This window comes from Aptenodytes patagonicus, chromosome 7 (genome assembly GCF_965638725.1).
Source record: "Aptenodytes patagonicus chromosome 7, bAptPat1.pri.cur, whole genome shotgun sequence".
Classification (NCBI taxonomy): Eukaryota; Metazoa; Chordata; class Aves; order Sphenisciformes; family Spheniscidae; genus Aptenodytes; species Aptenodytes patagonicus.
Window position 1 is genome coordinate 71,276,569 of NC_134955.1, and position 72,089 is coordinate 71,348,657.

Consider the following 72,089-nt stretch of genomic DNA (forward strand, 5'->3'; position numbering starts at 1 on the left):
ATATACAGAATGCTGGCCTGGGCATTAGGATCCTGTGTAATTCTGGAAGCTTTCTGTATTCAGTTTTCCAGAGTCCTTCGTGGCACGGCTAATGCTCCTGTAATGCGGAAAAGTGGAGCAGGCAATATACTTCTGTTTAAATATCATGAGGTAGTCCTAGTTGCTTAGGAAAACTCATGATGTTTTCCAATATGTCTGTTCCTATGAATTTCCTATCTATTGGAAAGGTAGTGGTATCCAGAGAAACTTTATGGGTTTCTGCTATTATTGATGGTTCCATAACGTTAGTTGTATCTCTTAATGTCTGCTTTGTGAAGGCTTTTTCTTCCAGTGGAGCATGGAGGAGATGGAAAAGGTGGATGTGCTCTCCTCCGCCAGGTAGTTAAATGGTTCTTTTCTGGAGGTGGTTATCTGAGAGTCTGATTAAAATGAATTGAAAACCTCGTATCTCAAAAAAAGGAATGATTGGTTGTGCAGCCAGAACTACGTAGGCCAGGCTGTACCCACGACCTCGGTAGCCAGGGAAGAGGAAGAAAGTACATTATCTGGTGAGTACCGGAGCCATAAGTACACTTGCAACCTGTGCTCACGATGGCAGATGAGGTGCACTTGAGCGACAGACGATAGCTGCCATCCTCAGCTGCCCAGAGGTTTACTGTAGTCAACTAAACTGGGGCACTTCATATGCAGCTGACCTGCGTCCTTGCTTCGTAATTTGGAAGCTGTAGTTGACGATAAGGGATTTCCTTGCTGGAATATTACGGTCATTGACCATTTCCTCTGTGTCCTTTCCATGCCAGGACATTTCCCCTCTCGAGTGCTGTATTACAATAGACTCACCTGCTGGTTCGTTCCCCCGTATTGACACATTTTCTAACAGCCCGTGACATGACTGACGGTTGAACACTTTGTTGCCTTATTTGTTGTGAAAGGTTGCTAACTTGAGTGAAATGTATTTAGAAAGTAAGACATTTGGCCTGGGGTTTAACCTTTAGAGTGCTGGGAGCTGGGAAATTTGACTTTAGACATTGAACATGCCCACAAAGCTGTCAAGGAGAGCGCTCTGTGTACGCCTGGGTCGGAGGTGGAGGCTCCCCGCTGTCACCAGGGGCTGAGGCAAAGGGCAGGCTTTGCTACAAGTGGTTCAAATGTTTTTGCAATTGCAGAAGTGCTGCATATTTGCCCAGGGCTTTTTACACCTCGTATTTGCATGAGGAGTTTGGAGACTTGGGTTTCAATCCCCTTTGAACAATTGCCTCCGTCAGCAGCTTGTGTTCTGTGGCTTAGATGAGATTGAAGGCTTGCTTTTCGATATTTCCCCCTCCCCTCCTGTTTTGACCGTTCCCCGTTTGAAAGATGCACGCTGTTAGGAGCAGAACGAGGGAAGTGTCAGCAGAACAATTTACAGGCAGGCAAAGTCAGGGTTTTTGAAACAAATGTGCCATTGAACTGAAACTTTGCATAGCCAACGCACAAAGTGCTTTTCCCAACGAGGTCTGCCATGGGGGAACTGCTGAAGACGGCAGAAATTCCCGTGTGGGACAGCACATGTGAGCAGCTTAGCTGTATGCATTCGTTGTAGGGTGGGTTGGACGTGGGGTGCAGCGAGGCAGCTCTGCTGGTGGTCATGGGGGAGAGCTGTTGTTCTCAGGAGAAACTATATTTCTTAACATCTGGTTGCAGGTCGAGGGAGTCTCTTGTTTTAGCCTGGGGAGAGTGGCCAGGAAGGAATGACCAGAACCTCCCCTTTGGCTGAGTTGTTGCCCTTGGTGATGTGACCACTGCAGTGACACGCTGGGACGCTGGTTAGCTGGGAGCCCCTGAATGCCTGCTGGCTCATCAGCAAGGACTGAGCTTGGGGAGAAGTGGAAATCCCTGCGCACACCCGTCACCAACCTCTTCTACGCCCTCTCAATTCCCTTCCAATTTAAAAATCCCAACACTTTGTTCAAAAGTACAGAAAACCCAATCTGCAAATATATTCTAGGTCTCCCACAACACAGTGATTCTTAGGGTGTTTGAATGCCTCTCCAGATAGAGCACAGTTCTATCCATGCGGAAAGGGCAGGGTGGCCAGACCCTCCCCTTACCACCCTCCTAGTCTGAAAACCTGCAATAAAATGTTCATGTAATCCCTCATTTTCCTGCAGTGGCTCCTCTGTGTGTGAGGAGGAGCGACCTTCTTCTCTAGAGAATGATGCTGAATTTAGTGTACAGGAGAGATGCACCTTGGATACTAGGAAACCCCAAATCTAGTGGGAAAAGAGGTTGAAACATCTGACTGGACCATGTATGGAGATGTGCAGTCTCCATTTTTGGAGGCCTTGAGGAAGAAGTTGGACAAACATTTTGCAGGACTGCCACTGATTACAGGGAAGGGGTTTCTCCAAGTCCTTTCCAGCACTGCTTCTTTATGGTGCTGTACTCTATCAGGCTGACTAATATCTGGGAGGGGTGGGCAGAGGCCTGAAGGCAGCACCTCTAACCTGCACTGAGTCCTTTAGGGAGAAACCAAGAGGAGAAAGAACTCTGCAGGGAGCTACAAAACACCCTATAACCTCCAGGTCCCAGAGAACAACAGGTTTTCCCTCTGCCCTTCCACAGAAGAGGTGCAGCCTTGCTGGGTTGTCCCAGAAGCTATCAGAGTGAAGCAATGCACATTTTCATTTTTCAGATGTGCTGGCCCTGGACTAAGACTGCTTTTAACTTCCCTGCTATCCTATGTATTTTGTGTAGTTTTGCCACATTGTCTGAGGGCGATGTAGAGGTTATAACATCTTAAAGACATTTGCCATTTTTTGTTACTTTCCACCTTTTCATTTCTTTCTTGAGTAATAATATTTAATGGGAAGGGCTTTCTTTCCTTGGAGGACACTATGTATTTAGAACAATCCAAAATATTCTTTTTTTGCACCTGTCTTCAAATACATTCAGGCCAAGTGATCTTTGCTACAAGAACATGCTGACTCCACAGTAGAGTCTTACTTTAAGTGTGAAAGTAAGCAAATTCAATTGCACTTGCTTTTCTTGCATCTTGTTGAGTGGAACTAGGAGATTTTCATGGTAGCATCACCACAAAAACAAAGGAAAAAAAAATCCTTTGAAAAGAATCAGCTTCATCAGCTTGTTCTTTCTTCCCCCTATGATGAAAGAGAAATTGTTATTTTGGAGACACAGAACATACCATTTTTACAAAGGAAGTCTGCTTCAGGGAGGCAGGTCCTTGCTGAGGGTTAGAAGGTGTCTAGAAAGTCTATGGGTATTGATTAAAATAAGAGGTAATGGCCCTTCTAAGGGTCCTGCTCCCATCATCTGAGGGGGCTGTGCAGAAACATCCAGAATGACCAGAACCTGTGTATAAGGTGCCACACCAGCATGGAAAGGGGGAGCCAGGGGGACCAAAGGAGAGATGTGGGGTGTTATAAGGGGACAGAAAATGACCTTGGTCTAGGATTGCTCCTAAAACCTGCCACTCACTATCTAGGCAGGTGTTCAGGAGCTGCAAAATACACTATGAAAAAGAAGTGTGGAGGAAGCAGAGTTCATTCGTGGCTTTGTTGTGGCAGAAGTAGTGGAGTTGTCCATCACCCAGTTGAACGAGCTTGTTCCCAGTTGAGAAGGACGTGCGCTAGAGAAAGAGGCTGCATATTTGTCCTGTGCTGACCGCTGCTCCTTGGCCAGGGCTCCTGAAAAGGAGAATAGGGGAAAAACCACGTCTTCCCCAAGCATCCCTGAGCATGTTTGGCTTTGGAGACCCTCCTGGTGTGTCTGGTGATCATCTGGGAGGATAATCAGGGACACAGATGGATGCATGCAATGGAGGAAACCCCTGAAAGGAAAAGGAAAGCTACCTGTCCTGGGAGCAAATCCCAAGGCAAAGAGGCTTCCTGCAGTCTGGGAGGAGACTGTAGTTCACTTCAACCTGAGAAAGCACAGACTACTGCTGGAATTGAAAGAAAGGAAGGGACGGTCACAGCAGCAAGGTCAAGTTGGAAACTGGTCTTCAGGCTTGGTTTGTCGCACTCAAGTTGTTTTTCCTAATTTTCAGTTTTCTTCTAGTTTTTTTTTTCTGTGGTCTTAAAAAACACCCCACCTTTCTTCAGTGACTGCAAATATCTTCTAGCTTTTGGGAAAACACTGGAAAGAGAAGAGGGAGCTGCCAGTGTCATTGTCATGGTCAGTGGTGATTTTTGGTCCCATTGCATACACATTAAAGACAGTGTGGGCAAAGCAGGGAAGAATGGGTGATTTAAGTCAAACTTGTGGAAGTTGCAGCTGCCGTCATATATTATACAGAGACCAATTTTTGATCCTGTGAGCTCCCAAATGTCTTCTGCAGCTCTTCAAGCTGAAAGAAACTGCCAGTCAGGGTCCTGAGGGACAAGAAGCAATATCTTCATCAGATATCTGATATGTGTGAAAGGCATTGCAGCTCCGTTTATGAGCATACTTGAAATGACTTGTGTATAAGCAATAGGACTGTCAGAATGGTAGGGAAAAATTCTCATTATGATTTGGGTTGATTCAATTTCTCGTTAAATTATCATAGGCATTCCAGTGATAAGAAGCAGGAGACGAGGTAGGAGTTGCATGCTTAGGCATGGGAGAGTCTCTGTGTGCTAAGTAGGGATGGGAACAGCGTAGGGGCACTGTGACATTTAAAACCAAAAAAACCAAAAACCCAAAGACTCAAGTCAAATGGGTGACTTATTTTTTTCTTTAGGAGGTCACTGTTGCATTTCTCCATCTCTAGCTGGACACTAACTTGGGTATCAGAAAAATACAGATTCTTACCCAGATATCTATGAGGTCTCAGGCTGTGTCATACATTTACCTGTGATGATTCCTGGTGGCTTATTAAAAAATATTATTTGGTCTCTTTACGTACACACCCGGGAGTAAGAAGGTAGCATTCATAGAGGGTGCTAGAGTCATGTCTGTTTTTCCTGAGCCAGTCCTGGATTTCATGCTTTCTCATGTCTTTTATTTTCTCACTCCTGAGTGGCTGTAATTTTCGTTCTGGCATTCTCTTTTTGTACATTGATTGTAAAGAAAAGCTCCCTGAAATGTGCAGGAAAACTATATATGTTTCCAGAGACAGAGCTATAATTTAAGAAAGTATCCTGCACCCTTGGGCAACAGGAGAAATGCAGATAGTCTTTGTTATGGTTCCTGTGAATAAGGAGGAACCTGTGTACAATTACACTGTAAATACGTCTCCCTTGCAGTGTGGAGATAATACAACTTTTATTAAAAAAAAAAAAAAAAAAAAAAAAATCACATAATCTCCTGTGACTACAGAAACATCGGGTCTGTTTTTATGTCAGCTCTTTCTCATCTTAACCACTCATAGTACATACCTGTATATTAGTTTTCTGCCCTGAGTCATGCAGCCACATGCTTTGACATAAATCTGAATTGTGTCTGGATCTTTTCCCTTTTCTCTCACGACCCGTGTTTGCTAATTGAGATGCACACCTCAGAAAGCCCTGCGAGGCAGGGTGGTAATCCTCCCCTTGGGAGGGCTCCTTCTCCAGCCAGGGCTCTGCTCCGTGCTCTCCTTGGGCTGGTCCATCTTGGGCAGGAGGAGAGGAGAAATTACTATCACCTTGATTAATTTTTTTCCATACTTTGGGAGTTACCAGGAAAGATTGGGACTTCAGAAATGAGTTGTTTCCTCTAGAAATCCTTTACTGAAGAAGGTCTGCATGCCACTATAGGCATGATGCAGAAATTACGATACTAATGCCAATCTGCAGCAATAAATCAGTGCAGTTCAGTGTGGGCTCACCAGTTCAGGGTGTACATGGGGCAGACTGGAAGCCACGTCTCCATTCCCTACACCTGAGCTCTAAAAAACCCCTATCTTGGGTCGGTTTGTCCTGATCGTTGGATGTCTCAGTATTTCCAGTTGTAGATCCAGATGCCTCTGCATGCCTGTGGTGATGTGTCCCTGCTCTCTCCTTTATACTGTCACCTGGGCTATAGTCCCGTTGTGGGACTGGTCTGTATTGCTGTCTGCTGCGGGTGACGGTGTGAACCTTGGCTGCTCTGCATCTCATCTGTGAGAAGACAGCAAAAATAATTCAGCATCACCAGCAGCCTCACTGAGGTGGTTGTGCGTCTCTGATCTGCCAGGCTCTCCGTCTCCTGCCAGCTCCATCTGAGGGGTGGTGAGATTGTGGCAGAGCCAGGTCCTCCCCAGGCACGCTCGCTTGCTTCGTGCGCACATCTGCACGGCCTCTTGTCTGCAGCAAGATTCTCCTTTGGTCACAGATCGTGAAAAAGGTACCTGGGTTTGGCCCTGGAGCCAGAGCTGGCAGAGACGTATTATTCAGTCCTGGAAGAGCTGAGATTCCCTAAAACATTCTGAAATAATAAAGCAACCTTAAATAGGAGTTAAAAGCCTAAACCCTAAAAATATTTATCAACTGGAAATACAAAAGGGAAAAAAGATTAAAAATTTTAAAAAATTCTTCATGCATCTTTGATTTAAATTCCTTTGACTTGGGGGGGAGGGGTGAAACCCCAAAGCCACCAAGAATCTTTTAAATTTCATCTCAGAATGGAATATTTCTACAGTTTTTTATATGGGTCCAAACTATTTTCTGGTAAGAGGATCATTAGTTAGAACCAGCTCTCGGTCATGGATACTTGGTTTTCTCTGTCCTTTTTCTTGAGTGGAAAAAAAAAGAAGCTGGAAATGATCAACCTGTCATGTTCCAAATGGTGGAGGCTGAATTGCCTTCCCATGCCGTGATGAGCAGAACTGTAGGAGATGCTGTAAATGGTGATGCGCTTGGAAGAAGCAGAACTCTGTGTAGAATTTAGGAAGCCTGGGGAAAATGCAGCTGCTGTGCCCCTGCTGTGGAAAAGAGGAGAGCAGCACCCAATTCCTCTGCATCCACCCGGCTTCCTTTCTTCCCCTCTGCCGTGGTGGGGAGCCTGCCCTGCAGGCTGCAGTCCCAACCGCAGGTTTTGTGCTTGCTTCCTAGATATTTCTGCTATATCAGCAGTGAGTTGATCAATACTGTGCTGATTCCCTGCAATGTGCCATCATCTAGTGAGTAAAGGCAATGACGGCTCAGAAAAAAATGCCAGGCAAGGCAGGCTTTTCAAACAAAGCTGGTGCGCTCATGTAGCTAGTATTAGACATTGCTTCCTAGAAGTACTCAACGGGCAAAATCCCGAGGACTTCCTTTCCTAAAATTCTGGCAATCTTATATTTGCGTATGAAATTCAGGTATTACAGAGCTATTTGTTCCAGTCCCTTTATTTCAGTTCTTTCATGGTATTAGGGAATTTATTTGGTACTATACTGCTGCAGATATAATACGGTGTTAAGGGTATTTATTTTCCCATCTCCTGATCTGGAGCTGAGGATGATTTGTTTAACAATGAATCTCAAAGTGAGTGGGGAGGAGAGGGAAGAAAGTAACTTTCTGCCTGTCTATGGCTTCCCAGGATTATTACCCAAAACTGAAGGCAGAGTTGAGCTAAGTATTTGCAGAATGATGCTTTCTCTCTGAAATTCTTCTGTCATGATGGGCTGGACACGGCCTGCTCGGCAGAGGGTATCAAGAGGAGCAGAACAGAACCCACTTGACTGACCATCGAGGATGGAGTGCAGGCTGGAGATGAAATGACTGGGCTCAGCAGGTGGGTAGGAGGGTACAGACAAAGAGGTGTTATACAGGAGGGCAGAAAGATGCTGCCCGTGCCCCTTCAGGGTGTAAACTCTGTGAATTTTGGGGCAGTGGTCAATGGGGAATAAGTGGCTGTGGCAGGTGGTGATGGATTTGGAGTTGGGCAAGACTGGAGGGGGTTGCCTGGGGGAAAGCTGCCTGTGGCTCCAAACTGCTGGTGCTCATTAAGTATGTGGTGAAGAAGTGGATGGGTAAGGAGGAAAAAGTCTGAGCTAAGAGGAGTAGCTCACAAGCTGAGGTTTGCTTACGCACAGGGAAAATTACATCGGTTTAGCAAAACCACCACTTACATTTTTGTAGGTAAATTTATTCCATTTTACGAATGGCCAATCGCATTTTACTTAAACCTCTTCCCAATCAACAGAAGCTAAATAAAACGCCTGGGTTAAGCTAATATGAGATTATCCCTATGGAATCTTGCACCGGCTTAACAAAACTGGTTTAAAAAATATCCCTTAAATTGAAGCACCCGCACTTAATAAATTGAGAAGCTCTGGATGACAGAAGGTGCAGGCATTAGGCACTTGGATTCACAGTGATGGACTTGTGGGACCCTGGACAGAATGTGGTAGGGATAGATGAAATCGTTGCGAAAGACATCTCCCTCTTGTCTAAATGTGTACCTAATAAAGTGTGAGTACATACAGTGAATTTCAGCAGTTAGTAACGATGTTTTGAGTCTAATTTCCATCTCTTTCACCTTGAAAGATTCAAAACACCAAATAAAATCTATGCTTTTGGTTAATTGTATTTTCAGATGCATTTTTTGTTGATTGAAATGGTTTTTAAGAAACAATTTGAGAAAGTAAACCCAGTTTTGGGAGTTTATTATTCCCAACCTCAAGCAATGTTTCCACTTAATGGTTATGTCCAATAAATTCTAGGCAATGTTTCCAATTAATAACGATGTCCAATTTCCCATATTACCCTGCCACAGAGGGTGTAGTAATATATGGGCAAATTACTTCAATTCTTCCCAGTTCCCATTAGCATATTAAACTACAATTATAATATTCTCATATTTCAAACATTCCGAAGTTTTTACCGTATAGCATTGGAATTCCTTTCCATGATGTCTGCAAAAAAAGGGAACTCATCTGCATAACACTATATTGGGTTTGAAGAGAGCTGAATCTGCTATTAAGAAATGAATATTTTACAGTCTGCATTAGAAAAAGACGGCTTTAACTGAGCAGGATATAGTTCATTAAAAAAAAAAAGGCTTCTCTTCCAAAACTGGCTGATCTGATCTATGTTTCTTTGTTAATAAGAAAAAAATAGATTTCTTGATGTTAATAGGCAGAAATAATCAGTTTCAAGACAGTATTGTGGGGAAAAGGGGCTGTAGTGTTGTTCCTCAAAAATTCCCAATGTTACATTGTCTTGCTAAGAAATGTTGAAAACATGTTCTGAACATGTCTGTTCAGAATTTATTATGTAAGAAAGCAGAACACAGTCCAATAAAAAATGGGTCCAGTGGCCGAGACCAAAGATTTATCTGCCTCAATATCCCCATCTCCAACAGTGACCATAAATGAGTGCCCAGGGGAGGACACAAAATTTAAACCTGAATATCTAAATTAATATTTTCTGCCCAAAGCTCTTCCCGTCTCTAGCTCTTTTGAGTTCAAAGACTTTCTATGCCAGATGCGGCTTCTGTATATGCAGCAATTCTTGATGGACCTCGCTTTGTGAACTCTATGCAAGGCTGAAGACGACTCTAAACGAGGTGATTTTTTTCTCCTTTCATACAGGAATGGAAAAATGCAGGCAAATAACTGTGACTCTCTGGTAGTTCCTACTGTGGTAGTGAGACGAGGGCTGCCCTTTTCCCAGATGTGGATATAAAGGAAATGTAAGCTGCAGAAGCAGAGAGGAGCCCTGTGCATTGTAATCTGGAGCCTACACAATCCCTTGCCTAGAGAGGAAAGGGGATAGGAACAGAGTGAGGGCAAAATGGGACAGTGGCTCTGTAGCTATGCAAGTCTGCTGGCCACCTCTCCTGAGAGAAGTATCACAGGCAAGGACCTAAAAAAAGGGGTAAGAATAGCAAGCTCATTCTCATCATGGCAAAAGGATTACAGAGAAGCTGCAATGTTCTATGTCGAGGGATTTGTGTTTTAATCCATTTCTTAGTAATCCTCCCAAAACCACTAAGAAAACTATTAATAAATAATAATAATTGGAAAGGTAAGCTCTGAGCTAGCAAAATGTCCAAGTGAGCAAAGTATTTTTTCTTTTCCAGGATAGCCGCGTTGTCAAAAGACTGGTGGGACATGAAAGAGATCTAAACACTCTGGGACACCTGGGGGCATGTGAGGCTGAAGAGTCAGCTGAAGCAAAACTTTAACAATCTGTAGGATTTAAAGATTTTACTGTTTCAATAATAGGACCAAATTGTTAGTGTAGATGCTGCAGTGAAAGTCTCTGCTCAGTGTGGTTACAAAAACCCCCAGCAAGATAGCAGGGTAAGAAAGGGCTGTGAGAGAGCCCTTCAGGGCCAATCTCACAAAACATTTGAAATCAATGATGTAGCTTGGATGGGAGCCCTGTGTGGTATTTGTTAAAAAGATATTACAGAACTAGAAAGGGTTGAGAAGAGCAAGACAAATGATAAAGACTGAGGTAAGCAAACCTCTTCTCTGAAGAGCATCTGAAAACACCTTTGTTCCCAGAGGGGACATAAGGTGTGAGTGCGTCTGTAAAGGCTAGTCTAAGGGGCACAGTCTGAAAACACAAGTATTCATCCCTGGTGTCTGAGCACAAGGAGGGGAGGAAATTCAATGAAACTGAAAGGCAAGAAATGCTGAGAGGAAAAAAATACTCTTCTGTGCAGTTTATACTGAGCCTGTGGAACCACCAAACGATGCGACTAAAGCCACAATCAGCATTACCAAATGCATGCTTTGCTGGATAATTAAAATGGCTAGAGTTCTTATAGTTAAAGAGTGAGGGGGAATCCCCTTTCATGGCATTTAAACCAATCTCCCTCTTCTAGGATTAACAAGAAAATTATTGTCAGTAGCAGATTTTTTCACCTATTAGTGGTGTTTCATGTAACTCCCTTTAAAAGTCTCCTGCTAGTAACCGCTAGAAGTAAGTCATTTGGCACTGTTCCAGCGTGGGAATTTCTGTGCTCCTGACTGCAAATTATTCTTGGTCAGGATAATTGAACCGGATCCTCACTGGATGTAAATTATCCCTGCTCTGCTGGAATTGCTATTGCATGGTTTGTGCAGATCCAGCATTTACGGTATTGTGCATGGTGGTGTTGAACACGCCACAGGTATGTTGGGTATCTGCTCCTCTGGATATTTCACAGGATTATTAAGTTAAATAGGTTAGCAGGAGGATTTGTAAAATGTTAATTTAATTCTACTTTAACTACGTTGATTAATTGTGCCTAGCTTCAGGAGCAAAGCACGCTCGTCTGGTTGGTGCAGCAGAAATGAAGGCTGAAGGAGATACGTGACAATGTAATCATATAGTTTAATGTCTACTCCTTGCTTACTAATTTTATTAAAGTCTGTAGATTCTCTTTATTGGTAGGTTTTATCCCTTCTTTCCCCAACTAGAGAAATCAAAAAACCCTGAAAATTTATTGCTGATAAACAGAATTTACTGTTTAAAAAAGAAGGAATTTTTATATATCAAGAATTAATTTTTAGAGCCATTTCTCTTAATCATGTTGTGGTGCTAACAGGTACCATATTGAAACATCTTTCTATGAGCCAGACAGGAAGACAAGTTATTACTGCACTGTGCAAAGACAAATAAATGAACAAATTAAGTATTATAAAAATGCATATGAAAAAGTGCAGTATATTCTTATTAGCTCACTTTGATGAAATGCATGACTTCTAGTATTTTTCTAAAATGTTCACAGCCGATACCTTGGACACAGATTTTAATTCAAAAGAAATCTTTCTGTCTGAGTTACAGACCTGCCGAAAAGTGGCGCTTGTACAAACAACAGCTGTAGAAAGAAAGGCTGGATTTTCGGGTATTTGCCTGGACTCACGGGACTGCGGTTCAGTTCAGCCCTCCACAGATCTCAGGTGTAGGCCGGCTGTTCCTTCTGTGGGCAGCTGTGCTGGTCTTTTAGTTTGGACCAGGAGTGCACTTTTAAAGGAAAACTCTGATCGTCTTCACTTTGCTGCACTTGTGTGTCGTGGAGTGTTTTTGGCATGTGCAGATGGGTTTCCTTTGGGATGCAACTCAGCTGCATCCAACACGTGCCCATCACCCACCGGTGTTCAGTGCACAGTACCAGACCAGAGCCAGGCCAAAGTAAAGACATGTAAAACACAGTGAGGATGCTGGGTCTTCAGAGCCAACTGCTGCATTTTACAGATCCACTCCTCTCGTGGCCACAGGACCCTTGATAAAGTTAAGGCAGCCACTGTGCCTCAATTCTCTCTCCATCCAATGGAGACTGCCATCTTGCCTTTGTTTCTCTTGCCTAGGATGAGAAAGAAAGAAGAACAAGCTTCATATAATGGCATTGCTGGGATGGGACTACATCTGTACGTACTACTGGACAGATTTCTTTGGGGGAGAGGGCTGAAATATCCTCCTTCCAGTATCCAGTGCATTGCAAGCTCTGTGGCATATGATGGGAAGACAGCCCTGTTCCTGGACTCCTTCCCACGTTGCTATCATACCCGCATCTTACCTCAACAATCACCATAACAGAAATGGTCGTTCATATTTAAATGGTCATTTTTTCCTATGGTCATTTATAAAATGCTGTAGAAACTCGAGTTGTATTACTCCTTCTATAGCAAACCATTTAGATTACCCTAGAGCTTTTCTTGAGATGGATTTTAGAAATGAAGAAGCCCCAAGACTGGAATTATTGTCTTTAGAAATCATCCAGGGACCGAATTGCAGTGATCAGTACTCAGCTTCAGTATCTTTGCTTGTTCATATGCTGTTCATTCAAAGCTTTGCCATTCCTTCTGCACTGTGCCATTGATTTTAAAATTGCTTTGCTGCATAACAACCGCATGCAGCATTCAGAAGTGCAGAGGGCTATGCCACTGTGTATCCAATTGACATTCCCCAAATTCCACGCTAAAAGGGGGATGCATCACAGATGTGATGAATTTTCCCAGCTCTGACCGTAGTCAAGAAGGAGCGTGGCGAATGGCATACTCAGCATCCCCAAATACACCAACAGGAACAAAAATAGGAAATGCACTTAAGTTACTAAAGTTATACCCTGGTGTTCTACCAGCTTATGTCTCTGTTCAGGACTTGGTCTTAGCTGGGGTCACACAGATAATCATTGCAAATTTCCTGGAAAACTGCTTAATCTGAAGCTTTACCTTTTAAGCAGAAGATTTTATAGTATAGGTCATGACAAATAGAAAGATATTCACCTCCGTTCTAACTTTAGGGGTTTTTTTCAATTATTGTAAGTTTTTCAGGACTTGTGGATCAATAAAGCTGATTTGCAGCTAGTGTAAGACCTCTTTTACACAGCTTCCAAAGAACTAACTAACTTTCTCTTACTGAGAAAATCTTAGGTGACAAAGGATGAGAGTGAGACGTCACTAAGCTGAACGAGCTACAGCATGAAAGATCTGTAATTGATTTACAAGATATATGTCTTCCCATACATGAATGACCCTTCTTTTTTTCTTTTCTTTTTAAATCCCCAGGCTTTCTTGTTTCTAGCAGATACACAGGGAATGGTGACCCCTGTCGCAAATGGCTTACAGTAAAAAGGAATGAAATATGGCACAGAAAGGTTGGATTATGCTGTTAAGCACGGTCATCATGAAAGAGTGGTATATGCAACGATAACTCAGTTTTAGGCAGGTTAAGAAGAAGTGAATATTTTCAAGGTCGTCTCTTGCTGTCTGGTGCACATTTGTGGCCCTCAGCCAGTGAGTGAAGCAGGAGGAAGATCAGAAAAGGGACAACCAAGAGGACAAAACTGGCCTCTTCTTCCAGGTCCTCCCCAATCTCCATCATTGAGCTGTGATCTCATGGCAGGGGAAGGAGTGCAGTCAAAGATGGGGTCTGGGAAAGACATGGGTTATAAAAAGACATGGGTTATAAAAAGACATGGGTTATAAAGAGGCCAGGTCGATATGGGTCCTAAAGTGCTTGTTTCGTGTGCCCCATATACAGCTGTAGCCATGGGATCATTTTCCTTTTTCCTTTCCATTTATTGCTGGAAGACAGTAACTAGGTAGGCTGCAGACCGGTAGGACTGCACTTGTGGTAGGTATGTGGGACTGAAGGGGACACTCAGGGTCACTGAATCGTGTCTCCTGTACTTGCAGATGAGCTGGTAATGGGTATCTCATCCAGCAGGATCCACAGAGCATCCCTTCCAAAAGCTGCCCAAAGGCTGCAAAACGCTTTCCAGCACCCTGGAATGAACATGACTTTCCAAAGTCCTTTTCCACTTTACTGCCCCACAGACTCTGCAAAATAAGGAGGAAGAGCCATGGACACATTTAAATAGGTTTTTCTTGAAGGAAATATCACTCCCCCATCATCTGTTGATGTATCCCACATTAAGCTATAAGCCAAGTTGACCAACCCCATTTGGCACTCCAAAGCTAGTATTTTGGCCAAAAGAATAAGAGTTACTGCAGGACCCTTGTATGATAAACACATTTGGCTTTTCTTTAAATTTGTATTTAACCCCTTTTTCTTTTTTTTTTCCCAATTTGTCTAATCCTTGCTATTTAGAGAGTATTTGTACATTTATTAATGTTAGTCATAGTAATGAATACCCATCACTAGTATTAAGAATAAAGAGTTTAATTCCTAATTCATTCTTATAGGAGCATAAAAGCTGTTTGGCATAAACTAGCATGATTCTTGACAGTACATATAATTTCTACTCTAATTGTGCAAATTCTGCCCAATATTCCCTGATGGGATTATAATTGCTGTATAGTTTACCTTAAAAAAATCTCCAGCCCCATCCATGATCTAGTGCATCAAATCTTACGGAAAAGACAACTGCCATGAGCAGTGGCCAAAAGTTTCCATCTGTGGCCATTAGCAAGTCATTAGATACCATCAATAATGCTGTATTGCTCTAGTCTTGTGCACTTGCCCGGTGTTTTTAGCCAGATCAAAATATGAATGTCAGGCAAGTAATTACAGTATCTTCCAAAGATTTGACTTAAAAGAAATGGAATACAGCAATTTGGAACTCAGAACAAAATATGAAAGGTTATTAATACTCTTTTAGGTGTTAAGGGTTTTGTGCAGATAATGTATTTGAGGAAGCTCAGAACCTCCTGGTGTGTGAGGATGCAGCAAGTATGAATTTATACTTGCAGTTGCATTTCAGGTACATTTATAAAAAAATCTCGGGTTTTCATGACTTGTAGCCTGCTAGTGATTGCAATTAGCAGGTTTTCATCCGCAAAGTGGAACTGTGTCAGAGGTGATGGGTCTATTTTCATATTATTTGAGTGCAGCCTACTACTTTCTCTTATTCACATCAAAGTCACTCTCCTTTCTGTAACAGTGACCGTGGGTTTGTTCCCTTAAGCCACTCAAGCACAGACCAAAAGTTGATGCCCTTGCTTGCTTAATGCTCCAGCCCCCTTCACGAAGGGGAGCGTGCATTTCATTGTATTTGTAATCCAGCAAAGCAGCAGGACACACAGCAGAGCCCCTGAGGAAGGAGCTCTTTTAGGAAATTTCTGTTTCCCCCATTGCCATCACAAAGAAGCTCTGCTATTTGGACGCTTACCTAAACTGAACTATCCCACCTTTAAACAGTCACTGCTCGGTAGCAAGGGCACAGCAAATGAGTGAGTTTTCACAACTTGGTCTTACTTGACTTTGTTGTATTACCAAGAGTAATACAAACTGTCTCCACCTTCATTAAAGCAAGCTAGACACTTATTGTTTTCTTGATGTAAAGTAGATTTACTGGCTTTCTAACTGATCTTTGACAGTATTAGGAGATAATTCTTGACTAATCTGCAGTAATGTTTTTTTTTGCTGCTCTCAAGAACATGCTTCCCCCAGTTACAATTTATTCTGCATCTCACAGGTGACTGCAGGATGGTCCCTGGCAACTCAGGCTTGTTCAATGTGTGTGCAGACAGATTACATTATCTCTAATGTTTTGAATCAGACCATGTTATGTGTTTAATCTCCAAATCAACTTCTCAATGAGTTTTGAGAGCTTTTGTTTCCATTGACTAAATTCTGTATCTGGAGAACTTAGAGCTGTGTGGCTGCAATAGCTTGAGTCCTTTCTGGGAAAGGCACATATTTTCTATAGAAGTCTTATAACAAAACCAGACTAAGGATTTCTGTGTGCCAGATCTGGCTCTGTCATTTACTGAATGTAAAAGGTTCAGGGTATTTGTTAGTACTAGTGGATTTTTGGAGAGACTGGATACTTTAAGCCCTCCGGATTTAAAAGAGGAAGAGACCTGAACAAAAACTTCCAGCAGTTCATCAGAATACCCTGAAAGGCAGCTCAGGGGCTGCAGATTTCCCTTTTCTTGCAGAATTGTCACGGGAACTTGCATGTCGGTTGGCTGGACAACCCAGCCATGGCCAGAGCAATAACCTCGGCCTTCAGTCCTCCATTAACTGATGCATCTATAGGAAGCTTTTGCACCCTTGCTTTTTCCTTTTGACCAGCTCTTGAAAGCCATGAGACATGAAACCAAATTTTTGTGCGAGTTCCTTGCTAGGGCAGAATGTTTTATTTCTGGTAGGTAGACTGTTCTTACAAACACAGGCAGAAATTAAAATTTTACTGTTTTTTTCCTCCACAAATACATCAAAGAACTTCTGTAGCTATGGTGGAGTTAAAAAGGTTTTAACTTCATACATTTCACCAGCTTTAGAGCTAATAATTTCTTCTCTTGATGTCAATTGGTAACATTACTTGCCTGAAAAGAAATAATTTCATGCATGGCCATGCCAATTAAATCTAATCCCGTTGCTGATTTGGCCATAAACCTAGAAAATACTCATATTTTCACAGCAAAAAAAATTGTAACTTGAAGCAGAATGTGTCTCAAAACATATGGAGATAGCACAGGGGCTTGGCAAGGAATGAGGCAAAAGAGCAAACTTGGAAGAAAAGTTGAAGTTTGCCTTTTATCTGCTTTCCATGGGAGCCCCATCCATTTTTGAGGAGATCAATGGGAGCCTTTTCTTGCTTCACTCCAGTTTTGAAGAGCAACTAGAACAGTGGCAGATTTAAGTAAAACAGTGCAATTCTTGGCTCTGCTCTCCGTTTCCTTCCAGTATTACAGTGTTCGTATTAAAGTACTGGGGGGAAAACCCCCGACATTAATAGTTTCTGAGAATACTCTGACATGCATTACAAAGGAAGGAACAGTTGCACCAGAAATAAGGAGAGCTTGCAAGAGCAAGGCTTTTTTTCTTTTTTCCTCTCATTATCAGTATTTCAACAGGGCATAGCCCTTTAAGATGGGATAAACAAAGTAATCACAGAGAAATGATAGCTGTATTGTTACAGGAGGGAAACTGAAGAGATTCTGCAATAAAGTAGTTGAAACTCCAATGCCCTTAAGCCAGGATAATGACTGACTGACTTATTGTACCTTTCACTTAAAATTACTCTATATAGACAGTTTGCTTCACCCACAATTAAAACCACTACAGCTTCTGTAGTGGTTGGAGCGGTTCATCTTGAGGGCGTTCACAAGGCATGAGCGGGACAACCAGGGGATCAGGCCCAGCCAGCACGGGTTCATGAGAGGAAGGTCCTGCTTGACCAACCTGATCTCCTTCTATGACCAGGTGACCCGCCTAGTGGATGAGGGAAAGGCTGTGGATGTGGTCTACCTGGACTTCAGTAAGGCCTTTGACACCGTCTCCCACAGCATTCTCCTAGAGAAGCTGGCGGCTCATGGCTTAGACAGGTGGACTCTGCGCTGGGTCAAAAACTGGCTGGACGGCCGGGCCCAGAGACTTGTGGTGAATGGAGTTCAATCCCGTTGGTGGTCAGTCACGAGCGGTGTTCCCCAGGGCTTGGTATTGGGGCTGGTCTTGTTCAATATCTTTATTGATGATCTGGATGAGGGGATCGAGTGCACCCTCAGTCAGTTTGCAGATGACACCAAGTTGGGTGGGAGTGTTGATCTGCTCGAGGGTAGGAAGGCTCTGCAGAGGGACCTGGGCAGGCTGGATCGATGGGTCCAGGCCAACTGTGTGAGGTTCAACAAGGCCAAGTGCCGGGTTCTGCCCTTCGGCCACAACAACCCCATGCAGCGCTACAGGCTTGGGGAAGAGTGGCTGGAAAGCTGCCTGGCGGAAAAGGACCTGGGGGTGCTGGTCGACAGCCGGCTGAACATGAGCCGGCAGCGTGCCCAGGCGGCCAAGAAGGCCAATGGCATCCTGGCCTGTATCAGCAATAGTGTGGCCAGCAGGAGCAGGGAAGTGATCGTGCCCCTGTACTCGGCCCTGGTGAGGCCGCACCTCGAACACTGTGTTCAGTTTTGGGCCCCTCACTACAAGAAGGACATCGAGGTGCTGGAGTATGTCCAGAGAAGGGCAACGAGGCTGGTGAGGGGTCTGGAGAACAAGTCTTCTGAGGAGCGGCTGAGGGAACTGGGGTTGTTTAGCCTGGAGAAAAGGAGGCTGAGGGGAGACCTCATCGCTCTCTACAACTCCCTGAAAGGAGGTTGTAGCGAGGTGGGGGTCGGTCTCTTCTCCCAAGTAACAAGCGATAGAACAAGAGGAAACAGCCTCAAGTTGCGCCATGGGAGGTTTAGATTGGATATTAGGAAAAATTTCTTGACCGAAAGGGTTGTCAAGCATTGGAAGAGGCTGCCCAGGGAAGCGGTTGAGTCACCATCCCTGGAGGTATTTAAAAGACGAGTAGATGAGGCGCTTAGGGACATGGTTTAGTGGGCATGGTGGTGTTGGGTTGATAGTTGGACTCGATGATCTTAAAGGTCTTTTCCAACCTCAGTGATTCTATGATTCTATGATTCTATGATTCTAAGGCACAACACGGCAGTAGCTTAGCAGTACAGCAAAGTAAAAATTTTTTACATGACCAGACTAAGTACATGCTAGTTATATGTTACTATTAAGGTGAGAAACATTTAGATGAGCTGAAATAATGACCTGCATTTTTGGTACCTGGGTGCTGCACAAGGCTAATTATAATCTGCCCTTTCAATTGTTCTCATTGCCTCAATCGGGTGCATTGTTAATGGATAACAATTATACTGCATCTGAGAAATACCGACTCAGAAGAAAACCATCTGCTGCACTGTCAACAGCAGCCTGGACAGCACCTGCATCTTCTCCGGTCCTGAAAAAACTCATCTTTTCTTATCTCATGCATTCAGTTCCAGGTTGACTGGACATAGTGGGGTAGTCTTTTAGAAACAAAGTTGAAAGAAACTAAATAGAATGGTGGTTCATTGGCAAGGAAAGTGCCTAGTTTCAAATTTACGCCCAAGGGCATTTTGTATTACTATTACTGCAGGATTCCTAAAACCCAGTCTTGAGGTGCAGACTTGCCAGGGCGTAGCAAAGCCAGAGCCATCAACACCATTTTCTTTCCCAGTATGTAACAACCCTGTCTGCTGTGGCTCTGAAATACAATCGGTTTTCAACAATATCGCTGTACATGTCTTTTTTTCATTTTCCTAGAAAATTTCCTGTCAAGAGGGTTAGAGGGTGGCCTACAGGGAGGAGACAGCAGCTTTGATGACATCCCTCCCATTTAATGTTGGTTAGATCTGGTATGGATGCTGCCCTGGAACAGGGGCTGTGGGAAAACACAGGGTGGGAGTGGCTGGATTGGAGCATCCTTGTTGGAGAGACTCACAGAAACACTCAAAGTTTCCAGAGTCCCTCCAGGAATCACAGATGTCATTCTTTGTGCATGGTCTTTAATAAATGTTCTGCCTTTGAGAAATCAGGGAAAGATCACTTCTGGTGCAATACTGGGATGCACCAAGGAAAAATTTGGTTTTGCGATGTCAGTGACAGGCTTTCTTAGGCCAACTAGTTGTGCCCTCTTCACGATCAGTAGCATCCCAACCCTCCAGATGATTGATGAATGTGTTATGGGGTCAGGTGTTGCTCAGCATGAAGGAGAGCTGCAAAAGTCTGCTTCCATGCAAAAACTCAAAACACATGCTCTCTTTGGGCAAAAAGAGCAACCAAGCATTTTCTCTGCATTTTAAAAACATTTTTTTCACAATAACAACATGAAATCCACCTGTAAAAATCCAGCCACTTAATTTGCACCTAGATAAACTTCCGTAACTGCCATTAGCATTACTCGTTTTAACAGCAAAAGGTTGATAAAGCTGCTGTTAGATGAGACGCGCAGCCCTGCGCAGACAGCAGGAGCGAGCGCATGTGCCAGAAGGACACTGGAATTTTTCTCTGCTTCTGGCTTGTCCCTGGGGTGTATGAATTGCAGGCAGCCTATCCCATCCCGTGATAGTTTAGTATCTGTGCCCATCGGTCAAGTAATAAGGGAGCCTTAATCAGTAAAAGTTGTGTTGAGCATCAAATTTGTGGTTCTCGGTTTCAGTGCTCTGAGAGTTCAGCACACGCTGCTTCGCTGGTGGACGGGTCCGTGCGTTTCCAGCTCAGCTACCACAGCCGAATGCAAAGGCATGATGCCTGGTACCCAATTAGAAAAGATTGGAAGTTGTAATAAGACCAAAGAAGAGGTGTTTTTCTCCACAAATTTGTTGGCCATGGGAATTAAGACTTGTGACTCAGGCCCCCAGGTCCATCAATTTGGCTTAAGAAACACGAGAGAGGTGGTTTTTAAAGAATACTTGTTAGTTCGCAACACTTCTCTGGTTCTGTGGTTTCATATTTTCTAACTTTCCCCCTTAAATAGAAGCTGTAAACTTTGATGTTTAAAGCAAAATCGAAATTAAATTCTAGGCTTTTAAAGCTGTAAGAAAACAATATATCTATTGTAGTTTTAAAGATGCAACTGTGAGACCTAGTAACAGCGACTGAAGTGTATAATTTGCTTATGGTATTGTTTTAGCTGTGCTCAGTGTGGTACAAATTTTTTTTCCTGCTGCCCTCTTTCTCTGAGCGCAGCGAACACAATTTTGTTCATTTAGACTAAGCTTGTTTTTACTCAATACTTTTATTGAATAATAAAAATAATAGGAATAATAAAAATAAACATTCTTATACATAGCTTGGTGAGGGCTCTGTGCTAGAGCTTTCAGGATGATCATTTCAATGGAAATCACTGGGGAGGTTTAATGCTTTTCAGACTGCCACCCAACTGCATTCTTATGAACACAGCTACTGCAAAGAAAGTGCCTTTTAAGTTCAGTTAAAGAGAGGTTCTTTTTATTTTCATGCTGTCTGGATTACCATCTGGGTTTTTAGTTGTCATTTTTAACAAAAAAACCCCAACATTGCAGGGCTTTAAAGGCAGACCAAAAGGTTGCTCTTTTCCTGGGACAGGTTTATTCTTTTTCAAAATACAGGAAGCAAAGAATGAAGAAAAACCAAGATCTGTTTCAAAGCTTTTTGCTGAAATCATTTGCGTTGGCATCAAACCTAATAGATTGTAGCTGATCTCAAAAACTTCTAAAATCAACTCCTCTCCTGTCTGCAGTGTCTTAATTAATAACACTGGAACTCTCCGCCTATTAAAAGGAATCCATTTACTTGAAGAAAGAGAATTACAGCCTTGGCATATTTTCCCCGCAAATCAATTTGCATTCACTTCCTAGGCTACTATGGACTTGGATAAAACAATTGTACTTTTAAGACCCTGGCAGAAGAGAACTTTCAATGGAAATTTCTTTTGCAAACATTTTATTCTGACAGCTTTATTAGGCTATGAATAGGAACTTGAGGCTGAATTTAGTGTATTGATAGGTTTTAAGATACTGCATGAGCAGAGCCTGCTGAAAGCAATTTCACAAGTCAGTCACAGTATCCGTTAGTTTACAGATATACTGAAAGTAACTTTTGCCTTCTCTCCACTTTAGACCAGTTCTTTTCCACCTGTATTAAACACTACTTTGTCAAGTCAGAGTGAAGGTCAAGCATTCAGGACTTAAAAGCTAGCAAGTGCAACGTGATGGTGGAAAGCTGCACACCCGACGTGCAAATACGCCTTATTCATACGCATTTGCAATATGGCCTCTGTGCGGGTCATCGTTAAGTCACTTGCCAGAAAGCGATATAGAAAGTGTTTCTGATTCGTGTACTGCTCTGGCGCTAGTAGCTGAGATACCATGAGATCCTGCAGCAGTTTTAAGTGAAAACCCCACGGACTGGGAGCACCACGGCTGTTTCCAGTACTAAATGCCCATAGAATCCCCACCATGGAGAGTCATACGTCTGTGTTTTTTTCCATTAAAGCTTTTTCTCCCTGCTGGGGTGGATTTCTTTCCCCTCTGAAGCCCCTCCTGGTGAACCTGCCTCTCTCTTCCCTTCAACCTATCTGTGTCTGGCCATTCTGAGGCTTTCTTTTTCTGACACTTTTATTATTTTTAAGCCCTTTACTTTCCAGGGGTTTCCTACCTTGGTTGTCAAAAATAATCACATTATTATTGTTTTTTTGGAAGCTCTTGCAATTTTTTTGACATTGAAAATGTTCGGAAGAAAAGTGGATGGCAGAGATGTAGTGAACTTCATCCTCTCTGGGTTTTCAGTCTGCTTCAGTGGTCTGTCTAGAGGTGGGATAGTAGCTAATTGAAAGCACACAGATTTGTTCTTGATGCAGCTTTTCCTACCTGGTTCACCAAGTTGCTGGAAAAGATCACCTTATACAAATATCCCTTTAGTTTCCACTTTCTGGAGATGATTATGAGACACAGGGATATTTTAAGGGAAAGAATGAGAGGGCTGTTTTTTGGTCAAGCCTAGGTGGAGTGGGAATAACGGAGAGGAAAGGTAAGAAAGAGAAGGAGAAAGCAAATGAGAAAAAAGATGGAATCCAATAGCTCAGTGGCTCTTGATTCTGGGTTCATTAGTCACCTCCTCCTTTTGGCAAACACATGAAAAACACCGTGATTCTGCTACCCATTAAAAAAAGGATTTACTTTCTGTCCAGCCCAGTTCTTTAGAAAGAGCTCTAAGTCTTAAATTTTGTGGTAGAAAGGTGTTTGCAACCTGGGAGCTTAAAAAGATTAGTAGTCAATTCCTGTTTTCATGCCAAAATTATAGCTGTAGTGGCATGGTCAGTTGCAGCGTCATGGCTTTCCATAGTAACATTAAAAAAAAATATCATTTTCATACAAATTTGCATCAGCACCCTTTGTACTTGCTGCCGAGCATGACCATTTCCTTTGATATACTAATAATTTCCTCCCGGCTGACACTGTAAATATATCTGTTTGGTGAGATGTTCTGGTTTTTCCATGCATATTTATTATAAATTAAGTGCTAAATTTCTTTGCATTAGCTCAGGGATGGATTTAAAGAGCAGAAAAATGCAAGTAAGGTTTTGTTTTATGGGTTACAGTTTTTATAATATACTTTCTTCAAGGGAGAATGAACATGCTTTCCTCATTGACATAACTCTTTGAAAGCTAATATTTTTACTAGTGTTCACAGAGTGCAGTAAATTAATTTAAAATACCTTTTAAGGATGTAATAACACAATGAATAAGAGAAGTGGAGAGGAAAAAGTGTAGTGAGAAAATAAAATGAAAATAATCAAAGCTGATCATGCCAGTGAGCTTTCAGACTTTATATAATGATGAACTTTAAGGAGGCAAAAAGCATAATAATAAAAAAAAATCTCATTTACTTCAGCCTAGAGACCTACTTCCATTTTTACCCTTAATTATCTTTGGTGGCATTCATTATATCCTAGCTTAGCCATCTTAAAAATTGCCACTTGTCTTAAATCTGTAATCTTGGCTTTCTCTACAGTCGATGAAGAGACCTTGACATCTGTGAAGAACAGCTTGTCTGGTGTGAGATGTGTGTCTCATACAGGTGAGGTGCTGGTAGGATGGAGGGAGGCGGTCCAAGAACTGGCACAAAATAGATCAATAATTTTGGAAAGTGAACCTTGAGTGAAAGATATTTGAACAGGATCTGGGCTCACGTTCCAGCTCTTTCACAGGCTTCCTGGGTTATCTCAGTGCCAGAAGAAAACTTCTCTGTTACAGGGACATCCCAGCCTCAACAGGCAAGGGAAGGACTCTCTCTTCTATTGTAGAGATGTGACAATGAGACACATGTAGGTGAGTAATGTCTCTCTCTCTGCCAAAGGCACTCACATGCTGGTTTCACTGTCTCACAGCCTCTGTAATGCCAATATTATATTTATGTTCTTCCTTTTGTCTTTCTTTTGCATCTGTCCTTGACCATGTTTGTCTTTGCTCTCCAAGGTCTGGGATATCATTTACTGAGCACCTTCCAAAGGTGCAAACTCGCAATTACCGCTCATTGCCCAGCTCAGGAGTCTTCAAGCCCTGGATCAGATTCTGAAGGTGCGCAGGTTTTGCCTAACACATCTTTTCCAAATGACCACATTTGGCCCCGTACCCTGTGGGAAACTTACCTTCAAAGCACTTGTGACGTGGTTTTGGCTTTGACTTGGGAAATAGCTCCAGCTGAGAGCCTCGTAACTGCACTTGATCCAAAAGGACTGAAGTCCTTTATTCTGATCCTTGCTGACCTTCCCTTACTGCCCCTTCCAAGCCCAGGGTATGTAACCCTCAGGACACACTCTCTACTCCCAAATCTGTATCCCCTCCCAGTGCTGTGAGAGAAATGAGGAGAAAAAACCAAGAACTGCAATGTAGCTCACACTCTGGGCTACCGATCATCTGTCGGTATTGCTGACCCCAGTCTCTGGCTTCCCGTCTCTGACTCCTTGCTTTGGAATCTAGAAGCTAATGAACAATAATCACTCAGTCCATCCATCAATCAGTCAACTCAGGCGAGTTATCTTCAACTCTCCTGCTTCAATAGAGTCTAAGCCAATCCTCTATCTTTCTACCTCTGTCTTCATGTAGAAGTATGGCCCTCTGCTAAGGGCCAAATTTATCTTTTAAGGAAGTATATCACATCTGGCAGCCGGAAAGTGGAGGGAGAGCTCAACATCCATCCTTACAGGGATGTCTGCAGAACAATAAGTGGTAGGATAAAGCAGACGGTGTCAGAGAACCTGCAAATCTTCCCACAAAAGTCATAACAACCCATTGCCAGCTCAGTTCCACAAACATGCAAGGCGATATGTATACTTACATACTATTTTCACAGAGTAAACCAGCTGTGGCAGAAGAACAGTATTCTCACTGCTGAACAGAATTGCTTTTAAAATCATACAATAACCATAAAACCAACCAACGGAAACGTCCAAAGTACCCCAATTTCTCATAAATTGTGTGAGAACAGGATTACATTGAGTTTGCATCTGCTGCCTGTACATCTGTAGTCCAGTGATGAGCATGAACTAGTAATGAAGAGCATTTGAAACTTCACAAGTCTCATTATAGAAATTGCTTGTATGACAGTATGTGGGTGCCAAACTGTAAATCTGGCCTTACATTCTTGCAAGGAAACCCTTTTTTTTTTTTTTTTTTCCTTTTCTACAGATACCCAGTTCAGTTAAGGGAATAATTGTTTTTCACACTTTTGTAAGTTTTAAGGTGAGAAGAATCCATAACGATTATCTAGTCTTGACCTCACATGTAAGACATTGCAGAATTTCACCTCTCATTTCCTTCCCTGCTGTTTGTTTCAGGGATATATGAAAGTCCCTAATTCATCCAAGTCAGCAAATCTCTTTTTAACCTCATCTGTTGTAGAGACCTCCAGACCCACCAAGGAACCAAACAGTATCTTAGCAAGTGTGGCCTTTGGATTGGTGTTAATATAATACTTTGGGGTATAGAAATCTAGTTTATGGTTAGCCTTCCTATGTGTTATAATGATGCAAATCCTAAATTATATTATTGGCAGACTCATGCAGGTTAAGGCTGGCGGGATGATTCGATGCCTGTGGCCCCTAGTCTGCTGCGGGCCATTGCATTTCACTCCGTTTGCTCTTGGTGAGACTCGCGTCTGGCCGGCAGGATGCTGTTCGGTTCCCAGCGGCACAGAGGGACGGAGATGCCTTCACTCCTCCCTGCTCCCGCAGCTAATGGCCCTCGTTGTTCAAACGCGTGGGTGACTTCTCCCTGGTACTTGTCCTGTTCCAGTCTCCAGCCTTTCATTCCAGTTCCTGCTTCCTCCGCTGGGTTAGAGGAACATCTAACAATTCAGTACTGCTTTGCCTCTCAGTCTGGCTTTTTTGCTAATGTGAGCAGGACAAGCTCCCCGCAAGGAATTTTATTTCTGGGCCATGGAAGGTTTTTTCAGACCTTTTGTGCACCTTTTAATATTTTCCAACTGTCTTTTATAAATATGAATGCCTGAACTCTGCTCAGTATGACTGTGCAGCCTCCCCAGTGTTATATGCAGAAATAAAATTATCTGTTCTTGCTCTCTGCAATCCTACCTATGCACCCAAAGATTGCTGCTTGGGTCTCAGTAGCTTATAGCAAAGTTATGCTCAATTGCTATTTTCTGCTATAAACCCATCACGACTTCCAGTCATTGCTTTCCATAGCGTGGTCCCTATTTCACAGGTATTACCAGCTGTATGACCCTGAACAAGACTGTAATTAAATGTCACCGCTTAAGTGGTCCTGCCTTATTCAAGTCCATCGCTCTCTGTAAATACCTGGTCCTCAGCATTATTTACCATTCTGCTGATCTTGGTATAATATGCAAATTTCATCATCACATTACTGATGGTAACGAGTACCGGTCTGCGACGTGGCCAGTTCTACATGCATACACGGTGGACTTTACAGGTGTTGGAAGGGGTTCACATCTTAGGAACAGCAGACAGGATGGGTCAGCAGGTCCCTTTCCAGGCTATCACCACAGTCATCAAATCGCACACACTTGATGCAATGTTGCCTTTTGCTTATGTATTTTTTTTTCTTTCTTGGTGCTACGACTGTTTTTGCAATGTCAGTCTACCGCACGTGAACTGCTCAGTTATCATCGGGCTTGCCTATCACCAAGTTTTGTAGTTTCCTATGCTTAAATGATTTCTCTCCCCTCTCTACGCCAGAATCAGTTCTTTGAACCTTTCTCATTCTCCCTGGGCACAGATAACCAAAGCTGTTTATAATATTTTAGAAATAATCTCCTTAACACCTTCCATGATGTCCATTGAAAATAGTGTAGCAGAATATCAACCCATGCTAAGTAACTGCGATTTTTTAATGTCTGTTACAAAAATCTAGCTATATTGCTTCCATGCAAATACCTTTATTCACCAAATTTATAAGCTCATAAAAGAATGAAATCAGATTTGTCTGACATGACTTATTTTTCATGAAATGCTCTTGACTGGAATTAATTATGTCCCTATCTTTTAATCCTTATTGATTTCCATATCAGCTTCCTCATTATTTTGCCCGGGAATGAGGGCAGATTAATCAGCCTGTAAGTTACTTGTTTCATCACAACTGCTTTTTTGAATGTTAACACCACATTCAGACTTTTCCAGTCTTCTGGAACTTCTTATATTTTATCATACTTATTAAGACTTAATAGCAGTGGGGAAGAGATTTTCTCAAGTAACATTTTTTTAGGATTCTTGACTAAAGCTATCTGGGTTTGCCTAATTTTCCCCTGCTGACTTTGTCTTTTAAAAAAATGAGGTTTATGCATGGCCTGGAAGAGGTTTCACCAACACTTCTGGATATGAGTACTTCCTGCTGTTTTCCAAAGGTGATGCTCAGGACTTGCTCACACTACTGTCCTGGTTCTGGTTGGGACAGAGTTAATTTTCTTCCTAGTAGCTGGTACACTGCTGTGTTTTGGATTTAGGATAAGAATAATGTTGATGATACACCGATGTTTTAGTTGTTGCTAAGCAGGGCTTACACTAGTCAAGGGCTTTTCAGCTTCTCACACCCTGCCAGCGAGAAGCTGGGAGGGGGCACAGCCAGGACAGCTGACCCCAACTGGCCAAAGGGACATTCCATACCATGGGACGTCATGCTCAGTACAGAAACTGGAGGGAGTTAGCTGGGGGGCAGTGACCACTGCTTGGGAACTGGCTGGGCATCGGTCGGCAGGTGGTGAGCAATTGCATCGTGCATCACTTATTTTGTGTATTCTTTTACAATTATTGTTGTTATTATTATTATCATTGTTATTATTATTATTATTTTCCCTTCCTTTTCTGTTCTATTAAACTGTCTTTATCTCAACCCACGAATTTTACTTTTTTTTCCCGATTCTCTCCCCCATCCCACTAAGGTGTTGGTGGGGAGCGAGCGAACGGCTGTGTGGTGTTCAGCTGCCTGCCGGGTTAATCCACAACACACCACAGATGAAGTTTCTGAGGCCCTAGGGGGATGTGAGCCCCTATCCCACTGCCCGTAGCAGGGGTCTGACTTCCCCCTCTATATTGCCAACTGTGGAACTGGGAAAGGTGACAAAGGAAGAGCATGGGGAGGTAGCAGTGAGGAGAGGAGCAGCGGGACCTCGTGGGCTGTGCACCAGCCGAGCTGTCAGGAAAGCGTGATCCTCTTCCCACGTTGCGGCTGAACCCCTCAGGCACCGCTGGCAATTCCCTCCATCGCTTTCCTCTTCCTTTCCCTTTTGTATGACTGTACCGTCCATAATAAAGGGGATTGTGTGAGTGGGTGGGGGAATCTTACTCAGATGATTTAATAAATAGTCATTATTGATAATAATACATTATTGGTTGTTAATTTTAGTGCTTTAGTGCTTTGTCTCCCTGCATTCCAACACAGTGTTCCAACACTGACAACTTTCTGCCGCGTGCAAGTAGGTCATTCCTTTTCTAATTCCTACTATGTAATTATAGGAGGAACATTAAAATAGATACAAATTTAGTAAAGGTGACATTTTACTTTTATTCTTTGGAATTTGTGCTTTGATAAATTTTCAACTTGTAATGTTTACATGTCATTGAATACAATGGCAGTGACCTATTGTAGCTGAAAGTTCATTAGTTCTGGTAGATTAGACAGTATTAATTAACTAAGATTAAACATTCTTTTAAACCATCATAAACTGCCATCTCAGTGTGGCAGCTTATTAAAGAACATTTTCTGGTTATTTGTTAAACCAGACTGAAGTGACAATGTAATTATTCCATCAAACAGAAAGGTCAGTTGACAAGGCTGATGTTTTCTGGTTAATTACAAGTTGATGATTTCATTGATTAAAAATATGAGCTTGTTAAACCTGTGCATAGAGCTAAGAGATATATAGAAACCCAGGGGAGGCAGGAAAGGGGGTGGGAGGAAGATGATTTTAAATGTTATTTCCACTCCCTCCCGTTCAGAGCCTTGGCATGAGCAGAAACCGATTCAAGCGCTGATAATTCACCGATCTGTGGGGTCCCTGCTTTTGGGGGTACAGCTTTGTGTTAGATCAGGAGGGCTGATCTCCCATACCCCACCCGAAGCACTGATGCATCATTTCCACAGGGACAAGTGTGTCTAAGCAAAAGGCAGGACTGTGCAGTAAGAGGTTTGGCTGTGCCTGGGAGTGCAGGGCTCTGCACAGACGTGCAGTGGGACATGGGAGCGGGGTCAGGGTGCTGCATGGGGTCTGTATGGATCATAGAATAATAGAATCATAGAATCGTTTAGGTTGGAGAAGACCTTTAAGATCATTGAGTCCAACTGTAAACCTAGCACTGCCAAGTCCACCACTAAACCATGTCCCTAGGTGCCACACCTACACATCTTTTAAATACCTCCAGGGATGGGGACTCCACCACTGCCCTGGGCAGCCTCTTCCAATGCTTGACAACCCTTTCGGTCAAGAAATTTTTCCTACCGTCCAATCTAAACCTCCCCTGGCACAACTTGAGGCCATTTCCTCTCGTCCTATCGCTTGTTACTTGGGAGAAGAGACCGACCCCCACCTCGCTACAACCTCCTTTCAGGTGGTTGTAGAGAGCGATGAGGTCTCCCCTCAGCCTCCTTTTCTCCAGGCTGAACAACCCCAGTTCCCTCAGCCGCTCCTCAGAAGACTTGTTCTCCAGACCCCTCACCAGCCTCGTTGCCCTTCTCTGGACACGCTCCAGTACCTCAATGTCCTTCTTGTAGTGAGGGGCCCAAAACTGAACACAGTATTCGAGGTGCGGCCTCACCAGTGCCGAGTACAGGGGCACGATCACTCCCCTACTCCTGCTGGCCGCACTATTTCTGATACAGGCCAGGATGCCATTGGCCTTCTTGGCCGCCTGGGCACACTGCCGGCTCATGTTCAACTCATATGAAGCTGAACTGAGGCTTGGCATCTGGGCTTCTGGTGCAAGGGACAAGTTCAGAGCTCCAGGACTGAAAGCTTTGGAGATCTGTTCATTTTGCTGGCTGGCTGGACAAGACGGAATGGTGAAGCTCTGCTGTAGGGTCCTGTCTGACCACCAGCTCCCAGTTAAGAAACAATCAAGGTGACTTTGGGAAGTCTTCAAGAACTCTGTCTCCAAAAATCTCTCTCTCTAGTATTCCTCGACTATGAGCTAACCTCTTCAGTGCAATGCAACTCTGCAAATACAAAAATGGAAACCAATTTTTGGGTGTAAGCCTAATTTAAAGCAATACTATCAACAAACATAATACGGTGTGGTATGTCATGGCTGCTTAAGAAAAGGCTCTTAGATCTACTTGTGCCTCCTGCGTCTCCCTGGCACGTTGTGAAAGGCTGATATTCTACTTCTGTGCTGAAAAATAGGAATTTCCCTCTGGTTGAACTGATGTTGGCTGAATTGATGTTGGTTGAATTTTTGTGAATGGAAAATTGAGTTTGGGATTAGATAGTTATAACTTTTTTGTTCACTGGAAAAGCTAGTCCTCGCTAATATTCATCAGCTTATCTTTGATGTGATTTTAGAACTTTTTTTTAATGTATTTTGAAACTCAAAATTGCACCCTGAAAAATTTGGGGAAAGTAATGTTTTGGTGTTTCCTTTTTTTTTTTTTACTTTATTTATTTGTTGACAAAATTTTATGTGGAAATTTTATGCTGTGGTAACATATGGGATTCAAACATAACAAGGGCCCATTAGAGGCACCACCTCTGGCCTTCTAGGACAAAGCTGATGTCAATCCAGATAAGTAACTGTTTTGCTTGGACTGATCTAACTAAAGGTCAATGATGCCCTAAACAAAGCAAAACACAGGCATGAGGTTGTTAGTTTAGACAGTGTTCTTTTTTTAAAGCCCATTTCTAAATAAATTCAATTATCACATGTCTAACTTCCAAAAATCCATCTAGAAAGCACACACCACTCCAAAAATAATGCAAGTGGCAGCTAAAACATTTCACTTTGTCTGCAGTGAGAGAAAGCATGGCGCTGGTGTGGTAAGCAGCGGCAAATATTGGGACTGATCTTTAGAGCCACAGATCAGGCAGGCTTCAGCAGAGCTCGGGTTAATGTGTTTTATTTCTGTCCGTTGAAGGAAGCTGTACAGACAATCCCCGCATTTGCAGCCAGGTGCCGGAACATCAGGTTTTTTGCATTTCTTAAACTTGTCTTGGGCCAGACTCTTTAGTACCAGGATTTCTGCTGAGCTGGGCTGCCGTGGTCACTCCTAAGCTGACAGCACAGATCAAGGATCTAAGGGAAGGGCACAAAAGGTTTATTTTTCTCCCCTCTCCTCTAAAGCTTGCTGAAAATGGACTTACAGAAACAACCTCACAGATCCTTGTTTGACCTGGGGGAGGTGCATGTGATGTGCCCCTGGCTCTCTAGCCATCTGTCTGGAGACACCAGGTTGGAAGGAACAGAGGGTTACTTTGGCAGATGGCAAGAAGGACTTTTGTCCCATTTGTTCCCTCTCCTGCACACAGTATTTTGCAGGATAAAGGACTTTGCTAATTGAGGGGCAAAGCAGGCAGGATAATAAACACAGGCAATGAGAACTGAGCAGAGGGTTTCCAATAATTCTTGGCAACCAGAGAAATAAAGATGTTCCTTCTCCCTTCATAAACCCCAGATTCTCTCAGGATAAAGACGCTGCTTAGAGCAAGCACAGTGACTATTACAAATTCACTTTGAAAACTCGAAAGACACCATGTGGTCACAATGTCAAAATGAGCGTGCCTTGTGCAGGGCAAGCCAACCGTGAAAACATGAGGTGTGTTCCAGGCGAGGAAGGCATGGGGCCACAGAAATGATAGGAAGGGTGCCAAGGCGTCAGGAACCAAAAGCTGCTGTTAGCAACAGGCTCCAACACTACATGAGGAAGCAACATCACAGGCACCTTGATATCTTCCAGCCTCGGCAGCCAGCATCCCTGTTAGAAAGACCATTCCTCCTCTGCCTTTGAGGCTGAGACATGACAGTCAAAACTGGAAGATTGTCCTGCCAAAGGCTGCTCTTCAACTCGTGTTGGGTGACTGTTGAATTAGACATTTCCTTGTAAGAGGTCAAATAAAAAGAGCATCACATTGACTTCTAGCATTGATCAGCTTTCAAAGGACAGGCCATTTAAAGAGCCATTTTTTACAGGAAGATCCCATATTAAATCAGTAAGAAAGAAAATCAGTGCTGGAATGGATGGAGAGGTATTGGGTACTGACTCTTAAGAATTTCTGCCTTCGATGTGACACTGCTAGGCTCAGCCATTTGTCAGTTTGCAGCCTGATAGTGAGGTTCCAATCTTTCTCCCTTGTTTTAATGGTTCCTATTTTGTAAACTACCACCTAAGATGAGTCTGAGGATACAAGTGACACAACCCTGATTGCATGATTGGACTGTGCAACCCCTGGGCTGCATATTTCTTTATCCCCCTATAGTAGCCATCCTTCTGTAGAGAGGTTTCCTAATCTATTACTGCCCTCCCAGTTAGGCAGTTTCCTTTTATCTCAAGTGCCTCAGCTCAAATTAATTTCCTATGAAAGCCATTGAGATGAGTGGTGTGTTGCAATAATATCCCCATAACAAATAGTAAAAGAAGGTACAGGGCTTACAACTGATGTTCATGTCAAGCTCACACTGCCTACAGGACACGTTTTGCTGTTAATGTAGAGGTTTATGGTTCCATTAACTCTAAAGGGAGTCACACAATTAAATGCTTCACAGCTTCTTGGAAATTCACTCCTGGAAGCGTCTCGCACTCCTTCATCTGGCTGGCGACATAAAAGCGTGGCATCAAAATAGCGGGAACTTTCTCTGTAGCAGCCTGTGAACTGTTCCAGGCAGAAGTAACACAACCCAGTATAAGGACCAGTATGTAAGGATCAGTATATAGGCACAGCACACAGGCTGGGTGAAGGTCTCAGTTCTTTCCCCAGCATGGCAAGGATATGGGCTGAAACCTAACCCAAGTCAGGAGAAGCTGACAACTATTGCCACTGGAGGGGTACCTGGGGACTCATATGGCATTAACAGATCATCTGCATTCATTTCCTCATGTGAAGTTTATTTTTCCCCCTTTGGTGCTGTCATTGAACTACACCAAGAAAAAGAGACAGAGGAGTGAGAGAGAAGAGAAAGATCTGCCCCATCCTGGTAACATCTCGGGGACCGAGGAACTGATGCTCTTGCAGCTCTGCATATAGGACTTAAGTTTCTGGCCACTGCTCTGGCAGCTTCCCCAAACCCTCTCTTGAAGTAGGTAACTAAAAACATGGAAGAGCTTGTTCTTTTTCCTGGGAGACCTTGACCAAGTGCATGGCAAGAATATGCGAGGCAAGGTCAGGAGAAAACACAAAGCAGAACGCAGAGCTATTTCTGTTTTCTAAATCATATTGCAATGGCATGAGATCCTTTGTGAGAGATTGCCAGAGGCCATTACGCAGCTTATGTGGCATTGTACTTAATGCATGTGACCTGCTTGCAGCTTTTGTGTTACTCCCACTTGCTGGTGCTGAGGGTTGTCTCATATAATGCACGAACACGTTAAAAAATACCTTGATGTGGAACAGTGGAGGCTTAAACTTTTTATGAGAAATGCTTGCTGCCTCTGAAGTTTCAGGCAGACTTTTCCGTTGTCATGTCACTGCCATAAAATAAAGTGGCAAAAGAGAAATTCTATTATACATTAAACGCCCTGGTGAAAGCAATATTTATTGACCTGTGTTGTGGGACACTAAAATGCATGAAAAAGAGAAGATTTACTGAGTTTGCTATGCCGGCCTTTCCTTACAGACACTCATTAAAGATCTTTCCTTCCCAGAGCATGATTCTCCTGCCATCTCTCATATCTTTTATTCCTCCTTCTTTTCTAAATCCCAGAATATATGTCTCTGGCCCCCTACAAACCCTAAAATCCTCCAGCTTTCAGGGCTTTTATTCCCACAGATTTGTGAACTTTGACATCAAAGAGCTGCAGTCCAGATCAAGGAGACCTGATCCTGCAGTGCTGGACCTCCCCCTTCCCTTTAGTCACTGGTCCAGTGCCATCTCCCAGGGTGAAGGACTTCTGCACAGATGACAATTCACAGCTCCCTGTTACTTGATCTTTTGGCAAGTTCATGCCTCGATAACCCGCTCTAACCCAATGGGGCTGTCGCTGTTTTATTGCCCAACAGTTCTGCTATGTATGAGATTCAGAGAAAATGTTGCAGGCTACTGCTGTCCTTGAGATTTGAAATTAAAATAACATACAATGAGGTCAGAATGCAGGCTGCAATGCAAATGTCATTCTCATCTTGCTGTTCCTCCCATAATTTTAGATATGTTTGACCCAGCTTTAGGACATGTAGATAGAGCAGACAACCTCCCCAAATCATCCCATCCAGTCCTATTTTTCTATTATTCCTTTAACACATCCAGAATAAAATGCCTCATGCCTGTAGCGTTCCCATATTGGGGCTTGATTAGCATTTGTACATACCTAATATACAGATTTACCTCTGCTCTTACAGACTCATAGGGGACCTGTCTTGTCTTACTTGGTGTTTCCATGTACTTCAAGCCTGGATGACAGAATTTCTTTTTTTTTTTTTTTTCAACTAACTGTTGCATAAAGGATTACATTTGATTAGTCCATGACACCTTCTGAACAGCATTGCCCCTCACTCTCTTTGCTCCTTCTGATGCCTTCACTTTGATTTACATAGCAAATGAAAAAGTAATAAATCCCAGCTGCTGTCAGTCTGAGTTTTGGCATTTGAACGGCATTTGAGTGGCATGACAATTACATTACTGGAAATTCTGGTCCCCCCACCAGTTTCAACTTAGGGGCATTCCCAAGGTATCTCCTACTTTTGTAGGGTCAGATCATATTTTCAAAGATGTATAAAGACCAAGGTTTGCCTTTTAGTCTTTGCTCAACTAATTAGTCTGGCATTATCTGGAACTACGCTCCCCAGGTGTTTGCAGAAACACTAGGGCGATGCAAGTGACTAATGGGGTGACATGACAAAGGCATATGTTGGATTTCACCTGCCAGCATGAGAATAAACAGTTCTGGAGTAGAAGAGGTGCCCTGGCAAAGAAGTGTGGAGTGGGAAGGAGAAAACACCTCCTTCAGAAATCAGTGCAGAGCCTTTTGGGCTTAGCTCATGTGGTTACACAAGCCTTATAATATTTGTGCCTATTTTTCTCCAAGTCCCAGGTCCTGACATCAAGGGAGTATAGAAGAATTTCAGCCTTTTTTTTCTTTTTTTTTTCTTTTTACATTTTTTAAAAAATAAGCTGATATAGGTTTTAAGGATATTTGAGGCTTCTGTATAATGATAAGGACAGTCTAATGTTATCTGGTCTTGGAAGGGTGAGTGTTTTCTGCTGCTAGGTGTGGTGGGCTGCCATCTCATGCAATAAATGCAGCGGGACAGAGGTGTCGGTCAGAGAAGCTGGTAGCCAGATGGACAAAGTGCATTAAATGCAATGAAGAGCTTGGGGGGGGGAGTTTATAAACTTACATATTGGAGAAAAATAATAATATCAATCTCAATGGGCTTCAAAAATTCAAAGACGCAACAGAAAGATAAGCCAATCATTTATTTAAAGAAAGATGTCCTCTGGGATTTGGAAGCTGATGTAGGAATTCAGGATATTTGGGGCTGCATTCTCTTAATCAAATAAGGGAAACAGCTTTGATGCAAGAGGGGATGCGAAAACAATCTTAAGTGAAAGCCATGTAAATATGCTTATGTGGCTGCCCCAATGCCCATGCCAGAGAGATTGAGGGACTTTCAGCCAGCGTGAATCAAAGCAGCTACATCTAAACCAGACAGTTCAACCGAGCCGAAGCCCGTGGAGCTGAGGGTCTCGCCCTGAATGTTTTGCAGTGGGCAGAGAGCATGAGAAACCTTTCTGCCAAGGAGGAGAGATGGCAAACCAGCTTTGACATGCACCAGCCAATGCCGCCGATGGGCAAAGCCACTGAGACAGCACAGAAGTGACAAGTTAAAGGGTTGTTCCCTCACCAGGCCCGAGCTGCTGTCAATAAATTTAATACCGAAGAGAAAAGAAAGAGAAACGCTCTGGGGTTTTGTTTTGTTTTTTTCCCTCTTGTGTTTTTTCTTCGTGTCTGGAACAGAGGTTGTCATACTCCCCAGTAATAGCAACTGATTTGTATTCAGTCAGAAAGTTTGGCAGATATATTAATTTGGAAGTTTCTTGCAAAGATGATCCAGTATTTACTCTGGTATGACTGAAAAGGCTCCAAATGGAACTATTATCCATAAAATACGTCTTGAATGATGTTATTATAAATTCAAATTATGCCCTGAAATGCCAGGCTACAAATGAAGACTTAAAGGGAGGCGAAACCTAAGGCTGGTGTTAGTATGCAGCACAGTGGTTTTGTTTGTGACAGAGTAATTGCCGGGATTTTCATGAAATAACTAAAGAAAGGTTTCTAAAGGGAATCTATTTGCAATGGAGATACCCTGACCCATGTAACAGCAGTGCAGTGACCTGCTGCCCACAGAGAAAGCGAATAAGTCAAGCTAATGAATCTTGCTATTAAATACCTTCCTATCTCTCATATTTACATAGTGCTGGGATATATATCGTACATGTGTAATGAACTCCAGCAGACAGCCTTGTGTCTGGCAGCATCACCGGACAGGAGGGGGTTTGGATCCACTAATGAAGCTGTACAAGCCTGCAGAGTGGGGAGGTGTGGAGGACTGAGCAGGGAGACGGTCAACCCACCAAAGCAAGTCCCTGCTCCCAAACACCTCCCCTGGTGACCCTCATGTGGGACTGCAGGCAGGAGTTAGCAAAGAAAGCAGATCTGGGCGAAAACTTCCCTCTCACTGGTGACTCTCCAGCTTTTTGCAGGCAATTTAATTTATGCATTGAGTACGATGGACTGGGAGGACTGGTGTTCAGAGAATTACTCATGAATGTCTTGATAATATTTGTGTGCCGTGTTCAAGTCAGTATGATCTGGCAAATGAAAAATCTTGCCTAGGTAATATAGACCACTAAGGGTCTTCAAACGGGATTCAGGCAATTAAGTGAGTTCCCCCCTGTGTCTCTATGTAATTTATGCTCCAGCCAAAACTCTGGGAGCAGTTCAGTACCAAGGAGGTCACAGATAAATGCCTTTGTGCCTCCTGAATTTCCCCAGCTATGTCTAACCCCGATGGAGGATCAGAAACTGCCTGTCTCTTTTTTTGTCCCAGGCACCGACAGGAGCTGCTCAGAGCAAATGTAACACACAGAAAATTAATTGCGCTCTTGCCCAAATGAGCCTGTGGCTGCCACTGCGTTTTAAAACAGCAAGGTGGACTATACCCCCAAAAGCTGTTTCTGTGTTTCATGCAGGGATGATTTAATGAAACAGGATGAAGGGGTTAGATGTTAGTGTCCCCTCTGCCTCCCAAAATACCTCCTTGGCACCACCGGAGTCATGCTTCCAGTCTTGTTCCCTCTCTTGTGTCCCTGAACTGTGTCCTGGAGTTGCTTCACAGCCCCTTAGCCATGGCTGGAGGTCATCTCCTCCTCACCAGCAAGACCTAGCAAGGGCTGGAAGAAACAAACTGAAGCATGGTCCACCACAGTGATCCAAAGGGGAATGACACACACACACACCACCTTCTCACTCTGTTCTTGCTCCAAACCAGGGTTTCTAAAAGAATAAAACACCTGACGTTTTAAATGTACAAATTTTGTTCTTTTTATTCAGCTTTGGAGATGGAATAACTGTTTTAACTTGCAGACGGGACCCAGAGTAGGAAATCTAACAGGCTGTCAAACCTATAACCAAGGTTTCACTGTGGAAAATGTCCAGCTAACTACTGGCCAGAGTACGAATAGCAGGGCTGAGATTGCTGTGAAAAGAAAGAGATACAGGGATATTATCAATGATGTGTATCCCAGTGATAGAGCCACTCATCACCTTCCAATTACTATTCCAAATTAAGAGCTAAAGCTTACCTTTGACTGCAAGTGTTTCTCATGCTGTCTTAAGACACATGAGGAAATATTCCACACTGTTTTACTAATCTCTTTTCATGTTAAGTTTAAGTTCTTCACTTTCTCTTCCCCAGTTCATCCCCACAGTCTCCCTTACCAGGAGTGTGTTGACCAAGGAATTACCGGCAGGTTGCCTTTTGCAGGACTGCCCTAGGATGAGTGTTGTGGCTCAGGATCAAACCTCTGGATTGCAGGCTCTTCCTTTCCTTTGCAAACCTGACAATCCTCCGTCTGCCTAATGAAAGCACACGGGAGTTGGCTGCTTCCTCAGGCAAGCCTGGCACCGCTCAGGCTCGAGCATCTCTCCAGAGGGGACCAGTGCAAAACCACAGTGGCTGGGCAGCCGGAGCAGCGCCCTTTGCTCCAGCCAGATCGTTCGCTCCAGCCAGGTTCGCATTGCTCCCAGGCACTGCAGAAAGCAGGGCAGAGCTGGGGTATTGCAACCTTGTCCCTTTCTTATAACATCTTTTGCTTAGGGCTGAGGGCAGTGATCCTTCACTTCGTGTAGCACCTTCTCCTCTCTCCCAGCTGCCATCAGCCCATCTCCATAGGTCCTGCTCATCTCCGTGTCCCCATAGTACCTCCCCACGTGGGCACCAGTGCCAAAGGGTGTATTGGCAATGACATAGTTCAGTGCTATCTGCACAACTGATTGAAGGCCAAATTCTCCACTGGTGGCAGACACTAATGTGCCAGTGACTAGGTTTAGGATGGACTTGGTGATGGAGACAGGAGAAAAGTACGAAGTCAGAGCAAGCTGAGGACGGATGCAAGAGCTGAAATGGCAGACTTGAAGAATATGCAGAGGCCAGAAAGGCCAAAAGGTAGGCTGATGTCTCATTCAGGAAACAGCAACCAGTATGCACATCCCCAAATTAAGAGGTCAGTTATTTTACTAGTATTTTGCATGGCTGATGCATGGGGTACCTACCATGCTGGATACTGGGCTGGATCATAGAATCATAGAATCATAGAATCATAGAATCACAGAATGGTTTGGGTTGGAAGGGACCTTAAAGGTCATCTAGTTCCAACCCCCCCTGCCATGGGCAGGGAAGGGACACCTTCCACTAGACCAGGTTGCTCAAAGCCCCATCCAACCTGGCCTTGAACGCTTCTAGGGATGGGGCATCCACAACTTCTCTGGGCAACCTGTTCCAGTGCCTCACGGTCCTCATAGAGAAGAATTTTTTCCTTATAGCTAATCTAAATCTCCCCTCTTTCAGTTTGAAGCCATTACCCCTTGTCCTCTCACTACAGGCCTTTGTAAAAAGTCCCTCTCCAGCTTTCCTGTAGGCCCCTTCAGGTACTGGAAGGCTGCTATAAGGTCTCCCCGGAGCCTTCTCTTCTCCAGGCTGAACAACCCCAACTTTCTCAGCCTTTCTTCATCGGAGAGGTGCTCCAGCCCTCTGATCATGTTTGTGGCCCTCCTCTGGAGTCCCTCCAACAGGTCCATGTTCTTCTTATGTTGGGGGTCCCAGAGCTGGATGCAGTACTCCAGGTGGGGTCTCACGAGAGTGGAGTAGAGGGGGAGAATCCCCTCCCTCGACCTGCTGGTCACACTTTTGATGCAGCCCAGGATACGATTGGCTTCCTGGGTTGCAAGTGCACGCTGCCAGGTCATGCTGAGCTTCTCATCAGCCAACACCCCCAAGTCCTTCTCCTCAGGGCTGCTCGCAATCCATTTTCCTCCCAGCCTGTACCTGTGCTTGGGATTGCCCTGACCCATGTGCAGGACCTTGCACTTGGCCTTGTTGAACTTCATGAGGTTTGCATGGGCCCACCTCTCAAGCCTGTCAAGGTCCCTCTGGATGGCACCTCTTCCCTCCAGCGTGTCGACCGCACCACACAGCTTGGTGTCGTCAGCAGATTTGCTGAGGGTGCACTCAATCCCACTGTCCATGTCGCTGACAAAGATGTTAAACAGCGCCAGTCCCAATACCAACCCCTGAGGAACACCACTTGTCACTGGTCTCCACTTGGACATTGAGCCGTTGACCACAACTCTTTGAGCGTGACCATCCAGCCAATTCCTTATCCACCGAGTGGTCCAGCTGTGAAATCCATGTCTATCCAATTTAGAGACAAAGATGTTGTGCGGGACAGTGTCAAATGCTTTGCACAAGTCCAGGTAGATGACATCAGTTGCTCTTCCCTTATCCACCAATGCTGTAACCCTGTCGTAGAAGGCCACCAAATTTGCCAGGCATGATTTGCCCTTAGTGAAGCCATGTTGCCTGTCATCAATAACCTCCTTATGTTCCATGTGCCTTAGCATAGTTTCCAGGAGGATCTACTCCATGATCTTGCTGGGCACAGAAGTTAGACTGGCCTGTAGTTCCCCAGGTCTTCCTTTTTTCCCTTTTTAAAAATGGGGGTTATGTTTCTCCTTTTCCAGTCAGTGGGAACTTCACCGGACTGCCACGACTTCTCAAATACGATGGACAGTGGCTTTACAACTTCATCCGCCAGTTTCCTCAGGACCCATGGGTGGATCTCATCAGGTCCCATGGACTTGTGCACCTTCAGGTGCCTTAGATGGGCTCGAACCTGATCTTCTCCTATAGTGGATGGTTCTTCATTCTCCCAGTCCCTGCCTTTGCCTTCTACGACTTGGGCAGTGTGGCTGGAGCACTTGACGGTGAAAACTGAGGCAAAAAAGTCATTGAGTACCTCTGCCTTCTCCATATCATGGGTAACCAGGTCTCCCATTTCCTTCTGGAGAGGGCCCACATTTTCCCTCATCTTCCTTTTACCCCAACATACCTATAGAAGCTTTTCTTGTTGCCCCTGATGTCCCTGGCCAGATTTAATTCTATCAGGGCTTTAGCTTTCCTAACCTGATCCCTGGCTGCTCGGACAATTTCTCTGTATTCCTCGCAGGCTCCCTGTCCTTGCTTCCACCCTCTGTAGGCTTCCTTTTTGTGTTTGAGTTTGTCCAGGAGCTCCTTGTTCATCCATGCAGGCCTCCTGGCGTTTTTGCCTGACTTCCTGTTTGTTGGGACACATCACTCCTGAGCTTGAAGGAGGTGATCCTTGACTATTAACCAGATTTCTTAGGCCCTTCTTCCCTCCAGGGCTTTGTCCCATGGCACTCTACCAAGCAGATCCCTGAAGAGGCCAAAGTCTGCTCTCCTGAAGTCCAGGGTAGTGAGCTTGCTGTGCGCCCTCCTCGGTGCCCTAAGGATCTTGATCTCTGCCATGCTGCCCTTGAGCTTCAAATTCCCCACCAGCCCCTCCTTGTTGGTGAGAACAAGGTCCAGCGTAGCACCTCTCCTCATTGGCTCCTCTACCACTTGGAGAAGGAAATTATCATCAACGCATTCCAGGAACCTCCCAGATTGCTTATGCCCTGCTGTGTTGTCCCTCCAACAGGTATGGGGGTGGTTGAAGTCCCCCATGAGGACCAGGGCTTGTGAGTGTGAGGCTGCTCCTGTCTGTCTATAGAGGACCTCATCTGCTCGGTCTTCCTGGTCGGGTGGCCTGTAGCAGACCCCTACCATAATGTCACCTCTCCCTGCCTTCCCTTTAATTCTGACCCATAAGCTCTCGGTTGGCTCCTCATCCATCCCCAGGCAGAGCTCCACGCACTCCAGCTGGTCACTGACATAGAGGGTGACACCCCCTCCTCGTCTCCTCTGCCTGTCCTTCCTAAAGAGCCTGTATCCTTCCATTCCAACACTCTAGTCATAGGAGCCATCCCACCACGTCTCTGTGATGTCAATAATGTCGTAGCCCTGCAGGTGTGCTCACGTCTCTAACTCCTCTTGTTTATTCCCCATGCTACGTGCGTTTGCACAGAGGCATTTGAGTTGGGCCCCCGATGACGCTGACTTACTGGCTGGAGCAGCTGGAATTCCTTTGTGGTGCTTTTCAGGTGCTCTTCTGCTGACCTGTGTTCCTTCTCCAGGCTCTGGGCATCTATTGCTGACCCTGGCATCAAACTGGTAGGAGTGGGATGGATTGAGGTTCCCCTGCTCCAGCAACTTTAGTTTGAAGTCCTCTTCACCAGCTTGGCAAGCCTATGACCGAAGATGCTCTTCCCCTCCTCTGACAGATGGACTCCATCAGCCCCCAGTAGACCAGGTTTCTCAAAGTGAATCCCATGGTGTAAGTAGCCGAACCCCTGGCTGTGGCACCAGTCCCGTAACCATTTGTTGACTCGCCAGATTCGACTGGCCCTTTCAAACCCCTTCCCTTTGACCGGGAGGATTGATGAAAAAACTACCTGTGCTCCCGAGTCCCTTACCGCCATTCCCAGGGCTCTGTAGCCCTTCTTGATAGTCCTCAGGCTGCTCCTGGCTGTGTCACTGGTGCCCACGTGAAACAACAGCAGTGGAAAATAGTCTGTGGACTGTATGAGGCTTGGTAGTCTCTCAGTGACATCCCTGATATGAGCCCCCGGTAAGCAGCACACCTCCCTAGAGAGTGCGTCTGGTCAGCAAATGGGTGCCTCCGTGCCTCTCAGAAGAGAGTCGCCTACTGCTGTCACCCGTCGCCTTTTCTTAGTGGTGCTGGTTGTTATACGGGGGGCAGATCAGGCTGCATTACTCGGCTCCAGCGTCTCTCCTGGTATGATGGGTCTTTCCTCTTTGGCCTGCAGAGCAGTGAAGCGGTTCTGCAAGGGCACCTCAGGCTTCGGGGGAAGTTTCTTCCTCCTGCTGGTCCTTGCCATTGCACCCGTCCGTTCTTCTGCATTATTGGCCCCCCTCCCTTCTGCGTGTGCCGGTGGGGGAGTTTTTGGCCCTTTGGTGGTGGGCTGTGGGTCTGCTGCAGACTGCACTTGGAACCAGCTATCTAACTCCTAGTTAAGCTCATCCATTTGCTGTGGAGACGGGCTGCTGCCAGCATCAGGGCTGAGCACGTTGCCTGGGGCTGCTGGAATTCAGCCTGCCAGCCAGGCAGAGATGGCTGCTCCCTGCCGTCAGGTTGCTGTGCATCGCCTATTTGTAGAAAGCCTCCCTCGGCTAACGTGTTGTCTCTCTCTCTCCACTGTTCTGCATGCATAACTAAAAAGGCAGTCAAATTATATTTCAGCTAGGAAAGAAACAGAACCTCTGGGTGCTTGCTTGCTGGCACTCAAATCCCCCATGTACAGTTTGCTGGCACCGTACCACCGGCAACTCATGGCATTTGGTTTAATAGTAATTTGTGATGAATGTAAACACTAGCAAAAAGCACAGAGTTGGTTTACAGGCAAGTGCACTTGTATAAATTTAGTCAGCTACCCTGCAATTGTGTGGGCAAATGCACACACAAATAACCTGAAAAAATAATGTTTAAAAATTCCAGACACCCACCAACAAGTCCCAAGTGCAGGAGAAGGTAAGGTGAATCCTGCATTCAATGTGTTGTAATGAAACTTCTAAAGATCATCATTAACCAAGAATTGGAAATTCGCTGAGTTTAGCTTTGTTTATGAATTCCTTTGGGTTTCTGAGTTAATGCTGGAGTGTTATTTTAGCAAAATACAATTGTTGGATTTGTGGGCTTTAGTTATAGAGGGATTTATAAGGGAAAGACACACAACAGCTAACTGGTGTTGTGTCAGCTTGCAGAAACCTTTGTTAATCCTGTGTTAAGCTAATGAAGACACTGCTTTGGCTTTTGACAAGAGGCATCAAAGTGAAGCCACCATATAGATTTTGCAGTGCTCATTCTTCTTCTGCATTGCTGTGACCGAGACTGCAATCGCATTGTGTCAGGCACTGCACAAATTCATAACAATAAAATTCCTGTGATCTGAACAAGACAAGATGTATTCTCTTGCCTTGTATTGTCATCTACCCCTTAATACATGCTAATAACACCTATTAGTAGCTAACATATGCCTCTGAAATGTCAGCAAGAGAGGAGGGTCCCTTGGAAGTTCTCTGTGGTAAGAAGGATCAGGACTAAGGTGCTGGGGATTTGGGCAGAAAGGTCCAGGAAGGGGCAAACCTATAGGAGGAAATAATAGTACTAGAGCTGTGGGGGTAAGGGAGAACAGGGAGAAAAGGGAGCTGAGAAGAGGATGAGGAAGATGAGAGTTAAATCAGGGAGTGGCATCTTTGGCTGTAAAGGGGAATTCACTTCTCTCAACGGCTGCCAGAATAAAGGATGCTTCTTCCTTCCCCAGGCAGCACCAAGTCCTTGTGGCATTTGGGAGATTTCTGTCCATTTTTCCACATAGACATATACGGTTAACCAGCCCATAAACAATTCTGTGAGCTGCATGATACAATCTGGATCAAGCCAGACAATTTGCTCTCTGCATGTTCCCCAAATTCAATTGATGCAGTTAATAGAAAAGTGAGAATACACCAAAGACCAGCTTTGTCTCCTAATAAAACCAAATTAGAATACCTTTGTTACTGGAAAGCCACGTGCTATTTCCTATTTCCTTAATGATTTCACAAAATGCTAAATGCCTTCCCTTATTTTCCTATTCCTGGAAATCATTTGGTGCTGTGCATGGAGCAAGGGGATACTTGGAGCAGAGTCCCAGCCAGCAGACCAAGCGTGACTGTCGCTGTGGCAGAAAGCGTCCCCTCGCCTCTGCTGGAGGCGCTTTGGGGCTGTTTACCTGCAAACAGCCTCCTGTGCCAGCACATAACCTGGTTATGTAGATACGGTCAGCAAAGAGTGAACCTCTGTTCACAGTGGGGCCAGTCTCATATCTGGCGCACTTCAAATTCCCCGCATGCCAGACTTAGCTCTGCAGCTGAGATGTTAGAGTTCAGCTATTTTTGGTCTGCAAATCCCTCAGGACAGAGCTCTTACAAGATTACTCTTTTAGAGCTCTGCTCGAGCATCTTCTTTTATTAGTAATAATATAAACTAAACCAGCCGTAAACCTGCAGCCTTTGTGTATTTGTAGTGTGTTAACTTCATTTATTCTGCTTTTGATAAGACCACAGCAGTCTCCTCTTTGAGGTGTGGCTCAATGAATTTTGAAGGTTTTGCAGGGCAGTTCTCAGGCTGGTTTTGTTCAAACTCAGATCAATGTATTTTTGGCAGAGACACAGTTCAAGGAGCTGCAATTCCACCAGCCGAATGCTGTGCCGAGGACTGGTTTGCCCCAGGAATTTAGCAGGAGATATTGTTTTCAATGCAAGATTTGGAGAACAGGTCTCTCTTACCACTGATCACAGAGATAAACAGGCAGAAGATTTGTCTCTTCTCTTTTTGCCTTTGTTTTCCATGAGGACTTTAGGATGATTGTTCTGCTGTGCCCTGTGGGCTACCAACATGACTGCACTGCAAGGCTTGCACCGCCCAGCCCGTTTGCAGACCTCCTTAAACGACAGCTTAGCTGAGAGTGGGTACGCTCATCCATTCTCCCCTCATATTTAGTGCGCTTCAAAAATCCAAGTCCCTATATTTTTAAGAAATCACTGAAATCACTGAAGTGACATTAGCATAAAAGTGGCATAAGAAAACAGAAAATCAGAGCAAGATGGCAGTTGATTCAAAGCCAAGCCATGTTCATTTTCTTTACTGTAAAAATTTTGCAGGAAAAGTTTGATTCCTTTGCAATTAATGTTTTCCATGGGAAGACATAAGTAATCACAAGAAATATCGAAAATGAAAATGTCTGTTACGATTATAATTTAGAAATGAAATTATGCTTCATTCTGACTTTAATGTTGGACTTGTGGCGTTTTGAGAAACTGTACAATTTTGGTTTCCTATTTTAAGGTTCCCTTATCTCCTCTTTAAAGCAAACCAAAATGAAACATCTCATTTGGTTCTTCAGTTGAAGAAGAAAAAAAAATAGATAAAAGAATCTGAAAGTGAGGTATACTCGTGAACATGAAACGTTGCACCTGGATTTATGCCAAAGGCCTTTTATTTCCTATATAACATAGAAAAGAGACACTTCTAGCACTCTCTGTGGCATGGTCTTTGAAATCCTCAAGGCTAAGTTGAGCAGAATGAGGAGCTCAGTGCTGCTGGGCAGCTCTCCAACTCATGGTGCCCAGTGAAGCTGGTCTGGGGGATGCCCTAACCTGCCCTTGCTGGGCACGGGGGACAGCTGGACATTTGCCATTTGAGTTTTCCCCCTTAATTTCAGGGTTTGCGTTGACTCCTTTCCCGGCATGACCTTCAAGGGGAGGCTCATCAGGGATATCTCACGACTTTCTATTCCCAGGGCACAGCGTGGAGCAGGGCAGGGAGCTCAGCACAGATTCTTTGTTTGTAGCTGAAGACAGTTATTAAAAAACATGGTGAGAGCATCAGTCATACATCCCATTGCTCGATTCGCAAGTATTTATATGACAAAGTCACATTAGTCCAAGAATCCTGCATACAATTATGCTGGTGACCCAGCAGGTTCACCCTTTTTGCGATGAGTTTTCTCCTTCCCCAGGGTAGGGAGATGCTGTAGTCTCACAAGTAGCAACACCTCGCCACAGATAAGAGGGGGGAAAAGAGTTAATGTGAGTTTTGACTGCTTATTTTGTGTTTATCCTTGTAATGATTGATATGTTGTGCTTCGAAAAACATTAAGCTGTAACACTTCTGTTAAAAGAAGGTTTTAAGCAGTGGAGTTTTATGAACCTTTATATGCAACTTTATTCCCTTGTTGACTTAATGAAAGGGGTAGAAGACTGCGATGTATTAAGAAGAATCATCTTCATAATTGCCGTGTGCTTTATGGTGCCATCATACCACTCTAGGCACCTGCAGTCAAAGGAAGTGATACGGGTTTCCCTCCCGTCACTGTGCTGTTGTAACTGCCGCGATATGAAAAGCAAAGGGAGACCAAAGGATGTCTTAATGTGCTGGTCGTGTCCCATCTCACACGGCCTCGGGGTTACTCAGGGACTAGATATCTTTGGAATGAAGTTACACTTGACCCAAGCACAAATTATTAGGGTTAAAAGAAGGTGAAATTCAATGGATTCTGTTATATGGGACAGCCACACAAATGATTCAGTGACCTCTTCTCAGCTCAAACACTGTAATTCTGTGTGTCTGCTTCTACAGCATACCTGTGACTCAGCTCACACTGTATTTATAATCAGGGACAGAGGCCTCTTTTCTTTCATCAGTGACTTCCTTTTCCTTGATTCCTTGACTTTATTTTCTTTAACCATTTCTGAGCTTGAACCCAGGATTTTCTTCTTTTGTCTCCGTGAATCCTGGTGATATAAATCAAGACACATTACACATTGTCCTTTTTATTCCTTCTTAGCTGGATACTGTTCACTTGGGGTGTTTGAGTATATCAAATAGTGGCATCACCAGAGGAAATGGCAAGGCGGAAAGATCAAAAGACAGTGTGAGCAGCAGAAGGGGCAGTGATGGCTTCATCAGATGAGAAGGAAAGATGCCAGCGACAGATGATGACAGCTTGTGTGTTTCTTCAGCAGCATGACACGAATGAAGTTTTGTTGTTCTCACTATGATTTTAGTAAGAAAACAGCTTTGGTTGCAGCAGACAAAACAAAATAAAAAAAAATAGGAAGAGAGAAAGAGGAAAATATGCTGGAGCTGTCAGTCAGAATTTATCTTGTGAAGTAACTACAACATCTTCTGGGCTTTCATTTGCAGATCAGGTTCTTTCCTGAGCCATCTCGCTTCCCTTCCGCTGTTTCTATCACCATCCAAATTGAACGCTGAACTATTTCCAGCATAAGATAAGTGACATACAGCTTTTCTGTTTTACATGTGACAAATTCCCTCTTCAAGGCCATTTTACAGTCATAAGAGGCTCCTTGGAATCCTTCTTTGATATATCGTGTTGTGTCCCAAATAAATCCTAACAAGAGTAGCTCTCCAGAAGCATCTCACTTTTTTGCTCAAGGCTTCAGTGCATCATATTCAAATGTATTTGCCTGCATTTTCTCAGCACCGAGGATTTTGATACATATTTTTGTGACATTATATCAACAATTGATTTAGGATCATTTAATGTTGGAAGACATCAACCTCTTAATATGAGTACAACTGTACTGCTAGAATTGCTCATGAGCTACGTTAATGTGAACCAGTCTTTTGAGCAGCTCTGTCTCCCAGCTACTTTGCTGTATGGGTTTGAGTAGCTATAAAAATAAACAAACACCACCCCTGATAAAACAGGGGTTTTAAAAAATTACAGAAGTCCAAAAATCCCTATTTACAGCTGAATCAGAGTGGTAAATAATCTCCACTCCCCAATGGTGGGCACCTATAAACAAGAAAGAGGAGGCATGACGAAGTGATTCCAGAAAGGTTACTGAGTCCATCAGCTTAGTGGGGACAGGCAGCACAATTTTTCTGAGGCAGATGGCTGACATTGGTGTTAATACAAATGGGATGCTCAGAAGAAGGTTGCAGAAGGTCCTAGTTAGCAGCAAGATAATTGCTGTGCGACCTTATGTTTCTCTGTCGTTTCTTCACTAAATACAAAGGAATATTAAAAAAAGGAAAAAAAAAGTTGTCTGATGTACGCTATAATACCAAAGAGAGATCTGATGGGATAAAGAGCGGGGATGCAGACTGAGCAGTCACGAGGAGCTTTTGGGGTGGGATGCATTAAGCTGTGGAATAGCCTCCCAGAAGAAAAGGATGAATGCATGCCATTGCTGGAGACATTACCTTAGGCTGAGCAAAACTCTAGCAAACAACTGGAAATCATCACAAAGACCCTGTGATTCCCTGCATTAATGAGCTTTATGGTCACATTTAATGACAAATTACACTTTCTAGTGGTCCATATAATGGCACTGTGGGTAAATATTACACATAAAAAGACATGCCAGTGAGTAAAAATATCATAATCTTAGCTTTGGTGCAGCATACAACATATTCCCTGTTGGGCTGTGCACATTCAGTGGGCTGTAATGCTCTCAAAACTTCTCAAACTGTTGATTTTTCCTACTTCTGGGAAGAGTTACATGGGCTGTAGCACAGGCAGTAGAATCTCATTTCCTTCCCTGTAAAAATCAAAGACAAGTCTGGTAAAAGCAAAGAGGGGAATTAAATAAACTTTCTGACATGCAATGGGCATGGCAACATGACAGCATCAGGACCAACAGTGACAACCTTCCCCTTGTCCATTCCCTAGCAAAAAGCATCTCTGAAGGTGAAAATAAGCTGCAGGTTGTCATGACTAGAGGGTTATTAAATCAGGCCATCAACTTCAGTTTTGTTAACGCTCTAGTCAGAGGGAAAAAAACCACCTTGTTGCTTGTTCTCAACTTTGATCACCTGCACGCAACGGGCCCAGACTCATCTCTCTTGTGCTTCTCCATGCAGATAAACAAGATACGCAATACTGTAATGGCAGCAGTTACTGTTGTAAAAGATACAGACTGCAGAGCATCTGAGGAATTTGGTCCATGTACCTATAAATATTTCAGACTCAGAAGGAATGCACAACACAGCATAATCTTAGAAACCAACCAAACCAAAAATCCTATATGAAAGTTTAATTAGAGGAACAAATGAATATTCTGGTGTATATCCAAATAGGAATGTCTTCATTATCAGTGTCTTTTACGCCAGCATCCCTGAGGCCATTACACTGGATAAAATTGATGGGCATTTATTCTTGCTTCAGCCCTAGAGTATTCAGTCTGTACAAGCTAGTTTTTCAGTTGCTTTTTTGCTATTTCCTCATTAAAGCCTTTGCCTGACACTTACAAAAGTTCCTTGTCTTGCCTGTGTTAAATGAACAGTGATTTGGCTGCCACCAGCAAAATTTGCAGTGGTATGAAGTTTGCAGACATAACCTAAAACAACCCAGACACTTTCGTTCCGATGACAGTGTTACAAGATCTATACTTAGCTGTCCCAAGTGTATAGAGAAAACCAGAAGTAATTTGAACCTTTGTAGATACTTGAGTGTTATGAGATTGTGTGGGAATAATGGGGAAACACAACATAATCAGCTTGGAAAATGTCTTCCATGCATGGTTTTTTGTCTTTCCCTGAAAGAAACTTCAGAAGGCACTACATAAGATGCAATGGTAATGTGTTTTTCACAATAAAGCAGACTAATAATGCACTGGGATGTATAATATAGGAGAGCAATCTGTGCTGTGTAGGAGGTGAGACTTTTGAGACAAATCAGCCATCTGAAACCCATGCTACTGCTTTTATTAACCTGGGATGAGAAGTCCAGGATTCTCTGTGGCCTGATTCTCCCTGGTGCTGAGCACCCACTCACTTTGGCAGAGATGCTCAGCCATTCTCATCATCAGGCCATAAGTCCCTGTTTGCTCTGTTGGCTTGTTGTCGACATCAGATTCCATTTCATGAGCTTATGATATGATAGTTTTGCACTGGACAGAAAATGTACGAGAGTTTGATGTAGTGAAGTGTCAGGAAAGTGTAAAATAGGGTTTTTCTGTTGTTCCAAACTGGAATTTTTCATAAGAACTTTTCTTCAGTGATCACTGAACAATCTGCAAGGTCAGGGCAGTAACTTCAGCAGCGGCTGAATTTCATTGGGGTTGGACTGTACAAGTCAACTAGTGAAAAATGCCACTGACCTGAGGAGTTTGGTGGGATGCACTGGGGATTCTTTAGGAAAGAAGTTTTGTCTGGAGCATCTCCAGAGTGGTTCATTCCTCTTATCTCAGCTTTGGATGAATCAACTCCTGAAACTCTGTGCCACTCTGCCGTATAGAGGCAGGGTAGGTATGCAGTTTTGATTAGAAGCTTGAATTTTAAAGACTAAAAGCTAAGAAAGATTTATTCCATTGCATGAGGAGTAGATAAAGTACCAGTCAAGATTCCAACCTTCTCTACTGTTACCAGGAGATTTCATTGTTTTTTTGGTCAAAAACTACTGAATCCTTCTGCAGTGCCAAATTCCATGGCCAGGGGAGGAAATGTAGGCATCACATACAGGTTCTCTCAAAAGTGAGAAATTCACACCCTTCAGACCTTCAGATTTCTGCCATGAGACGATGATCGTAAGACAGGTCTGGAATTAAACCCATAAAAATCAGTGACACACCTTCTACTCTACTCATTGGGCCTTGAATCAAGCCCTTGGGAACACGTTATCAAAAGAAAGTGTCAGATCAGCTGTGGAGGCTGAGCATGAGGTGTAGAGCATGGGATGTGTAAGCAATGTCTTGTGATCTACTAGAGATAACGACTGAAAAAAATCTTCAATTATTAAAGGTTTTCTAGCCACTTCATCACCTCTGATTTTGCTGGTGACTGCTGTTGTAAACAACTTTTGCTCTCATACACAAAGAGCAGACTTTCCGAAAGGATTTCCCCCTGAGAAGAGAGTTCCTCTTGTTACAGAGCTGCTTCAATCTACGTCGTGTCTTTGACATAGCTTTACATGTTGTACCTCCACAGTCCCTAGGGAAGTGACTTGAGCTGACATCCATCCACTAATGCAAGAAGGCGGCTGAAAAAGTAAGGACATGCTCATAAACTCAGAGAGTCTGCTGTTTTGTTTTGGCAAAGGGAGTTTTGCATGCCACAGCAGCCCGTGCGGAGGCAGAACACACGCTGCTGCCATTCACTGCTGTGATGGATGGAACAGCAGAGCTGATTTACGATCTCCTGTGTCACACAGACACTTGCCCTTGTCCCTGAGCTATGAAAGGCTGTAAGAATAAAGGAGATTAATGGCAAAGTACTGCAGCTGCAGAAATAATTACCTTCCAGAAATGTAAAAACAAACCATTTTTCCCCTGCCCGTTTCAAACCTAAACTCTTCAGCACTGGATACCTGCAAGAAGGGGCTGGCTTCTCAGGATGGTAACATAGGCTATGGTTTTTCACTCTGAATGTCAGATCTACAGACTCTGGTCACTATGGCCCTCTTTGGTTGCTGAAAAAGTCCTCCAAATCTCTTACTGGTGTTAAGATGGTGGTATACAATAAATGCACTGACACATATGTTTCTGTGGACTGGATCAATACAGCTATCTCTATATTAGTAAATAAAATTGGTGACCTGTGTCATCTTGCCTATTGGGCACTGTCCCCACCCTGTGTTGTTGGCCAAGCTGTGTTAAAGCACTGTTTGGGAGAGCACTGTTTGGAGCAGACCGAAGGAAATGGACCTCCAATTAAGGATCATAGATGATTATGGTCCACAGCTTGTCTTTGTGCTTAGGTGCTGTTTTATTTACTGCGACAGATGTAGCCAACAGTGCAGAGTTATGACGAGCATCCTTCGGTTTGCTCCTCTTACACCATTCATTGGTTGTTTTTGACTGCTTCCTTTTCTTAAGACCATCATGATTTTTGTTTTAAGCACAGAAGGTACTATGTGCCAGTCAACTTACTAAGACATAACCCAGGCAAATCGGTATATTCTCAGCACTAAAACAGCGAACAAGGAATGGAGCACTCACCAGCAATGCTGTACTGAGGTCATTACCAAAAACAGAGCTTCGTATGAGCAGATGTCTCATGTCTTGACTGGAGGAAGTGTTCTGGCTCCCAGCTTTCACAGAGCATTTCTGGATGAAAACCAACAGTTTTGGCTGGCATCTGTCAGTAACGACATCTGGCTGACCATAAATTCTGTTATCAGGCTTGCAGCTGGTGGCAGTGGGAATGCAGGTGGAGCAGGTCCCGCACAGCTTTCATGCCCATAGCTCCACCCCAGTCCCTCCTTTATGAGCCACAGTTCTTCAGCAGCACACGTAGCTGGGGTGCTCCTGTGTTGAACCCATGGAGCAGCACCCATACACTTTGTCCTGGCAGGAATATAGGGAAGGAAATGGGACTGAATGGAGAACTAGCGGTGGGGAAGAGGCATCACTAGGATGGGAAGCTGTTATCCACAGCTGCTTACACTAGAGTCCTCTTCCTTCTCCTCTGTCTGAAATTTAATGGAAAACCTATTCATGTCCTTCAAGAACATCCTCAGGACAGATTTTGGGGTTCTTGGCTCAGGATTATGAGGGGATGGAGATGCCTCCTCAGCCATTTTTTCTTGGCCATCAGGAAGGTTGCAGAGATTCACATGTACCCCTCTGCTCAGTCTTTCCCTAGCTCTAGGGACTAGCTCTAGGCAGCTTTCTGCCTCGTGTGCAGAGATTCTGGGGTTGCCTTTCTCTGGTGCCTGATTTTCATCATGCACAGCAGAAGATCATAGGTTTTGTGTTTCACTGCACGAGGCATGTGTCCGTGTGCTTTGTGGGATTTGGTTCATAAGTCAGATTTTCCATGAACGGTCTCTGGCTTTGTGCTCCTTGATTTCTGGGTGCTTGCCCTGTGACCCTGGTGGTAGGCTTGCACAAGCGCTGAGCATTCACAGCTGTGAATGGGGTCCCAGATCCAGAACATGTTAATAATGCTAAGTGGGCTAAAAATGCTGTAATTGGTGTTTCAAAACTGATGCCCACAATTAGTGGAGGCTTTCAACCCTGAGCGCTCTATGCAGCTGCTGCCAGTCTGTAAAACCACCCCTCCTTCACCTAGAAAATTAAATGGGTAGGTAATACATCTGATTTTGGAGCAGAGTTTGAAGAGCACACAATAAATAAGGATTTAGATGGCATACTGAACAATGCTAAAAAGCAAAATATTGATTTTCTCTTATTAAAGGAATGGCCTTTATTCTGTGTGCAAGGAATAAGGCAGAGGACCCGAGAATAAAAATGGCGTATGATCGTGAAATTAATGATAGCACCAGAAACAGCTCCACTTGGAGGCTGAATCTGCATATGCACCTTTATCTCTTTTTGTTCCTTAATTTTAACTGTTGATGTTCTATCATTACCAATTTTCTTTTGTTGTAAATAAGATCCACTGATGCTCACTAAATCAGCATGCACTTAATATAGTCTTTTGTGGTGACCATAGCGTTTGTTAAGCTCTTGAAGGCAAAGCCTAATGAACATCATCAGCTGAATGATTTCAATTAACAGGAGAAACAGGACCAGTCTTTTGTGGAAGGACATTTTCTCTCTAAGATGCTTTTCTCTTCTACAAAAAGTGGATTGTATAAATGTAGCAAAGGCTCCCATCTCTAGGAGGGATAATTAAGATAGTCAAACCATCCAGCCATTAGTGACACAGACAATATTTTTTCTCTTTAACCTACTAATGCTTTCAGCGTTGAGCAGACACATCCATTTATAAGGGCAGGTCAAGACATCAACTCCACTAAGCCCTGTAAAAACCTTATTGGAAAGACAAACTCTTGCTTGGCTTTGGCCAGAGTGGGCAAGCTGTGGTGCTGGTCCCCTGGGGAGGTGGCAGGTGCTCATCACCGCAGCCAAAATCAGGTCTGTAGGGTGAGAGGTTAAAACATATGGGGGCTGAAAACATATGGAGACTCAGACCTTTTCCCAACCCAGCAAGGTATCTCAGATACATCTATGGTTCCTACAACCAGACAGAGAAAATCAGAAAAGACGTGGGATACTCAGTGATGCCAGCAATCACTTCCACACTGAGGTCATTTCATATCAGTGCAAGTACCTGAGCTTTGGGGAAAGGTCTGGGTTTGCATATCTGTACACCTGGTTCTTTTCTACAGTCTCTCCTTATCTCAATATAACATTGCTAATAAGAGTTTCAATATATCCTTTCAATTTCTTTTCCTAAACAATATGATATCAGCCTCTGAGGCATTAAGAAGAAAGTGAGCATTAATTAAAACAACTTCCATATGGAAATACAGTCTCCCCATATAATTTTCATAGATTAAATCCATACTGAGGGCAAAGAATATTATCATCAGCAGGAACGTGACATCAGATTGCTACTGATACCAGCCACATAAAAGAAAAACAATACGGGTGTGAAAACGAAACCCTTTGGGATTCCTTGGTTTGAACACGAAAAAACTGAGAATCCCGTTTTCTCTTTGGACTTGCTGGAAGTTGTGATGCACTGCAGCTTTTAAAGAGAAGAAAAATATGGCACTGATAATTTCCAGAGCAAGATGAGGAAGCACACTTTTCCATCCCTGCTTCATGGGGGTGGGATGTAAACATCTTGCAGGACCAGCAGCCGCCTCCCAGGCTGCACGCCGAAGCACAGGGCAGGTGTAGCTGTCACTGTTGTGGAGGGTCGGGATGTCCTTGCAGCACACCAGGTCTGAAGATGTTCCTCAAGCTCTTCTGGTGAGATGATCCTCCCGATGGCACAATCCCCTCCCAGCTCTCCCACAGAGGGTTTGCCTCCCCAGTGCTGCTTGTGCAAGGAAGTGTGACAGCTGAAACTTTTGCACATGGAGCAGTGAAGTATTAAGAGTTGATAGATGAGCCTCACCCCATGCTGGCACATCCCAAAATGTAGCTGCTGGGCTATTAATTTGTGGCAATTTCAGCAGCAGCGGAGCACATGCTTTCCAACCCAAATAACTTGAAAACAAGTTGTGCCTTATGTTTGAATGTCAATAAAGACGTGATCTAAAGGAACAGATGTTGTTGTCTTCAGTGAAATTTCATCTCTGCATATAAATTTATGGAAGACTTGAGTGACTCCATGGAAATGGCCTCTGCTTGATACGTATGCCTTTATAGAGGTTCAGCCTGTATATACCCAGATGAAACAACCCTTATTAGATACTCTGAACCAATAGATCTTAGTCCTACTTGTGCATTAGGTGGGAAGTCTTGCTGACTTTAGCAAGGCCAGAGACTCATCTCTCTAGTGAAGGGTTCTTGTCTGGTCACCTACAGAGCTCCTTCTGGTGTAAAGTGTTTTGTTCTGTCCCGTGCCACCGAAAACCCAGAAATCTCTTTTTAGTGAATGTTTAACATATGTTAACCAGCACGTTAAGTGAACCCAAGCATAGTGTCATCAAAACTGTCAGTGGAGAGAGCCTACAGTTGTGTTAGATCAACTCAAAATGTTTTCTTTTTTTTTTCCCCAGTGGTACGTTCAGCAACAGGACCAAAAAAAACCCCACTGATTTTCTTAGACCTTCTGAGGAAATCAGCATTCATCGCTCACCCTTCTAGGCTACTTGTGTAACCTAGCAAATCACCTAGACCCTGCATGCTGGTTTCCAGGCTGCTGTCACTTTTTAGCTTATTTGTCTACTTGTAACATCTACCAGCAGGTTGGCCTCTTTCTGTGACTCTGTTAGATCCAAGCATGGCACACTGAAACCCTTACTTCCCATTGCAGACACCTTTTTGACTCCAATAAACTGGTGTTTATGGAAGGTGAACTTCCTTGATGTGTCCATTTATTCTGAGATTATGCTATGTGTACTTTTTGCTTTGACAAATCTTCATCTGCTTCCAAGAGGACATTGAAAGCGTAGACAACTTTAATGCAAATATGGTTGCGGCTAGCCCAGGCACTGAAAACTACTCACAGTAGCTGAGCTAATTACGGAGAATGTAGCTAATAAAGGTAAATAAGTGTTAGCCATGCATTCTTTATAAATATGCACAGCAAGACAGATCTACAGTCATCTGGTTCTTACATGGCTGAATGGTAGCTGCCATTTGATTACAAAGCTGTAGTCAGGAGTGTATTATCTAAATAACTTTGTAATCAGTCCTTTGCCTCAGTTTTGCCTGATTAAAATTGCTGCACAAGTACCTATTCTTTCATACTGTCTTTCCCCAAGGGAATTTTTACAGACCACAGCAAAGGGAGATATTTTTAAATGTCCAAGATTTGCTCTCCGAGGTTGCCTCCCCTATGTTTGAACGCGTAAGTGAACGCCACTGAATGCAAACTCAGACTGTGGAGGGATGGAGGAAGAAAGAGTAAGGCTAGCAGAACTGGTTGGAGCAAAGGCTCCAAGCCCATTGCAAGCCCTTATGCTCTTCGGTGCATTTAGGCATGAAACCCAACCCTACTTTGCAGTTCATAGTGTCCCGATTTGTATATTTGCCTACAGACTTAGCTCCTCCGTGGAGCTCTGGGTCTGGGTCTGTCGGACAGATTTCGTCCCACATTTTTCAACCTCTTCTGAATACAGAGAAATTGCTCCCGTATTTCTACATTCTTGACACAGCTGCCTGTCTCTGCAGCAGCTAGAAGACCGCTGGAGCTCTGCTTTCTGCCTAACTGATACTTGTCCGCAAAGGTCATGTTGTGTGTGTTATGAAAGTGCACAAGGCCTTCATTTACTGCAATATATCTATGTAAATAAAAGACAACTGCAGAATTGCATCCAGATCATAACAATAACAGGGAACGGGCTGCAGAAGAAGCAATCTGCTCAAGGTGTTCAGTAAGTCTGAAAGTACCTTGGTAATACCTGTAATAAATAACACCAAATCTGGCAATAGTTTTCCCTCTCATTTTAGCATCAAAGCTGTCGTTAGAAGCTTTCACACAAAGACAAAAAATACAGCCTAACGTTCTTTGCTTTTCAGAAGTGCTCTTTCACTAATGTCCTACTGTGTCCAGATAATGCAGCTCTCCCTCCTTCTGCCAGTTCTCCCAGGTCCTCAACCTGACGTTTGACTTAAAATTTTGATAAGAAATTGAGCAGTTGATTTATATTTTTAAAACCTTTTTAAAACTCTCAGCTAGCAGGGAGTTTAGAGCTGCAACTTGTCAAAGCCAGCACAACATTTCTGACTGTCTTTGGGTGCCCAGGGATTTTAAAAGAGATCCTGAAGGTTGCTGGCAGCTCAACTTGTAGGCTATTGAAGGTCTCCATTTCGGGAAGAAAGGGTTGACTTGACCCTATAGCTCCTGGGGCTGGTCCTGGGCCATCAAATCGGGGGCATTTTCAGTCTGGCATTTCTTGAGGCTCAGGTAAAAGGCTGCCCTTCACTTGCTCCCGGGAGGTTGGCCTTTACCTACTGCATTTGCCATCAGTGCCTTGTGTCAGTCCCACTGTCTGCAGCACTGGGTTGCCTCCTGCCTGGTCACAGATGTCCTTCAGATCATCACGAGAGCCCTGGCAGGTCATGCTGCAGAGCAGGAGAGCCGCCACACCGCTGTGCTGCAGTCTTGGACTGGCCACGAAAGCTGGAGCCATACGAGATAAGATTTATCTCCTGGCTTCAGACCAGAGCGATCATCCTTCCCTGTCACATCAGTGGCAATGCCAGACTTGTGCCCATCACCTGACCTGGTATGACTTTGTTTCACATGTCAGATAAAAAGTGAGACGAGTGAGTGATAGTGACACCACGCTTCCAGATCTTTCAGCTCTGGCAGAGCAGCTGAAGCTCCATCTTCCAACTTTGCTATCTCGGCAGCTCCAAAAGATTAGGGAAGACCACTTTCCCTTCCTGAGACTTGCAGGTTACAGCTCTCGAGCTCCACTGGGTGTTGCTGGCTGGTGTGTTCCCATGTCATGTGTGGCAATAGGGACAGTTGGTGTCAGGAGCAGGACCCCTCCCAGCAGGAGTTAGATGAGGGTGTAGCACCTTCACTGGCATTCAACGGAGAGTGAAGAAGTCCCAGCCTTGTTGTAGGTCCTGATGAGTCTGACAGTGGCTGCACAAATCAGTTTAGGAGCTATTTGGGAGGTAAGTGGGGACCTGCTCCAAAGCCTTCCCATTTACTTCCCCGAGGCTGCCCTGGCTACGGGGCATTTCCCAGGGCAGGCAGAGCAGCTTTGGCACAGGACACAGAGGAAAAAGCTTTCCGTGGTAGGACACCTTGTGCAAGAGGAAACATTTTCCCAGTACTACTAGGGAGGAAAAAAGCAACTTTGGAACCATGCTGGTTCCAAGCTGGGATGGCTTTGTAGGACATTGGCAGGAGAAAGCCATCTTGGAAGGTTTCAGTATCCAAGATCTAAGCCTTGCACAACACATGGTTTGTTGGCAATTAGTTTGTGTGTGTCTGAGCAGCTGGCTCTGTACCCGCAGGTTAGGTAAAAGATCATGATGGCCTGTATGAATTATACAGAGAAGCAGCATTTCCAAAGGTTTTGGTGGTAAGCAGGGTTCCTTGTTGTTGTTTCACATAACACATACTTGCCAATTAGTTGGCCATTATTAACTAAGTCATGACACAATGCATCTTATTATGGGAGCTCACGTCACCTCCTATTAGTGCTAACCTCAGAAAAATGAAAATTTGTGGTCTGGAAAAAGAGGAGCATTTCAGCTTTTCAGACCTAAGGCATCCACATGCTGTACTCCCTACCTAATTTTCCTGCTAATTTGGTGGGGCTTATTTAAAAAACCCCGATGAAGCACAGTCTACAAGTCATGCAGGCAGCCTCAGGTTATGCGCTGGTTACACAAGCCATCAAAGCCCATTTCTGTACAGGGGCCGCTCATTCCGACTCAACATTTTTGCCAGGCTGGCTGAGTTTTGCCCAGGGGTCAGACAATATCGATGCTCTCCGTTCAAGCCTGCTCACTGAAGTGCTTCTCTAAATAGAACTTCAGGTTTCTGTTGCCTGCATTCTTCCGTCCCTACTCAGGTTTTTACTGTTTCAAGGTCAAGAGAATTCACTATACTGCAGTGCTACTAATGTATTCGCTATGAGGATAGAGGAGAAGGTTTGAATAAAGTTGGAAAAACACCCCTCCTGGTGTAGCACTTTATTAGAACTGAATCTGCACCGAGCTTTCCTTTTTTTCTATTCAAATGAGTGCAAAAGCTAATTAAATGCAGATCTCCATTTGCAGGCATTTTCTGATCCTCCAAAGACAGGAACGAAATATGTGAAAACATAGAGAAATTCAGGAACTGTCACATAAGTTGGGAAAGGGATTAAGATACTGCCAAATCTGAATCAATTGTTCCATGAGGCTCTTGAAATCTGTTTCTCTGAAAGTTGCTGCTGCTTAAACCAAAAGACAGAAAGTGAAACTCAGCTTTGATTTAAAAAACAAGTTTCAAGAAAAGCTTTTCCAGAGAAGAAGCTTGGACGTGAGAAATAAAGTAAGTTTCTGAACTGAGAGTCAAATAAGAACTGGTGGTGTGTTTTTTCAGGAAAAAAAAAAAAGAATCTGAAGATAAATCAACTTTGTGATAATTTTTAAATTTTTGTTTTAATATTTGAAGACCTAATTTTGAGAATGGTTACAGCATGATAAATAGATGCTATTTTTCACACAGCTCGCCTGAGCTAGACTAAGTGAGGGTCTTATAAGGCAGGTAATTTACTTGAGCTATTCAGCTGAGTTTTTCTCTTTCAAGTTGTCTGAGAAGGTCTGGGCAATGATCTGAAATCTGGGTGCTTCTTTTCAATGAAATCTGTCTTTGCTAGTGCACCAACAGCTAATGATCCAGCACTCTCAAAGTCTGGCAGGATCACAGCCTTTCAACGCGGTTTTTCTACTTGCAGTTCACCGACACGCTTTTGCTTTTTGATCTTACAGTGAGCAGACATTTGCAAGTGCTACAGCCGGTGGAAGGCACAATATCCCATGCACACCTTCCTCCCACGCTCCCCATGAACTTTGGTTCAGGGTTCCCAGGCAGGTGGTACATTTAGCAGAGATGATCTCCATCTCAGCCTTTGCAGCTCCCAAAACTCTTTCTGGCCTCAGTCCCTGCTCAGTGTGACCTTCCAGACCTCACCTCTTCATGCCTCTTTGTTCCCTTGCTTGTTGGAGGGGTTATCCGTGCCGCTCGTCTTGCTCCCTTGCGTGCCTGACTGTGTTGCAGTGATGTCCCCAGCCTTCGTCTCTCGCACAACTCCCGGCTCCGAGCTGCACGACCCAACATTATTCTCCTAATGGACAAGACCACCCTGAAGATTTATATAATGGAAAAAAGGCCGAAGGGAATTTTAATAGGCTCCTTTATGCCTTTCATTGTTCTGAAGCAATCTTATTCAAACAGGCTCTTGGAAGAGTTTCTGAGAGCTCTAGAGGATCAATTACAATGAAGAGATGATTAAAGAATAGATAAAGGTTTTTAATAAATTATAAACTTCCCGCAGAAGTACTTTAACAAAATGAAGTTATGATGGTGGTGATATGATACTGCGTTATGATCATTTCCCATTCGTGAATAGGAGATTAGATAAAGATTAGTGAAACAATGGAGAAATAGGAAATGCGAAGTTAAGGTTCAAATGCATAAGAATACTACAGGGACAATAGGAATCAAGTTAAAACCAGAAAATACATAATTTGTATGGCACCTTGCCTTATTCACCAAAAATTCTGTAATTTAGATCTTGGTCAGCATGGTATGTGCAAACACTTAGAGTTTTTGATATTCAAACTGCAAGCTGTGTCACTGGACACAGACTTAAGATCGCGCAATATGATTCTGTTCTTTGACTGGATAAATGTAAATTTTAAAGTTGGGTTTCTGGAGGAACTGATATTTATGAATTCAGAATTTGCTTTCCAAATTTGTTGTCTCCAGGAAAACTCATTTCAGTAGAATCAGTCCTGACTGGATGATAGGAAAGGTGCTCAAAGTGAGCTCACTGGATAAACAAGCAAAAATAGAATTTATGTTACAAGAATTTTTTCACCCATTCGTGTTAGGAATAGCATCAATCAGAAAACTGCCCCACAAGAATTTGAATGCTTAAAAAAATTGCCTTTCACAAATTAGAAGGAAAAGTGGAAATGTCCAAATCTAGTCCAACAAGCAAACAAATCCAAAGCAATTAATGTTCAGGAAAATATTAATATAATATTTAACATTAAATATTATATTAAATACAACTTCTGGATTGCTCTCCCTAGTACAACACAAAACATCAGATACAACAGGAATATAAAATACAGTATGCCCAAATTAACTGCAACCATTAATAAATGCCAAAAACCGTAAGATAAAAGGAGTCAGTACAAATGAAAAATTTTAATCTAAATTGTTGTGATCCCTTTTCCCCGGAGAAAACCACTGAACTTGGCTCCCATGAAACATTTCCATTTCAAGAAAACCCATATTATCTGCTGGAAAAATGCTACACCCATTTTTTCTCCATGGGTAACTCCAGTATCCAATAACTCAGGTTCTTATCATCATCCTGGTGAAAATCATCTGACCTTGTGCTTAGTGATGCTGGTTTTAATGAGACTCTTGAATAAGAGTAAACCGCTTCTCAAGACGAGCAGAGGGATCAAAATGTCACCCAGCGTCATTTCAATGGAGTAAGTTGTTCAGAGCTGATCCTGGTTGAAGTCCAGCTGAATAAATGACCCTTTGGGAAAAATCACATAATTCATATTTATTCATCTAAACAAGACGATGTAGGTTCGAGCCATGCTGCAACATACATCCTTCGTTTTCAGGTTGCTTTCAAACTTTTCTCAAGATGTGAACATGGGGTGAAAACCAGCAAGGTGTGTCTGAATAAACTTTGTGCCGTTTCCAGTCCTAGCAATACTATCAAATTAAATTACATTTCACGCTGATGGCATTTGATTTCTCAGCTGTTCTATAAATATTTTTTTACAGGAAACAGTGTCTCAGAATGTCGTGTGCTAGTAAATCAGCAGAGCTCAATTAAGCCCAGGGAAAGATGCTGATTCACTCTACCTGAGTTTTTCTCCCTGCACATTTATTCTCAATGATCTGGGGATATACAGAGATTGAAAATGGCAAATGACTAATGCAGCTTTGTGAATCTCCATCCATCTGTCCAATCTTCCCTGGCTTATAATAACATGTTAGTCATGGGGAAGAAAAAATATTTAATGATATTATTTCTCCCATTCATTTGCTAGTTGACTAATTCAGTCATACAGAAGTAGTGTAACATCTCTGTTGGAGAAATTAAATGCAGGCCTTAAATGTTGCAGAAGAATGACTATTTGCTGTGATACTCAGTTTATAGATACCTTTTTCATGTATTCGCATCAAAGCCCTTCTTACTTACAACGTGTTATTTACCCCCTCTTGGTTATAAGTGTTACAGTCACTGGACAGCAAAGTGAAAAGATGATGAATATAAGGCTTGCAGTTTTTATAAAGGAAAAGGAAGCAATTGAATGACTGCTATGTAATTCTTGTATGGTTCTTTTTAAAGCAAAACCCCCTCACTTTAATAATAGAGTTCCCGGGCAAAGTGAGTCATATTCTTGAAACTAGATCATGAGCTGCTTTTAATACTTGTGGCATCTTATTAATTTATTAATATTTCCAAAGGTTCCACATGTTGCTGTTTTGGAGAGGGCCAGTGAGCAGCAACTTAGAGAAATATTTATTTACTTAAAAAAATTCCTCTTATTACTGGCTAGTACCAAAATGACCTGTTGGATATCTCATCTGTGGATTGCCATTTAAAAAAAAATATGGGAGTGACTCAGGACTGTTCTGTACTGAGTTGTGACCATGATTGAGCAGACACTAAATTTCAGGCTAGTGGTTATTTCAGCATCTGGAATTGCAAAATAAATTCTTTAGCTGTAATGTGTTGCAGCATGGTGCTGCACAGGAACAGAAACATTCCATTTTTCATCATGAGCTACCAGAAGAAGAAACCCTTAAGAATAACATGTGTCAGAAACCTTGAGATATTGCTCAGCTACTCTTTTTGAATGAGGCATATAACTTGTTGCATTAGTTTATAACACCTACCAGTGATTTGTGCACCAAGATTAAAACTGGATGTCATTGCTGGAATTTGCTGCTGTTAGAAGGAATTGTAGTCATTATGTTTTGTTCTGATGTCAAGTTGTTATTGGAAGGGGCTGAAATACCAATGAATGCAGGTTGCCTAAAAGCTATTTGGAGAACTATTAAAGCACTGGTTAACATCTGTTTTTTTTCTGAAAAGGAATGGAAAAATACACTTCCGTGTTTTTATTAATTTGGTATTTCCTTGTTGAAAAAGTAAAAGTACCTAAAGCAAGGGCTAAATAAACCAGAATTTTCAGGTCTGCAGCTGGTGTAGTTGCAATGATGGAATCAGTACTGATGAGATTTGCGACTGTCACAAGTGCTGTGCTGAAAAGGGATAAACTGTGCGCTGCCCCAGCCAGCCATGGTAACTGTTGTCATATTCATCAGATCTTGAAAAAGAAGCAGCATATTTAAGCCAATGCCTGAAACCAGTAATTAAGATTTGAGTTTTAGGAGTCTTAAATGCAGACCAGGAAAAAAAATGACATCTATGCCTCCATGTCCTCAAGACAAACTGATAAAACAGAAGAAGAGAAAGAATAATTAGGAATAAACTTCACATAAATCTGCATGTCATCTGCATAAAAACTGATCTCTTATCCATATCTTCAGATCATCTCAGTCAAAGGAAGCTTGTGGAGGCTGAATAAAGATGAGCCCGATGAGAAACCCTGTGGGGCATCAGAGGAACCAGACTGTGAAATCAGAGCGGATCAGCTAACCCGTGCAAATACGATGGATATAAAGAGAAGGCAAAAACCCAGAGCCCAGCCAAGAGGCCAGCTGCGTTGTAGGCAGTGAGGTGCTCAGGACCGGGCTGCTTGTGGCCGGATCCTCTGGGTGCTGAGGAGCAGCACTGATCCTGCACCGTGGTGGGAGGGAGAAGAAAGCTCGCTGAAAGACAACTGCTGGGCTTGCTCCAGCTCTTCACTAAGGGTATTGCTGTAAAGTCTGCCAGGATCTAGTGGACTAGATTTTAAGAAATGGGGTTACAGACCTCATTTTTATTTGGGTTAATGTTGCACCAGTGGTCTCAGCACAGCTCCTGTTGCAGATGGCAAAGTATCCTGGGCAGAGTGTTGGACAACATCACTGGGGCAGGTCACACAAGTACAGTTATCTCCTTCTCTGGAAGGTCTTGTCAGAGCCACGTCAGATCAAGCCGAGTGCCTTTGTCAGGCAGAGATGTGAGGGGCTAACCGGCTGTCAGTGCACTCCCTCTTTATCCATGGAGAAAGGGCAGAGTGCTGCACAGCAGAAGGAGCAGCTTCTTGGGTCTTCTTCAGCTGAACAACAGGAGGGGAGAAGATGGCGTCCCACCTGCTCCCATGGTTTGAGAGCACCACTGGCTAGTCACCAACAAGCCCTTTTAGTGAAACACATAAGCATTAAAAATATGCACTTGTTTCAGTTGAACTTAAATACTGTGAACTCAAATGTCTGCAGCCACAAGAGGCTGACAGATCAGGTCTGTAACAAACCAGATGGTTTCTCTCAGTCATCTTGCATAAATGAACCCAACACCTATCTTTTACCACATTTTCCAGAAACGTAGCCTGGTTTGAGTTGCAGATATGAAATGATGGAAAATTCCCCACCGTTCACGACAATGCTTATGTGCTTTCCAAAACTGGGGTGTTTCCCTCAGTCAGGGTTTAACAGCTTGATTCTGCTCCCAACGATGTCGGTGGGTGATTTGTCGTTACAGACACAACACAGCCCTGCATCTGCCGTCTCCCTGCAGCTCTGCCTCTGCTCTGGGAGCACAGGGTATTGCTGAGGATGAATGAGCTGCCATGACGGTGGTGGCTGGGCAGACACTGGTGCACCTGAAGCTTGCCAGGACATAAGGTGCTAAAATTCATCCTGATCACTGGCTGAATACTTTGCTACTTCAGGAAACTACAGCACAGAAATTGTGTTATGTGCTGATTACTCTCCACCTTTGAAGGTATTTACCCCTTTTGTGTTAATTACCTCTGTGGGCAGGTTGTTGCAGAACCTCACTGCTCTCAGGCCTTCTCATCTTACTGGTGCCACACAGAATAATACTGGGATTTATTAGAAGGGGAAAAACTCCAACTACACACACTGTGGGAACAAGCCAGCAAGAAAAGTGTCAGATTAACAGATTAGGATATGATACCTTTTGTTAACTGTTTGTAGTTGTTTTGGCATTTGTCCCAAGTCCCCTCATCTGGATATTATACAGCCCCCTTGCCAAGGACTCACCATTTCCCAAAGAAAAGTCAGATTCTCGACAAAGGGTTTCTCTATAATGCAGATTTCTGGTGTTGGGTTGATCTCAGTGAGGAACATCCTCCATTAGTGCTTGTCTTTGAGAAGATGATCTCCCATTTCAGACTGTTGAACCCAACTGCTTTCTCTGCAACTATTTAAGAAACACTGCTTGACCGCATTTTTTGCATTCGTGCTCCAGAAATGCAAGTATACATCAAAATCCTCACCAATAAGCTTGAAGGGACCCTGCTGTCTCCCTAGCAGCAATAGGGGACCCTACCATTGACTCCTTATCATCACCTACTACGGCATCTGAGCTGGGCTTAGTGGTCGGACACCACAAAATGAAAGATGGAAAGATGTCTAAGTCGCTGTCCGTGGAGAACAAGGAATGTGGCAAAAAAGTGAAACAATAAAGTTGCCTTGGCTATAAATAACTCCAGTCTACATCTCCTTTTCATTCCCAGAAATGATAGTGAGATGATGGGCAGATTTCCTTGCAGGAGTCCTTAGGTCAGAAGGCTAAGGAGGCTAGCTTCTTTGCAGCTATCTAAGCAAGTATAACTTGAAAATCAGGATTCAGCAAAGTACTTCAGTGTGTACATGCATTCCATTGCAGAAAGTCCATGTTTAAGTGCTTTGCTGATTCAGGGGCTAAATTAATTAGTAGTGATTTTATTAATAGTACCTTATACATCATTTCCGCATTAAGTTCTAAGTATTGTTTTTGATGAATTCAAAAAATTACACCATGCATCAACATCATTCATTAAAATAAATTATTAACTGCCCACCTTTTATTAATGATGCTAGCTCTGCTGTACTTGTGGACTACGGACAGATTGCTTAGCTGGTGTAAATCAGCAATACTCCATTGTCACCAGTGGTAGGAAGTTAATTTAAACCTCTGAGAATCTGGCCCGGTGTGCTGAGACAAGATTTTAGAAACCCATGGTCCAGGTGGATCACAGCTGGTCTGATTAAAGTACAAGCAAAGTTGGCTGGATGAAATCCAGAATAAGCTGATTACCCAGTAGTGGCCTGAAAACACATAAATCATGTGTTCAAAGTATTGTGCTATGGTTTCTAATAAGCTTATCTCCCAGCTACAGCAAGCCAGTCTCTTATGGGGAAAGCCAGTAAATAACTGTAAAATGAAATAGGAATCTCAGAAATTATTACTGTTATTTATAATTTATTAAGTGTGCTGCACTGGCATAGAGGAAAGCACTGTGCAAAGGGGGATTATGCACTAAGTCACACAACATACCGAACAGTGTTTCATAATATCATTCAGAAAACTTATCAAACTTCATCTTCTAACTACAAGCACTTCGACTTCCTGCACACACTGATATTCCCACAGGAAGTCAGCTAAAGCATTTTCTAATTTGTAGCCCAGAACTTCTTCTGGCCTGTTCAAACACCATTAGTTCTTGTCTCAGCATTTTTCTTTAAATAGCTCAATTCCCTTCTGTGTTGGTTTTTTCTTTTTTTTTTTTCCTTCTGGACATATTTATTAAAAAATGTGTTTCCCTTTCATTTTGTGAGACCCAACACCCAAATGACCTCAGGATAGATGGATTTTCTATGAGTGATCTGGTTCCAGGCAAGACTTTCAAGCACGCTTAGAGTAAGAACCAGTTGTTTTAACAATGTAAATGATATCTGATCTAACTAGCTGTGAATGTTGGGCTAATTAACACAATGAAAGTATCCTGAGCATCCCACCACCCAACAGACTTTGCAATTAGTTGATCACCTCTGCAGTGGCAAAAATTTGTCATTCTTGACGGTGGGTGACCAGTAATGTAGAGGCAACCAGTAATTTTGAGGATTCCCCAGTCTCATCACAGCAATGGACAGGGTCCTCCCTGCATCTACTGGAGTACCTTGCATGACACATCACCTAGACAAACCCCAAATTTCAGCAGAGTGAGGTTTTGCAGAAAGAGAAGCCTAAGCTTTGGGTGTGGAGTTTAGGGCTATGAACTAAATGCAGAGTGGAAGGAGCAGCAATGGGTGTTTTGGAATTGGGCACTGAATAGATTCAACTAGATGATGTGAGGGGCTGGGAAACCCAGTAGGCAGAGACAGGGTTTGGACAAGGACATACGCTCCCTAGACCTTGCCTTTGCTGTAATATCCTCAAAACAGCATGACCATGCGGCAAATGATTAGATGAGACCTTGGCTTATGATGTTGACCAAAATTATCTTAATTCTTCTGCATGCTTCATTTACCTATATTGTGCTCTTACTGTTCAGATTTTAATTCCTCTGTGGCTGGGAATATCTCTGTTCCGCGTATCTCTTTGTACTGCCTAGCACACACAGTCCTGCTCCAGTTTTTGCACTTCTGTGTGCTGCCATATTAAAGAGTACATTCAAATAATGTATTCTAATAATGTCAAAAAGAGAGAGGAAAGTATCTCATGAAAAAATCAGGATCCTTAGTCAGAACAAGATGGACAGATCTCTGCAACCATCATATGGACAAGGTAAAAGAAAGGCACTGTTGTTAAGGAAACCACTTTCTCCTTAGTGATCAAAACAACATCTGATAGACTGCAGAAATCAAGTCTGTTAGGAATATTCAATTTATTCCCTTCCTTCAGAACAACACCCTACTGAGGACCACAAGCGTATTGCAAGGTTTTACCTTCTCTCATTTCTTAAAAGGATTTGAGAAAGTGGGATAGGTGAGGGGGCAGGAAGAGGGAGTGGGACTTTATCTTGGTGAGCTTCATCCTAATGGGAGCGTTTGCAGAGTGTAAATACTCCCATTGGGATCTCCTGCTTCCTCTGCAAGCGCACCAGGATTTCATATGAAATGCAGATAGAAGTTGCTGCTCTGTGCTCATTTAGATGCAGTTTCGTATATTAAATACTCTCACAGCTAACCCATGGGCTGTGTTTCCCAGAAGTCTAAGTCCCAAGGCACCCACACCCACTGAGAGATGTGACCGGTTTATTCTCCTCCACAAGTACCTAACTCATGTTTCCAGTGGTGATGGTTTTTATAGAATCACAGAGTAACTGAGTCTGGAAGGGATTTCTGGGGTTCTCTAGATTAGATCAGGTTGCTCAGAGACTTGTCCAGTCAAGTTTTGAGTATCCGCAAAATATTTCTCAACCTCTTCAGGTCCCTTTTCCAGTTTTTGACTACCTTCATGATGAAAAAGAAATAATCCTTATATCTAATTGTAATTCCCCAGATTGCAATTGGTGCTGTTTCCCTTATCCTTCTGCTGTGCATGTCTGAGAAGAGTCTGGCTCTGTCTCTTCTACACCCTGACTCTATGTGCCGTCACTCATCATGTGGAAAGGACCGTCAAGGCATAGGTCTGCATGGAGTCCATCAGCCATGATGGAGTAAGATGTCATTTAAGTGGCATGGTGGGACATGGTTTTGGGAGGTGGTCCCTCATGGATGTGTTCTGGATATGTGCATGCTCTGAGGTGGGCTATTTTGGTGGCTCTTGTGAAAGGAAGTTATTATATATGAAAAGGACAGTACCAGTATTTTTCCTGAGTGACAAAATTGCCTTAAAAATGGCTATAAATGTTGCATGTGCAGATATGAAGGGTTTGAACCTAAAATGTGCCACTCACTCACGAAGCCTGTGGGCTTCAGAGAGAGGTCAGTGCTCATTTTGAATGTGTTCTGAGCATATGAAAATTCTTCAAAAAATGTAAAAAGATGACCTTTGGGTTACACTGGGCAAGTGGAAGAGGAGGAGGAGTTTAATTGGCTTGTGCTCCTTCTGTGCTGCCTTGGGATACAACAAATGTGTGAATGTTCAGCCCAGCCATTAACAGTGTTTCTATCTCGCTTCCTCTATTTCTGTGGGCTTAAATTTAAATAAAGACTTCATAATAAAATGCAACAGCTCTATTTTTAAGGCAGGGAAATCCAAGCAATATTTTAGTATAGTGCTAGTATGCTATTTCCAAGTATTACCTTTAAAACCAGGAAGGAGCCTGTGTGGACCTCGGTGTACTTCCTACAGACCACGTGCACTGGAAGTTACATCTGTGTTTCTTGTCTGTATTCTTTGGCACAAATTTTGCTGAATGTGATGAGTGAGAGATGCAGAGATCTGTACATAGGAGAGGCTGACCAAAAAGGGACACTAGCTGGAGATGTGAAAGAGAAGAACCATTTAATCGTTCTGACTCAGCTAAAAAGTAGTCAGGAAAAGTCACCTCCTCTCAAATCTTAGCGTATTAACCCGATGACAGTAAATAGACATTTCTTAGACATCTTCCAAGACTCTTGGCCTTTTCTAAATCCTCCTTTGCTGTGGCACAACCTGAGCTTAAATCTTGTCCCAGTCATCTCAAACGCTTGAGTAAAGACCTGAATTTCTACTCCCTTCAGGTAGCTCATGTCTCAGTCACACATTCTGAATCTCAGTCAATACCTGCCTTTTGTGTTGGTTTTTTTTTTCCAATTACAAAACTAATAAAATTACACTTTTATGTGGATTATGACTTTGTTCTTTGCCTGCCTTTAACCTTTTCCTAGTGGCATTTAGTACTTCAAAATAAAACACCATTTCCATGGTTAGAAAAAGCAGAGACAGGTAGTGTGATGTTCAAGGAGGAAAGACTTAGGGTAATAAATCTGTGCAACAAATTTCAGTCTGTGGTCTGTATCACTCACCAAGGACAAAGGAGCGAGACAGATACTGTTCTGGAAACTGCAACCACCCATTAGAATTTGTCACTTGTTGGACTGTAGCACCACATAAATGTAGCAGAGCTGTTTAAGTTATGCCTACATTTTTATAAAAGCTTTACGCCTCTATTTCTGAGGCCATCTCTGGTCAAAACACGTGTACACATACATGCAAATCTCTTGTCAGATCTCTGGCGCTTTTTTATTTTTTGCTTTGTTTAAAATCGGTTAGCTTCAGGAAATGGGGGGGTGGGTACATGTTGGTAGTTATCCTTCTGAAATGGTTAACGGAAGGCAGAAAAGGAGAAACGAAATCGCCGCAATACTGCGCTGAGGCGAGCAGCTCCGGTGCTGGCACGATCGGAACCTCGGGGGGAGCTGAGAGAGCCGCCAGGAGCCTGCAGCTCGCGCGACAGCGGCTGGTGAGACCGGGGCAGGGCCAGAAGCAACGGCGGCCGAGCCCCCCCCACGCGTATAAAAGAAGCCCTTAGGGAGCGCTGGCGACCAGGAGCGCCGCCAGCAGGGCGGGCAAACAGGGTGCGGCGCGTCAGCAAGGGCGGCAGATCGCACGGCAGGGCGTGCGGGAAGGGCGCTGGAGCTCTGCCAGCTCGACCAGGGAGCGATGGCATCCACCCGGCAGAAAGCCACGGCCTCTCTGAGCTCTGCACCCACCACGGCTGACGCAGCTTCCCAGACAGAGCTCCGGCGGGAACACGCTGCCAGCCAGGCGCTGCCCTGCGCTTAGGCCAGTACCGGAGGGCGGCAGTGAGCACACCCGTGGGAGGTGCGCCCAGGGAGAGGAACTCCTCCGCTTAGTGACAGAGGAGGTGAGGTGAGTAGGTGAGGTGAGTAGGTTGAGGTGTATCAGGGAGAGCGAGAGAGAGATGGACTACTGGAATAGCACCCTACCTTCCCTGGGACAGGCCCGACAGGCAGACAGGACGCATGATACGGAGGATTCCCTACCCTCTCTCCACCTGGCTGAACACAGTGACTAAAGGGATAGGGGGTAATGGCGACAAGTTCCTGCTCAGCGCAGCAGGCACGTCTCCTCTGTGACTATCCCACCTTCCCAGGTGCCCTTGCATCACAGGTATGAGGCTCTGCAAGCGGAACCGAACAATAACGAGGACGATGGTTCATCTAGCTTGGAGGTGTCACCAAGGTTAAGTCAGCCTGTGCCCTGCGTCAAAACTGCCTCCATAAAGAAAAAAAAGACGGGTCACTGTCATAGGAGACTCCTTCTGAAGGGAACAGAAGGCCCAATATGCAGAACGGACCCACTTTTTAGGGAAGTCTGCTGCCTTGCTGGGGCCCCGGTTGAAGATGTGAAGAGAAAACTTTCTACCCTGGTACGGCCCTCGGATTATTATCCATTATTGATTTTTCAGGTAGGCAGCGATGAAGTTGCAACAGGAAGTCCAAGGGCAATCAAGAGAGACTTCAGGGCCTTGGGACGACTGGTTAAGGGATCAGGAGCACAAGTAGTGTTCTCCTCTATCCTTTCAGTTGTGGGGAATGATGAGGGACGAAACAGGAAGAAACAGCCGGCAGATCAATACCTGGCTCCGAGCCTGGTGTCACCAGCAGAATTTTGGGTTTTTTGATCATGGGTCAGTCTACACGACACCAGGCCTGCTGGCGACAGACAGGGTACACCTGTCTCAAAGCCGGAAAAGGATCTTTACACAGGAGTT